Consider the following 72,089-nt stretch of genomic DNA (forward strand, 5'->3'; position numbering starts at 1 on the left):
TTAAATAAGATATTTAAATGCACGATAGTAGATAAAACCGTGACAAAACAATTATTTAAATGCAAATACTAAACAAATTTTAAACTATTTCATTTGGTCACCAAGTTTGTTGAGGAAGTGGCCTATGTTATTATGATAATTTAAAAGCTGGGGTTATATTTTTGTAAAATGGTTTGCTAACTAAAATAAATAAAACAGAGAGAAAATGAACAAAAGACAAAACAAAATAAAAACCCCCCTCTCTTCCCTGGGCCACGGCCCAACCGGCCGCTCACTAGGCCGGCCCATCACCCCGCTCTCCCTGGCCATATGACCTCCCCACGCGGACCGAACCCTAGCGACCCCTCCCCACTTCCCCACGTACCCTACTCCCCCCGTTTCACTCATCTCCCTCGTCACTCCCCCCCCCACGATCCCAATCTGGATCGGGACCCCGCTTCCTCGACGCCGCGCCCGACCCGCCGGCCATGGAGGCCCCGTGCGCCCGCAGCTTCACCTCCAGCAGGCCACTGCCTCGCGCCGTCCCCGTCTTCGCTCATCCTCAAGCGTGGCCACGCCTGAAGACCGCTGTCCCCGCCCCCGCTTCTCCTTCCCGACCGGCTCCTCCACCGGACTCCGTCGAGCCTCGTCGCCCCCGACCCGAGCCGCCACGACATCGCCGGATCGCTTCTCCGGCCTTGCCCTCACCGGACCACCTCGACCCCCACTGCCTAACCCCTACCGCCCCTGTGAGCTTCCCCTCTCCTCTCTCCCCTGCGCGCCCTGCCTCTCCCCCGCACTCGGCTCCGCCGTCGCCCGCGGACAGCCTCACCCGTCCAACCCCGCGGTGCCCCGCCCGCGCGTCTCGCTCCGGCACCCCGCCTCCGGCCTCCTTTCCACGCCCGCAGCCCTCCCCCACTACCGCGTTGCCCCGCCTGGCCTCGCAATTTCGCCGAGCCGCGCCTCGCTGCATGCTCGTCGCCGCCAGCGCCTCTGATCGCGCGTCGCCGAACCCCCTGCTCCTCGCGTCGCCGCCCCCTGCTGCTAGAGCGCGCGCCCGCGCCGTTCCGTTGCCCCCCGCGCCGCCGCTGCCGTCCTGGTTGGCCGCCGACGCCCCCCCTGTGCGTGCACGCATGCCCGACCAAGGCCTCTGCCTTGCCTGGCTGTGCCACTGCCAGCGGGCCCTGCCTAAGTTAATTAGGGCCTATGACAGTTGGGCCCCACGCCCAGAACGTTTAAAAAAACAGAAATTAATAATAATAATAATAATAAAATAAATGAATAATAATTTAATTAGTTAATTAATTAATTAGTTAAAGAATTAATTAACTTAATTAATTTTTATTAATTAAACTAATTAATCATGATTAATTAGTCTAGTCAATGACGAACGGGACCCACACGTCAGTTTGACCAGTCAACACCCCTGTTGACTCCTGACGTCATGCTGACGTCAGCATGCACTGTTATGGATAATGTTGAATTAAATTAATTAAATAAATTCTAATAAATGATTAAATCTTTTTAAATTAATATAAAATAAACCGTAGCTCGGATGGAAAAACTTTGTACATGAAAGTTGCTCAGAACGACGAGGCGAATCGGGATACGCAGCCCGTTCGTCTACCACACATCCCTAACCTATCGAACTCGCAACTCCCCCCCCCCGGTTCATCTGTCCGAAAACGCGAAACACCGGGAATACTTTCCCGGATGTTTCCCCCCTTTGCCGGTATCACCTACTACCGCGTTAGGGCACACCTAGCACCGCGCATTGTCTTGTCATGCACCGTCGTGCTTATGTTTGCATTATATTTATTGTTTCTTCCCCTTCTTCTCTCGTTAGACACCAAGACCGACGCCGCTGCTACCCAGTACGACTACGGTGTTGACGACCCCTCCTTCTCGGCTGAGCTTCCAGGCAAGCCCCCCCCCCCTTGATCACCAGATATTGCCTATTCTTCTCTATACTGCTTGCATTAGAGTAGTGTAGCATGTTACTGCTTTCCGTTAATCATATCCTGATGCATAGCCTGTCCTTGCTACTACTGTTGTTACCTTTACCTGCAATCCTACATGCTTAGTATAGGATGCTAGTATTCCATCTGTGGCCCTACATTCTTGTCCGTCTGATGTGCTATACTATCGGGCTGTGATCACTCGGGAGGTGATCACGGGTATATACTATTACTTTATACATGATACATGTGGTGACTAAACTCGGGTCGGCTCGTGGAGCACCCGCGAGTGATTCACGGATTGGGGGCTGAAAGGACCTTTGTCCCGACGGCCCTCTGGGTGAATCTTTGTGGCGGAGCAATAGGGCAGGTTGAGACCACCTAGGAGAGAGGTGGGCCTGGCCCTGGTCGGTGTCCGCGGTTACCTCAATTAACACGCTTAACGAGATGTTGGTATTTGATCTGAGTCTGGCCATTTGGTCTATACGCACTAACCAACTACGCGGGAACAGTTATGGGCACTCGACGTCGTGGTATCAGCCGAAGCCTTCGTGACGTCAGCGACTGAGCGGCGCGCGCCGGATTGGACTGGAACGCCTGCTAGGCCAGGTCTGCTTCCGGCTGCCCATGCAACGTGCAGGTGTGCAATGGGCGATGGGCCCAGACCCCTGCGCCATAGGATTTAGACCGGCGTGCTGACCTCTCTGTTGTGCCTAGGTGGGGCTGCGATGTGTTGATCTTCCGAGGCCGGGCATGACCCAGGAAAGTGTGTCCGGCCAAATGGGATCAAGCGTGTTGGGTTATGTGGTGCACCCCTGCAGGGAAGTTTATCTATTCGAATAGCCGTGTCCCTCGGTAAAAGGACGACCCGGAGTTGTACCTTGACCTTATGACAACTAGAACCGGATACTTAATAAAACACACCCTTCCAAGTGCTAGATATAACCTGGTGATCGCTCTCTAACAGCGCGACGAGGAGGGGATCGCCGGGTAGGTTTATGCTATGCGATGCTACTTGGTGAACTTACCATTTACTCTCTTCTACATGCTGTAAGATGGAGGTGGCCTGAAGCATAGTCTTCGACAGGATTAGCTATCCCCCTCTTATTCTGGCATTCTGTAGTTCAGTCCACCGATATGGCCCTTTACACATATACCCATGCATATGTAGTGTAGCTCCTTGCTTGCGAGTACTTTGGATGAGTACTCACGGTTGCTTTTCTCCCTCTTTTCCCCCTTTCCCTTCTACCTGGTTGTCGCAACTAGATGCCGGAGCCCAGGAGCCAGACGCCACCGTCGACGACGACTCCTACTACACCGGAGGTGCCTACTACTACGTGCAACCCGCTGACGACGACCAGGAGTAGTTAGGAGGATCCCAGGCAGGAGGCCTCCGCCTCTTTCGATCTGTATCCCAATTTGTGCTAGCCATCTTATGGCAACTTGTTTAACTTATGTCTGTAGTCAGATATTGTTGCTTGCGCTGACTCCTCTATGATCAAGCACTTGTATTCGAGCCCTCGAGGCCCCTGGCTTGTATTATGATGCTTGTATGACTTATTTATGTTTTAGAGTTGTGTTGTGATATCTTCGCGTGAGTCCCTGATCTTGATCGTACACGTTTGCGTGCATGATTAGTGTACAATTGAATCGGGGCGTCACAAGTTGGTATCAGAGCCGACTGCCTGAAGGAATCCCCCTTCCACACTCCTTGGCCGAAGTCGAGTCTAGACATTACAAAACTTTTACTAACATGGTTGTGTGTCTTACGGGCCCACGTCGCCATTGGGTGGTATTAGGATCTTTTACTCCTCGTCTATACTCTGGGACTCTGATCTCTCACCTATTCGGGTTAAATGATCTTGCTAACCCTAACTCTAGGTTCTCGTAAATACTTTCTCCCGGAGAGCCCCTCGGTACGAACGATCGCTTGCTTCACCAGAAGATTCCGAAGACACCCTACGATGTTCTCTCGAGACTATGTGCCATCGCTTTTACAATTCCCTACCACCGATGTATCCTTATGGATAACTACCTACATTTGTCATTCGTACATTCAACCCAGTTGATCTTGTTATTACAAGATACACCGAAATTCTCTCTATTGTTCCGAGAATGCTTTGTGCCTACTGCCTTGCAGTTCTTTGCCACCTGAATACCCCTACGAATAATTTCTCGCACTTATCGAGTATCCACTCATCCTAGATGATTCATGTATTTCACAAAATTCTTCGAAATACCATTCGGTTTTCCAAAAATCCTGAGCAGCCAATTGCTCCTGAAATTCTTGCTTGCTTGCGTTATGGTTAATACCATAAATCTCGTAATCTTATTGGCATCCCTCGTCATTTTCATTTTGAGTCTGTTGAATCAATATGTTGTGAATGCTCGCAATCCTTAATTAGATCCTTCATTTCGTCCTTCCGGCTCAGAGGTAATTTTAAACATGAGCTGGATCTCGACCAATCAAATTGCCATCGATTGTACCCCTAAGGCTCTTCAACTTACCCATCCTTAATCAGAGCGTTTGCTTCTGATCCCTTGATTTGGAAATCATAATTCCTTGGCATTTGAGCATTGAATTAGTCGGTTGCTTCTATAATCCAATGTCTTTGCATTGTTTCTTCGTCTGGTTGTGAGCCGATGCTCACATCAGCTCCGTTATGGACCGTCAGATCCTTTGTAAAATTATCATCCGACAACGTCCTTCGTATATAAAAACCTCGAGAATTTCTTTCCCTGATACATAATGCCTTAGGTAAATTGTATCCTCTGTTTTTGTCAACCATGCTCTACTATCGAGCTTGTGTTATTTACTATTGAAGCTTGTGGTATATGTTTCCACGATACCCTGATGGGTTGAACCTATGCCTTCCTTAATATGTGTGAACTCGAAAGTTTTCACGAGTCATACTCTTCTGGTACTTTGCCAGATAAAATTTCAACACTACAACTTCTTCGAAAATGAGAAGTGAATGAAAGGTTATGCATTGGAGAAGTGGGAGTCGACCTTGAACCTTGTGTTCATGCCCATGGACACGATGTAGATCCTATCATGTAAGCTTCTTGTAATAATAACTATTTCCTTGATATAATATCCTTTGGTATCGGTGAAGTTGATCCTTTGCAATTGTGGTTCCGACCATATGTTCTTCTTCGATCCTATTTCTCGGACAAGTTAAAGCACTTGTCTTTTGCAAGTCATTACACCAATCCAACCTCTACCTTGATCTACCGTCGAGTATTTCCCTCTGGTATCTCGAGAATATCTAAGAACTGTGTTGCATCTTATGAGTCTTCATCAGCTATTATTTCTCACTGATTCCAATTTTTCATGGGCTCTGAGTTATTAAACACTCAAAGACATCGATAACTGAACCAAGTCCGCACTACAACTCTTAGTAATCTTCTTTAAGTACGAGTTTGTACCCCATCGCGCCATTCCTAGCATGTTTGGCTATATCATTGTCGTGATGATTTTAACTGTGCTACCTGGTCCTTATTCCCGGAGCACCACTTTCGACGATGAGCTAAGCTTACGTCGATTTTCCTCGTCATATCATGTCAGCTTGAACAGCAAGCTTGATTTCGAGCTTGTGTCGTACTCGTGGTTCAAATAACCTTTCGCTTCACCATTCCTTTGACTTGATGTCATCGCCGATTGATTACATCTTCATGAAATCTCTCGACAATTGTGTCGTGATCATCATCAACATTTTGAGCTCTTCCAGGATATCAATTGAAGTCATGAAGAGAAATACCATCCTTGCCCACGATGATTTGTGTTATCATCGACCACTTTATTGCCTTCCGTTCAACACAAACTTGTTCGTGTTTCATGTTATACCTTGAGATCCATGTTATCCAACAATTGTTCTTCTTTACCTTGGAGTATTACCATCTTTTATGTCAATAATGTCGTGAGAATTTCACCACCTCTTATGCATTCTCGGTACAAGTGATACTTCCTGCCATCTCCGTTCATTCCTTGGTCCCCGTGATTGTCTCTAACCGAAAAACCAAAAATTGAACTATGATGTGTGAGTTCGAAACTTCTAGCAACCCTATTGCTTTGAAGTTAATGGTCGACATTTCATTCTTAGGCCATTGATTATCGAATCACCATGCTAACATTGACCGTACTACCTAAGCCCATATTCGGGTGCACTTTTCAACCAATGTTAATTGTGTATGTTTTCCTCGAGCATACATCGTTATACCATTTGATCTGACAAATGTTATCTCCTTGTCCACATGATTGTGGAAATCCATCTTTTTGGAAATCTTGATGACTTGTCGCTGAGACCATCAGCCACCCCTCATTCTCTCCTTGGTTTAATGATGAACTCTTGTTTTGGAACTCTCTTCCATAGTTCGTTCCCCGAGAGTCTTACGATGTCACCTCGTTAATTTGTGTCGCACCTTTTCTTCTCAGGCATCCTGAGCCTGAGGTATCCCAACACCAATCAGATCTGAATCTCGGTCAGATATGATGGTTGGAACATATTCCCAAGAGTTATAACACTGGTCTTTTATATGACCTAGTAAGATGATGTCATGCCTAGCTCACCTGGCCGTAGGACCTATTGATATAGTTCCCTTCTTAGCGAGGTTAGCGATTCTTCCATGAGGAAATTGTAAGGCTTATTCTATAAGTTGTTCCTGATGAATCCTTTCTGTATCCAAGTCCGACCTTTGCTTGACGACCTTGTTTATGCTATCTCGAAGCATGTCCATGGTACTCCGATTTTCAACAGGAACATTTGAATCCCAATGTTAAATGTTTCTTGCTCAATTATCCAAACACCGTTGTATGGGTAATGTCATGAAATTTATCCCCCTTTACCTAAAGAGTTTTCTACATTATATCATGTCATGGATATCATGCTCTGCTTGTCCTTGGGAAGGATATACCCTTGAAATATGTGTTTAAACATATTTTCCTTTCCATTGTCCTATTTGATCTGATAATCATATTTTCCTTTCCATTGTTTGGTTTAACCTTTCTGGGGATCTATATGATCTAAGCAGTAATATTCTTTTGCTTATGTAAACACCTAGGTGTACAATCGTGTCGGTAAGACCCTGTTACTATTGATGATGACATTCTGGTAACCACCGATGGACGAGAACTTTGCCTAATGGTCCGCCTCGTTCAACGAGCAGGAAAATGGTTCTCTTCGTCCCTCGCCCTTGTTACCAATGTTGTTGTCGACATAACTGACAGGCTATCCTCTGACTTGTCTTGCGCACATGTTTATGCAAGGTGTCACCGCTCCTCCTACTTTTAACCCACATGGTGGGCCCATAACCCACAGTTCCACAGGATCGAAACCTGACTCTCCTGTACACCCTGCTGCCAAAGTTATTCCTCGAGCCTGGCTACGTATGTAATTGACGGGACACCTTCCTAGTGATCTATTCTGGTATCAGACGCAATACTTATTCTCGTTGCCCTGAAACCCCTTCACCTTCTAATTAGGCATCGAACGATTGCCTATCCGTTTGAAACTTCTCATGCTACCTTCTTACCTTGCTCTCGATACCTTCTTAAGTTTCAATTCGAGAGGTACTTATGCTTCTTCCCCTGAGTTAACCGTCAGATGCTCGATCTTGCCAGAATCCGTCCCTATAGAGTTTTTTTCCTTCTTACCCATTCGTAAGTACGGTGAAGATCCTAAAGGAAGGACGACAACTTCATCATGATGACCTGAAGCAGAGAAATGAAGACATCAATGTAATGGATCGACCTCTTCGAGAAGAGCAACTAAGACCGAGAAGAATCATTAGGATTTAGTAACCAGATCTTTCCCCTTACTCCACCTCTTAAATCTCGGGACAAGATTTCTTGTAGTGGAGGAGAATTGTGATGCCTGGATAATTAAGCTACAGTGAACCTCCGTTAATGATGCCTCGTCACCTCGGTTACTGTTGATAAACTCGTGTTAGATCGAAACCCAGTCCGAATTTCAAATCTTAAAGTAAAACCAAACAACAAAAGTTTTCAAACAATAAAACAAAAATGTTCGGGTTGTGACAATTATTGCATAGGTAGATCTGTTGAAGAACCCATATTTAAATAAGATATTTAAATGCACGATAGTAGATAAAATCGTGACCAAAAAAATTATTTAAATGCAAATACTAAACAAATTTTAAACTATTTCATTTGGTCACCAAGTTTGTTGAGGAAGTGGCCTATGTTATTATGATAATTTAAAAGCTAGGGTTATATTTTTGTAAAATGGTTTGCTCACTAAAATAAATAAAACAGAGAGAAAAATGAACAAAAGACAAAACAAAATAAAAACTCCCCTCTCTTCCCTGGGCCACGGCCCAACCGGCCGCTCACTAGGCCGGCCCATCACCCCGCTCTCCCTGGCCATATGACCTCCCCACGCGGACCGAACCCTAGCGACCCCTCCCCACTTCCCCACGTACCCTACTCCCCCCGTTTCACTCCTCTCCCTCGTCACTCCCCCCCCCCCACGATCCCGATCTGGATCGGGACCCCGCTTCCCCGACGCCGCGCCCGACCCGCCGGCCATGGAGGCCCCGTGCGCCCGCAGCTTCACCTCCAGCAGGCCACTGCCTCGCGCCGTCCCCGTCTTCGCTCATCCTCAAGCATGGCCACGCCTGAAGACCGCTGTCCCCGCCCCCGCTTCTCCTTCCCGACCGGCTCCTCCACCGGACTCCATCGAGCCTCGTCGCCCCCGACCCGAGCCGCCACGACATCGCCGGATCGCTTCTCCGGCCTCGCCCTCACCGGACCACCTCGACCCCCACTGCCTAACCCCTACCGCCCCTGTGAGCTCCCCTTCTCCTCTCTCCCCTGCGCGCCCTGCCTCTCCCCCGCGCTCGGCTCCACCGTCGCCCGCGGACAACCTCACCCGTCCAACCCCGCGGTGCCCAGCCCGCGTGTCTCGCTCCGGCACCCCGCCTCCGGCCTCCTTTCCACGCCCGCAGCCCTCCCCCATTGCCGCGTCGCCCCGCCTGGCCTCGCAATTTCGCCGAGCCGCGCCTAGCTGCATGCTCGTCGCCGCCAGCGCCTCTGACCGCGCGTCGCCGAACCCCCTGCTCCTCGCGTCGCCGCCCCCTGCTGCTAGAGCGTGCGCCCGCGCCGTTCCGTTGCCCCCCGCGCCGCCGCTGCCGTCCTGGTTGGCCGCCGACGCCCCCCCCCCCCTGTGCGTGCACGCATGCCCGACCAAGGCCTCTGCCTTGCCTGGCTGTGCCACTGCCAGCGGGCCCTACCTAAGTTAATTAGGGCGTATGACATTTGGGCCCCACGCCCAGAACGTTTAAAAAACGGAAATTAATAATAATAATAATAAAATAAATGAATAATAATTTAATTAGTTAAAGAATTAATTAACTTAATTAATTTTGATTAATTAAACTAATTAATCATGATTAGTTAGTCTAGTCAATGACGAATGGGACCAACACGTCAGTTTGACCAGTCAACACCCCTGTTGACTGCTGACATCATGCTGGCGTCATGCTAACGTCAGCATGCACTGTTCTGGATAATGTTGAATTAAATTAATTAAATAAATTCTAAAAATGATTAAATCTTTTTAAATTAATATAAAATAAACCGTAGCTCGGATGGAAAAACTTTGTACATGAAAGTTGCTCAGAACGACGAGACGAATCCGGATGCGCAACCCGTTCGTCCGCCACACATCCCTAACCTATCAAACTCGCAACTTTCCCCCTCCGGATCATTTGTCCGAAAACACGAAACACCGGGAATACTTTCCCGGATGTTTCCCCCCTTCGCCGGTATCACCTACTACCGCGTTAGGGCACACCTAGCACCGCGCATTGTCTTGTCATGCACCGTCGTGCTTATGTTTGCATTATATTTATTGTTTCTTCCCCTTCTTCTCTCGTTAGACACCGAGACCGACGCCGCTGCTACCCAGTACGACTACGGTGTTGACGACCCCTCCTTCTTGGCTGAGCTTCCAGGCAAGCCCCCCTGATCACCAGATATCGCCTATTCTTCTCTATACTGCTTGCATTAGAGTAGTGTAGCATGTTACTGCTTTCCGTTAATCCTATCCTGATGCATAGCCTGTCCTTGCTACTACTGTTGTTACCTTTACCTGCAATCCTACATGCTTAGTATAGGATGCTAGTATTCCATCTGTGGCCCTACATTCTTGTCCGTCTGCTGTGCTATACTATCGGGCTGTGATCACTCGGGAGGTGATCACGGGTATATACTATTACTTTATACATGATACATGTGGTGACTAAAGTCGGGCCAGCTCGTGGAGCACCCGCGAGTGATTCACGGATTGGGGGCTGAAAGGACCTTTGTCCCAACGGCCCTCTGGGTGAATCTTTGTGGCGGAGCGACAGGGCAGGTTGAGACCACCTAGGAGAGAGGTGGGCCTGGCCCTGGTCGGTGTCCGCGATTACCTCAATTAACACGCTTAACGAGATCTTGGTATTTGATCTAAGTCTGGCCATTTGGTCTATACGCACTAACCAACTACGCGGGAACAGTTATGGGCACTCGACGTCGTGGAATCAGCCGAAGCCTTCGTGACGTCAGCGACTGAGCGGCGCGCGCCGGATTGGACTGGAACGCCTGCTAGGCTAGGTTTGCTTCCGGCCGCCCACGCAACATGCAAGTGTGCAATGGGCGATGGGCCCAGACCCCTGCGCCATAGGATTTAGACCGGCGTGCTGACCTCTCTGTTGTGCCTAGGTGGGGCTGCGACGTGTTGATCTTCCGAGGCCGGGCATGACCCAGGAAAGTGTGTCCGGCCAAATGGGATCAAGCGTGTTGGGTTATGTGGTGCACCCCTGCAGGGAAGTTTATCTATTCGAATAGCCGTGTCCCTCGGTAAAAGGACGACCCGGAGTTGTACCTTGACCTTATGACAACTAGAACCGGATACTTAATAAAACACACCCTTCCAAGTGTCAGATATAACCCGGTGACCGCTCTCTAACAGGGCGACGAGGAGGGGATCGCCGGGTAGGTTTATGCTATGCGATGCTACTTGGTGAACTTACCATTTACTCTCTTCTACATGCTGCAAGATGGAGGTGGCCTGAAGCGTAGTCTTCGACAGGATTAGCTATCCCCCTCTTATTCTGGCATTCTGTAGTTCAGTCCACTGATATGGCCCTTTACACATATACCCATGCATATGTAGTGTAGCTCCTTGCTTGCGAGTACTTTGGATGAGTACTCACGGTTGCTTTTCTCCCTCTTTTCCCCCTTTCCCTTCCACCTGGTTGTCGCAACTAGATGCCGGAGCCCAGGAGCCAGACGTCACCGTCGACGACGACTCCTACTACACCGGAGGTGCCTACTACTACGTGCAGCCCGCTGACGACGACCAGGAGTAGTTAGGAGGATCCCAGGCAGGAGGCCTGCGCCTCTTTCGATCTGTATCCCAGTTTGTGCTAGCCATCTTATGGCAACTTGTTTAACTTATGTCTGTACTCAGATATTGTTGCTTCCGCTGACTCGTCTATGATCGAGCACTTGTATTCGAGCCCTCGAGGCCCCTGGCTTGTATTATGATGCTTGTATGACTTATTTATGTTTTAGAGTTGTGTTGTGATATCTTCCCATGAGTCCCTGATCTTGATCGTACACGTTTGCGTGCATGATTAGTGTACGATTGAATTGGGGGCGTCACAGCCCGTCCCCGCGGCCTTGTCTCCAGAGGGAAAGCTCAGATCCTCAGGATCGGGCGACAAAGGGGCCTTCACGTCTTCTTCCTTCTTTGGGGCATCGTCTCAGAGTCGGCCACTACCCGGAGACTAGTGGATGGCGGCATGTTCGCTGCATGGGCATCTTCGTCGTGTAGTTTGTTGAGGCAGCCATTTCGGGGGCGATGGTGTCTGTTTGGCAACGATGATGTAGTCGAGAGGAGCTTCGTTCGTGGCTCGGGCTTCGGTAGTCAGATCTTCTCGACATATCCGAGGTGGTCTTTCGCTGGTTGTTTGGTTGCTTTGAAGTCAAAGCTGCAGCGCCGCAAGTCCTGCACATTTCCCTCGTGATGCTCGTCATCAGAGTCGGAGTTGTCGGTTGTTTGCGCGTGTGGCCTTCCGTTGGCATGTGTCGTCATGGTTTCGGTGCAGCTGCTTGCAGGGTTGGCTTCGATGATGAAGTTCTATGGTGAAGACGGAGTTGCTCGTTCGGAGGTAACCGGTGATGACGATGACGCTTGCGACTACTCGCCAGCTGTCTTTTCCTCTTTGTAGCTTTATGTTCTATGTCGATAGCCAGGTTGGCCAGTGTACCCATATTATGTGGGTTGGATATATCTGTTTTAGCCTGGTTTCCCGTCAATTAACAGGCAATTCTCACTCTCTAATCAATGAAAATGGCAAGCCTTTTGCCTCGTTTCAAAAAAAGAGATAAAGGTGAATGGGGAGGAGGGACGACAAGACATAGGCCGCTTTGTTTTTCACTGATGGTTAAGGAGATGCTGCCTCCACAAGAAGAAAGACAAGGATAGAAAGAATTGGGCTGCTTTCGATCTGGAGGTATCCAAAACATAGGATTGGAAGCATGTGTAGGAATAGAAGATGATTGCAGCTATAAAATGGAGGAGCAAGAAACCAGAAAAAAGCTTACAACGAGGCCCGCGACAACATTTAAGATGGAAGATGATTGCAGCTATAAATTGAGCATTGTTTACAATTCATTTTTGGCCCGTGGAAACACACGGGCAGTCTACTAGTTAATATAAAATGGTACCTTTTCATACCTTTAACCAAAAAGAATATTACAGTGTGTATAAATAGGTGTTTGGTCCTTCACGTCTATCTTCAGGTGACAAATAAGCGACGACAAGTCTTAAGGGCAACTCCAACATGGTTCACCAAAACGGACATCACCAAATATGCGCGGACACATTTGAACGTGTCCACGAATAGCCGAGCGGGCGCCAGTGATCAATCATATTCACCAAATGTCCGTGTGTTGTCCAACGGAAAGAGGAGAGAGAAGGGGGGAGGGGGAAAGTGGGTTTGTGGTGGGAAAGATAAGAGAGAAGGAGGGAGGGGGAAAGTGGGTTTGTGGTGGGATTCAAGGCTGAGTTGGCGTGTCCGCGGTATGTCCCAAACCTTCCCTATATTTGGTACTGATTTGTGGGATTTCGGATGTTCAGAGTGTTTGGTCCACTGTCCACAGACATTCGATGACTTCTATTGGATGGCAAAACATATCTAGACCATCCGATTCAAACATTTACGGGTGATTTGGTGATCCATGTTAGAGTTGTTCTAAGCTAGGGCGATAAGGACACCCATCCAAAGATCTTTATCTTAAGAGGCGCAACCCATAAATATGATGGTGGAATGGCCGACCTTCATTTTTATTTGATGACCTTCATTACACGGCTAGGCATGTTGGTACTCCTGCAAAACGTAGCCGCGCATAACATCCAACCAGTCGCTGCCAAGCTTCAAAATATCGGATATCGGGTTCGTATCAGTTTGGCTTCGACATATCGGATGCCATCTATCAGGTGATATATCGGACGATATGTAGATATATCGGAGAAAACATGTCTAGTTTTTTTTCATTATTCTTGTTCAAAACATGTATTTTTAGTAAAACAAAATGTATGATGTCAATGCTTAAACATAACACTTTCAGTTTCCTAGTTCATTAACTTGTTAATTAAGAAACTATTAATTAAAGATTCACAAAATCCTTACTTTATGATTGAAAATAATATGATATATATGCATTTGAACAAACATTGTGCATGACTTTGATAATATATGATGAAGTTGTAAATGCATAATCTTATTACACTACTTTCGAATAAAGAGTTGTTGTCATCTATGTATCGGTCAATATCGGTGGACATATCTGCCCAGATATCGGCCATATCGGTTGATTTTTGGACCATATCGGATGGTATGTTTGAAAATGATATTTACAAAATGATATGTTATGTTTATATCGGTAAAGCCCCAAAAGAGATATATCGACCTATATATCGGTCGTATCGGCCTAGATTTAAAGCCTGGTCGCTGCCACCGCCTCCTACCTCACTATCCTCCCTTACCCTCGTCGCCACTAGAAACCAGCGGTCGGGCTAAGTCCTAGGACGGTTCGATGAAGGCGGAGCAAAGAGGTTTCTCCTCTGGTAGCCTTCAGCAACGAGATGTGATACAAATAATGATTTGAGACACATGATATGGTCGTGCAGCAGTGGCGGTGATGTTTCCAACCCGACCGGTTGTCTCTAGTGGCAAGGCGTTGGTGGTCGCGATCACATCCATAGGTGAGCAGGAAGCGAAGGCACCCCTCTATGTCCCAACGAGCCAGTCTTCCGCTTGAGCGCGTAGACGGTGCCATGGTCCTGCGCTGCTAGGTGGTCTTGCAATGAGCCAAAGGGTCTTCGGCCTTCAGATCTGGTAGCAATGACGAGTATGTTTTGCTGACCAATTCTATAGCATAGGCAAGGATGGAGGAGCATGAGGACGGTGCGGGACTGCCAGATTGTTTTGAATAGGAATTTTGGCAATACTTGGTGACCTTCCTCCTTCACCAATCTTCATCTCATGTGTGACGGCAACCCACGTCGGTCTGAGCCTTTGGGGTTGACTGTCACTTGTTGCGGCTTGACTATTGCTTGTGCAAGCATGGTCTTCATTTGTGAGGCATCTAACCTCAAGGTCGTGCTACACATGTACCTGCTGGGATCTTGGAAAGTGGTGACAACAACACATGATGACTTTGATTTGGTGGTGCTTCTCGAGTATCCAGTCACGAGCTCCTGAATGAAACCCATATATTTTATCCTAGTTGGTTATGCATGGCAATGACAGTGTTTTTGTGATGTTATCTTGTTGAAGGCATTTCTCGGATTTGCTCAAACTTTATCCTCGGAGTGAAAACCCAGATCTACCCATTGGTGATTGGATTCAGCGATGATGGTGCTTGAGCATCGTTCCTTCCTGGAGGCATTGCAATTAGAGAATCATTCTCATTGTCTTGTAATGTTACGAGATGGTTGGTGTGGTATGGTTGTTGTAGTTAGTCGATCGCCATTTTGATCACTTTGGGGTTTTTGTTTCTTTTTTCCCTTCATCTAGGTGTATATCTTCTATAACTTTGCTATTTGCCTGCGTAATTTTGCGTCTGCGCAGGGGAGGGGGGAGTATCCAGTGCACCGGTGCTTGTGCTGCTACCGGTGCACCGGACGCCTTAGCGCGTTCAAAAATGTTCTAAAAAATATGTAACAAATGTAGCACATTGACACAACATCGATCTATGTTGTCGCAAAAAAAATCAAATCAAAATTTGAAACATTGCACGAGATACAAAAATGACAAATTAAGCATCAATGTGGTAATGGGCCAAATCTGAAGCCCAACTTATGTTGTGTACTATTCATTGTCGATTTTGTGATTTTAATACCTTGAGCAATGTTTCAAATTTTGAGTTGAGATTTTGTGATAAATAAGACAGCACTAAAAAAATCAAATTTTTTTGAACATTTTTAAATGCGCTACGGGCTTTCGGTGCACCGGTAGCACAACAAGCACCGGTGCACCAGATACTTTCCCGCACGCGGAGGGGGGGTGGGGGTGGGTTGGGTGTATGCATCCTAGTCATCCAGAGGCCGTATGTCTGCTCATTGTGTTTGCATCCATTGATGCTTCATTTCACGTTAATAAAATCCATTATTTGTCTTCCCGCAAAAAAATCCATTATTTGTCGAAACAAAACAACCCATAAATATCAAAGAGTGCACATGTACTTAAAAAAACAACCCATAAATATTTGGCGAACAATCTAAACTTCTTTTAAACGTGATCAAGAGAAGTCAAGTAGTTGGCATCTAGGAATGGGTACACAATTTATGCATGTTACAATATATTTTTCTGTGATAAATAACGTATAAACAAAGTGAACAACACTGCAAATCCTAGAAGTTCGATTTCCTTATACTGATGTGTATTACATAACATCATGACGTTGATATAAGTGCATACTCCCTCCATCTGGATTTGTTAGGCCCCCTCTTATTTTGGGTAAATGTTTAAGCACGGATTAAAACAATATATCATAAAAACTATACCGTGTAATCTCTTTTGAATGCAAATCTAACAATGTATGTTTTTTGTAGCATATATTTATAATTTGTTTGTTATATAGATGGTCAAACTTTAACTCAAAATACGAGGGGGCAATAAACCCATATAGAGGGAGTAAAAGGCATGTGCCAATGGCCCCACTGAAGCAAGAGGGGAAGACGGGATTTGAGGTCAATTTGCTAGTTGACACTTTGTGCAATCTAGAACTATACTATTTAATTTGACCTAAGCTTGATACTCCTGTACTCTAGAAACACCCCGCCAAGTTACTTACTAGTAATTCGCTACCAAATCTTGTTGATATTTGAAGGATACTATATGAAAAGGATACATCAAGCACATAATTTCATGAACTCCACTAAACAACATAGTTTTTAAATATTCCAAACTAAATAGAAACCAGTTTTGCAACAAGAATATGCGATGTTAGTTTGGCAACAGAAAATGTATTTGATGATCATTATTAGAACGGTGTGAAAACTATGCAACTTAATATAATGAGTGTGTTTATATTGATAGTTCTAGTAGTTATAACTAAAATTATTATTCAATATAGTATAACAAATGATGTATATAAATAAAAATAGCATACATTTAGCGACAAAATAAGTTATGATGAAGTAAAAAAGTTCAATATAAATATTGAGCATGTTTTAACCCATGTTAGACCAACAAAACAATTGGTCCACCACGTAATGTGCTTATCTCTCAATTATATACCATATAAGGGTTTGGCTACCAAAATGAGATTTTGGCAAGGGGTAGCTATATTTATGGTTGCAGTTGTTACAGGAGAATAACTCGATATCATCAGAAATTTTCAAACTAATTTGGAATTCAGAACTTCTTGTTCAACATAATTATGCTTTGAATATTTGTGATACATAAATATTGTTTAGCATGGCATAAGTGTATAATTACATGGTTCGGGATCCTCTGACATTGGGAGGAGGTCACGGGATGCTATAGTACCCTGACATTCCTTTGCCAGATTTACACAAACTGCGATCTAATCCCGCGATTTGTACACAGTAATCGTGAGCAGTGATTTGTGAACAACAATACATCTACAGTGATTTGTAGAACAGTGTAAGATCCCTGACTTCCCTTTGCCATTTTACATATAAAGGCACTGTAGCCTTCTGACTTGCCTTCTACAAGTCAGAGGATCCGGCTCCCATATATAGGTGATACATATGAATGCATATCACCAACATTTCAGGAAAAAAAAGGTTTCGAGTTGCAATTGGTGGCAGTTAGTGGGGCACCTTGGCCCCTCAAATCCTCAACAATTTTGCAACTGCACAAAATTAGGCTCTTTGATTTACTGGATTTTCATATAAGTTTTAGATGATTTGAATCCTCACTTTTACATATGACGATTCTTTGATTTGCAGGAGGAATCCATTAGTAATTTTTTTTGCTAAGGATCCTTTGCACTTCATTTTATAGGAGAATTACAGTTGAATCAAACTTCACAGAACTTTTTCTATGTTCATATGACAACTATATGACACACACCTAATCCTTGAAGAAGTTCCCAGGTTTTTTCTTGATGCAATCAAACAACTTATATTCAAATGATGTTGATTTATGTACACTTTGACTTATATTGTTAAACAGGAGCCCCTAGGGTCTAATCCATTAATTAAGAAGAAGGTGCCTAGTTAATTAATGAAAAACCAAGCGAAAACAGTAACAACTCGCTACTCGGGCCCACACAAGATATATCACACACAACAATGCAAAGAAAACCTCGTCGAGGTTGCACATGGGCGTCATTGTCAACACTTGTCCCCAAGAAAGTGACCCCCGACTTTGCCGCAAAAGGACCGCCGACCAAGCCCACACCTTAGAGCATGTGATAAGCCACACGAAGATCCATGCCAAGCAATCGGTCGCATGTGTCGGTCACAATTCTGATTATGACGATGAGCTACGAAGAAAATTATGCAAGGTTGGCGTCGCAGGATCTGACATAAGAGGCCGGTGTCGACCATCATCTTTACTATGCAAACTCCGTCGCCGCAACTCCGACTTCACAGGAGCAAGGAACCCAAAATGAACCCATGAACACATGAAGTGCCGACTACCATAACCTCTGTCGCGACTCCGACACCTCTCACCCCCGCCCTCGTTGCCTTTCACAGATCCCTCTTGCCGATGACCAGCTCCAAAAATGATGCCCCAGAAGATGAAGGCTACACAGAAGTGTCGCCATCGTCCGATCACACATATCTAGGGGTTCCCTTGGAGCTGCAAAGGTGAAGGGCGGAAAGCATCACCTCTACGTTAAGAAGGGAACAACGCCTTGAGAGCGTCATTATCGCCGGCTCTAGCTACGGTTGGAAACAAGGCTTGCGTTTGGATCTTGGAACCCCACACCCATGTTATGAATGTGAACTAAAACCACGACACTTATTTTGAATCAGAGGAAGTATTTTCTATGTCGTGCGTCTTTGGAGTCCTATGAGTCAAAGAGATCCTAGCAGTGATTGAGTTTTTCAAAAGAATGGATCTAGATCTGTTGGTCCAAGTTGTCCCACTGACCGCGTTATAGAAATAGACCTTGATCGATTAGCCAGGCCATCTGTGACTGTGAGGCAGATCTTAGGCGTCATCCAAGGGCTCGACCGGTACCTCAGCGGATCTCACAAACTACGACCGTGATCGCTACACGTATGTACATTCCACGAGCGTAAGAACGAACGCCCTCGAAGTTAGTCATTAAAAACCAAGCGAAACAAACACCTCTTGCCTCTTGGCCTTTTTAATAAAGAAGAGGCCACATGCATACGAACGATGTCTCAACAATCAATTGATTTGCCCTGTCAACGACTGGCAAGATTTGGTTACAACGCCAAATCAGGCTAGCGCTCGTGCTGCTGACCGAAACCAAGCCTTGATGAAAATTGTGTACGTACCCCAAACGTGCTCATGTAAAAAAAGATCAAGAACTATCCTAGAAAAAGATCAAGAACTGTGCATGTGCATACACATAACCAGGAGACGGTCATTCAGGACAGAGACAACTCTTGGTCTTCGGATGACATGCGATATGATCCTCGAAGATCTTGCAAAGATACGGCAATATCACCTAGACGATCACCTAGGAAGGAGTGTGCCTTGCGGGGCAGAAGCACCGGATTTATTTTTTTGACCATAGTATAGACACATGCGCTCATATATACTCTGTGCATACAATCATCCATATGAACACACACAGGCATACCCTATGCCTATTAGCACATTCGAGAAACTGAACCGACATATCATCTTAGAATTGACGAAGTCATCAAAAACGCCTCGTAGTCGATGGGAATGTCTCCTCCCACTGGTTTCTTTCAAAGCATGTGTAAGCATGGATGGTCGATGGGCTAGCTAGCAGGACACTTCCACCGTACAAGAGAACTTCCCCGCACCAAAAAAAAACCAGGAGAACTGAATGCACACGTGTTTCACAATAGGCGAGGGTAGAAGCCCTGGCAATTATGTTTTTTTCTTCTTCTGAACATGGTACAATAGCAGATGCCCAAATACACGCATTTTATTTCTAGAAATCGAAGAGCTAGCTTTATCGTTTACTTTGTTTGTTATTCAACATGTAATGAGAAATGCCAACACTTTGGCTCACTTGTGTGTGAAACATGCTTGCACACTGGAGGTGACGAGTTGTTGGATGGACTCCCGCCCCCTCCCCATTTCCTCATGACCAGTGTTTTGGCTTATCGTGCTGGAGTTGTTGATGATTGAATAAAGCTCTAAGTTTCCCTCAAAAAAATACACACACATACACTTATCCCTATGAACTCATGCATGCACATCTTATCTCTATGAGCACGTTCGACATATTGAGTTGGCAGGTATGATATATTTGATCGACCAACTATGAGGACATGGACGTTGGATAACACTTTGCTGAACTTGCCAAATTCTAGGGTCATCAAAATCGTCTAGAGTAAAAGAATTTGCAATGCTTTTCCTGATTGGTATTGTATTGATGTTGTGCTACAAACCATGTTAGACTATTGCTAGACTATTGTAGAAATCTAGCACGCATCTTAGGTTGAAGCGGGACAATATGCATCTATAAAACAGCCGAATAGGCTCTAAATATAGGTTAAAGCAGAGTGTAGATTATGAACAGATATGGTTTAGAAATTGAGATGTCTAATTTTAGTTCTTGTAAATAGGACATGTGACGGCATAGATGATATCTTTTCAACAAGGAGGATTCACACAATAACACTCCCTCCGTCCCTAAATACTCTTTTTGGACATTTCAAATAAACTACAACATACGGATGTATCTAGACATATTTTAGAGTGTGTATTCACTCATTTTACTCCGTATGTAGTCATTTGTTGGCATCTTTAAAAAGACTTACATTTAGGAACGGAGGGAGTATATCAGTGCGAGGGACGTGTGACACCAATGTTAAACAATATCAAGCATTGATACTCAACAAATCAGCTTAAACAAGAAAAAGGAAAACCCGAGGCCATTCGTATTTGGACGAACCTCGCGATAGCACCTCCACAATTCTACCACCAATTCTATGACTGTGGACATTAATTCATCACTCAAGCAACGTGTGACAAGACAAAGCCATCAAAAAGAAATCATTGCTCGCATGACGATGTTGGTTGGTCCAACCGAAATCTAAACGTAGGGCTATCAACCCATAAGCAGAACTCCGAGCAAACTCCTTCAACAAGAAAGTCGACACTGGCTGAAATAAGAGAAGGAAATAAAAGTACTATTCCACTCTCATATAATTCTAAGAAAAATGTTACAAGATACAACTATACAAGACGAATAATATCCATTTGTATTCGTGTCTGCTTCGATTTTGCCTCTACACGAAAGGTATCATATATGGTTGTAGAGTGAATTGCAAAAAACCACCGCATTTGGGGCTTCATTTGCGGAAAACCACCAGGTCGCTAATCATTTGTAAAAATCACCGTGCATTCAGTAAACCTTTTTGCAAAAAGCACTGATCAGGTGATTTAGCCCGTTTAACTACTTTCTGACAAGTGGGGCCGGAATGTAAGGAGCTGATTTGGCAACAAATTGACATATACCTCCCTGGATCTTAAAAAAAGCAATCAAGCCCCTCCCCCTCCCCACGAAGGGCATCTCCTTCCTCGCGCGCAGCGACAGGGGGGCACACCGGCCGGCAAGGCGCGTCGCGGTGGCCGACCTGCCCAGCATGGTGCGCCCTGGTGATGTGTCCAGCCGTCCTCACGACAAGGCTTGGATGCTTCTGCCGCCGGGCAGAGGGCAGGCGAACGAGGTCAACGGCGAGCGGGGCCGCTCCAGCTCCACCGAGCACCGGGGTCGCCGGATCCGCCTGAATCCAGGGCGCCCCGCCGACCGCTGCTTCACGAACCGTAGACCACCGCTGGGATCTGACGATGCCAGACCACCTGCCCAGCCGTCGCGCGTCATGGTGATGTGTCGCGGGCGCGCCCAGCAGGAGGACGAGCACGAGGCCGTGTCGTTGTGCCACGAGCGCGCCGACCTGCCCGCGGTCGATGCCCACCACCGTGACGCGCTCGGGGACGCGCACGCCTTGCTCGTCGGCTCACTCCTGTCCATCTCCTCGCTCCACCCTCGTCGGGAATGGTCGTGGCGCTGTGTCATGGGTGCGCCGAGCAGGAGGCCATGGCGCTCTGCCGGGGACGCGCCGGCCTGCTTGTCGTCGCCGTCGGCCACCGCGACGCGCACGCCGCGCTCGCCGGCTCACTCCTATCCATCTCCTCCTCGCTCCACCTTCTCCTCGTCTCCGCGACCGCCCGGTCGGCGGGCGTCTTCCGGCGGCGGCGACGGGAGCCGAGCTCTGCCGGGCATGGTCCGGGGGCTGATTACTTTTTTTAAAATCTATTAGGGGTCTATGTGTGATTATTTTGCCAAGTCAGCTCCTTACAGTCAGGCTCCACATGTCAGAAAGTGATTAAATAGGCTAAATCACCTGTTCAATGCAAACTGCAAAATGTTTACTGAATGTGCGGTGTTTTTTCAAATGATCAAGGACCTGGTGGTTTTCCGCAGATAAATCCCAAACGTGGTGGTTTTTTGCAATTCACTCATGGTTGTAAGTAGCGCTGGCAGATACTCATGGAGCTATAGCTTACGGCTTGGGCGGGCAGGCCAGAAATAGCATTAAGAAGAGCCTGACACGCCACTGCTTGCTTCGGTACGTGTGAGAGGGGCATGCTCCCAAGACCGATCGATCGCTGTAGGCATAGATGCATAGATTGTGTGGTGTGACATGGAAATGGTCAATGATACGTTCGATCCAGCGGACTGCAACGTTATGCGTTACTAATTAATGGCCTCCTCAGATTAGATGTGGTGCGTATACGTGCATGCTATGGATGCCTGAACTTGTTAGAAAGATGCGTTTGTCGCATGCTGAATCCATCGATCGAGACAACACATTTGACAGTGCCTAAAGCTCTGAGAGATTGTGGACACACGTAGTGCACATGTTGTAGTATATAATGTGTGAACATGTCAAAGTTTAATTCAAACAATATGACCATTTGTGGCTGAAAAGGATACATTCATACATGCACTACAGTATGACATGTAAGTTTCTGAAATGATGGCACTTAGTGGTTGATGTGTTGTCGAGGTGTACCTTGCAGCTTTTGGTTTCTATTTATAGAAATAGGGAAGGCCCGTTTATTTATTGAGAAAATATAAGTTTTCACATAATGCTTGCGATTGTCGTACTTTTTATGAAATTTTAGAAGTTTAAATTTTATAACATAGATCGATCACATCAAATATATATTATTCGTTTTAGACCTTGTGGTGCCTGGATATGGCAGTAACTTTTAAGATATTATAGTCATGAGCTAGCAATAAATTTGAAAAAAAAAAACTAGACGAGGCAAAGAAAATCAGTACTCCCTCCGTTTCAAAATACCAGGTGCATTATTTTTTTTAAAGTCAAATCTCTCTATTGTTGACCAAGTTTATAGACATAAATATTAATATCTTCAATACCAAATTAGTACCCATAAATTCACCATAAAATAGCAAAGTGGTCGTAGTTTTTTTTTGAGACAAAAGTGATCGTAGCTCAGATGATTAGGTTCCTTTTGGTGGAACCAGGCCATCAGGGTTCAACTCCTAGATTTGGCACTTGTGCTCACATTTTTCTGAATTTATTTCAGGCTTACCGGCGATATTCGTTTAGTGGGAGGAGACGTTCTCGTTGACTACTAGGCAGCTGTGGTGACTTTGCCAACCTCAAGATGTAATGTTGGCTCTCAAGATGTGATGTCGGCTCAGTATCTCGGAGGTACTCATAAGGATAGGGTGTGCGTGCGTGCGTGCGTTCTAGGAGTGAGTGTATGTGTGTGTATGTCACCATAAAATATAAATATGTTTCATATTTTGTTTATTTGGTATCATACATGTTGTTATTTCTCTCTATAAAATGGGTCAAACCTAGAAAGATTTGACTTTTAGAAGAAAAAATTGATACACCTCATAATGGAGGGAGTGTGTCACAATCAAGTAAAGTCTATTATTGTTATTTTCTCAAGCAATGTTTTTAAATATAAAAAAATGTGATTAAAATGACATGAAATCTGGAAGAAACCTAATGCAGCCCAGTGGCAATACACCTTGCTCTCTGTGGTAGCCAAAAATCCTGTTACTAGTTGTATAATTGCATTACGTGTTGTAGAACTTTATGGTGACTCAGTATGGCAACACGAAAATGGTTTTCACCAGCTGTTGTATTTGGATTAAATTCTCCAGAAAACGGCAAATTGCCAAATTAAATTCCAGGATATTTTAGCCCAAGTGCTAAACAACTTTCAAAGAAACTAGGTGAGGTGATGAAAACTTTTTTTTTTTGCGGGTAAGGTGATGAAAACTTGATCTCTTTTGTCCAATCTGTTGCCATTTCCATCAAACGCTGTTTATAAATATATGTCAAGACGAGAAAGAAGTGACATCAAACCTAAAATATCCAGCTCACCACGTGGCGAGAGCTTTGCTGTCCATGGTGGTCAAATGTTTAGAAAGTCGGCCTGCAGTACCGGTTACACACACACACACACACACACACACACACACACACACACACACACACACACACACACACACACACACACAAAAAGGATCCAATATTATCAGTGCAGTACACACAACTACACGAGCACACAGATTGGCACACGTAGATCACAAACAAGCACGTATTTTCCCCCCTGGTCAATCAATAAACAAGGCGATAAACAATGAGCCCTTCCTTTGATATAGAGAAATCTTATAGGAATACAAAAATTTCCTTTGAAGACTTTGAAGAATTGGATTCCTATTTTTGTGTAGGATTTGTTTCTATCCTTCACATTTCGAAGGAATAAAAATAGCTCAGAGCTAACAGAAAAATTCCTACTTTATGAAACAATTGACATAATTTTTTCTATAGGAATTAATATACATACCATTTCATTTATCATGACTTCCCTAACTATGATATTACTATCCTGTGAAAAAAGGAGGCCTCAACTTTCACCGCCGTAGCAGCATCTTGGAGAATTAACGCATACGTTTATGTTGCACCGGCCGATCCATCTTCCCCCCGTAGGCCGGCTATATATACGGGGTGCAACTCCGAGGAGCAAAACACCACAGGATAATTACCCAGCAGATCATCATCATCACATTAACGCGCCTAGCTAGCTAAACGCGAAGCGCTAATGGCGATCGTTTACGTGCTTCTGGTGGCGCTGATCACCGCGGCGTCTCATGCGCCGGACGGCGCGCACGGCCAGACGTGGCACGGCGACCTCGCCGCGCTCGCCGCGGCCGGCAGGCTCCGCAGCGACCCAAACGCCACCCTGGCGGCCTCCACGGACTTCGGCAACATCACGGCGGCGCTCCCGGCGGCCGTGCTGTTCCCGTCGTCCCCGGCGGACGTGGCCGCGCTCCTCCGCGCCGCGCACACCACCGCGGCATGGCCCTACACCATCTCGTTCCGCGGCCGCGGCCACTCCGTGATGGGGCAGGCCTTGGCCCCGGGCGGCGTGGTCGTCGACATGCCCTCCCTGGGCGGCCCGTCCTCCGCGGCGCGCATCAACGTGTCGGCGGACGGCCAGTACGTGGACGCCGGCGGCGAGCAGATGTGGATCGACGTGCTGCGGGCGACGCTGGAGCGCGGCGTCGCGCCGCGGTCGTGGACGGACTACCTCCACCTCACCGTCGGCGGCACGCTCTCGAACGCCGGCATCAGCGGCCAGACCTACCGGCACGGCCCCCAGATTTCCAACGTCCTGGAGCTGGACGTCATCACCGGTACGTACGCGCGCACGATATGGGCAAGCACGCACCAGCATGCACCACGCTCACAAGCAACTCCCTCTCGCAAGTAGTTACGTACCCCACACTGCAATGCTGCAAAAATAGCTATAACTTGTTTCGGTGCAACTCGCAACTCGTTCATCTTCTACGCACACGGCAGTCTCAAAAGGTGCCGGTAAAAAAATGTCATTGAGTACTAATTAATGGATGGTTTAATAGTAATTAATGGAGTACAGTGTAAATTGATAGTGGTAGTTACTACAGCTGACCAGCTGGCGGCTGCTGGGCCGGCCGGGCAGCCGGCGTCGACGTCTTTCAAATTTCAATAGATTTGCCGGCGGCCAACAACACGTTGACTTTGACATTTCCCCTCTGCGTTAAATTACTCCATTACTCTACCCGGCCCGGCCGCATGCACCTTTGCGTTGACACGGTGCAATTAACGCGCGTGCAGGCTACGGCGAGATGGTGACGTGCTCCAAGTCGCTCAACGCGGACCTGTTCGATGCGGCGCTGGGCGGGCTGGGCCAGTTCGGCGTGATCGTGCGCGCCCGGATCGCGCTCGAGCCGGCGCCGACGCGGGCGCGGTGGGCGCGGCTCGTCTACACCGACTTCGCCGCCTTCTCCGCCGACCAGGAGCGGCTCGCCGCGCCCGGGCCCGACGGCGCGTTCGGGCCGATGAGCTACCTCGAGGGCGCGGTCTACGTGAACCACAGCCTGGCCGCCGGGCTGAAGAACTCGGGCGGGTTCTTCACCGACGCCGACGTCGCCAGGATCGTGGCCGTCGCCGCGGCGAGGAACGCCACCACCGTGTACGTCATCGAGGCGACGCTCAACTACGACAGCGCCACGGCCGCGTCCGTGGACCAGGAGCTCAGCTCGGTGCTGGCGACGCTGAGGCACGAGGAGGGGCTCGCGTTCGTGCGGGACGCGTCGTACCTGGAGTTCCTGGACCGGGTGCACGGCGAGGAGGTGGCGCTGGACAAGATCGGGCTGTGGCGTGTCCCGCACCCTTGGCTCATCGTGCTCGTGCCCCGCTCCCGCATCGCCGACTTCGACCGCGGCGTCTTCAAGGGCATCCTCCAGGGCACCGACATCGCCGGGCCTCTCGTCGTCTACCCGCTCAACAAATCCAAGTACGTACGCGTCCATCGTACATGCATGCATGCGATCCTGCATGGTATATATCACGCACTTAACTGACACTGGCTCGGTCGTCGTTTCAGGTGGGACGACGGCATGTCGGCGGTGACGCCGGCGGAGGAGGTGTTCTACGCGGTGTCGCTGCTCTTCTCGTCGGTGGCCAACGACCTGAAGCGGCTGGAGGCGCAGAACCAGAAGATACTGCGGTTCTGCGACCTCGCCGGGATAGGGTACAAGGAGTACCTGGGACACTACACGGCCCACGGTGACTGGGTCCGCCACTTCGGCAGCAAGTGGCAGCGCTTCGTGGAGATGAAGGACAAGTACGACCCCAAGAGGCTGCTCTCCCCTGGCCAAGACATCTTCAACCTACTCCTTTGAGTAGATGCAATTTAGTTGTTACTACTTGTGGATTAACGTGTGGACAGTAACACAGCAGTTTAACTTTAATTTCCCGTTTTTACTCATGCAATAGCAAATTTGATAGTAGGTTGTACGCTAATAATATGCTCTGTCGAGCTTTAATCTCCACATGTACCCGTTATTAATAGTACTACTGTAAGCAAAAGTGTGAACAAAGCTCCAACAATGTACACTTTGCCAGATAAATGTTTCATTTGAGCTCAGAAGAGGACTTTGGCATGTCTTGTTCCTTTATTTGTTTGAGCTCTTTTATATGATTGCTCCAACTGACCTCCTAGGGGGTAAGGGGAGTGTTTAGTCTGAGCTATCCATGACTGATCAAGGGTTTTGGCTAAATGAGCATCCACTTTCACTGGAAAAAAAAGAGCGTCCACTTAAGGCAAGTTATTTCAATGTGTTAAAAACGGAAGGATTTTAGTTGACTTAATTGTCATTTTCTACTACAGTTTTGCTAAAGCACATCTAAATGTGCCATAAGTATTGCACATCTAAGTCTTATATCATTGATCTTACACGAAGATTCATGTGAATATTTTTCTTTTCTTTTCCTTTTTCTTTCTATGCTTGCTTGTGTCACTTGGATGTGCAATAGCTGAGGCACATCTAGATGTACCCTAGACAAACCCTTTCTATACTCCCTCCGTTCCATAATGTAGTGCATATAGTTTTTTTTCTAAAAGTCGAACATTATAAATTTTGACCGTTTATAGAGAAAAATAGGTACATCTAGAATACCTAATGCACATCATTGGATACATCATGAGTTATGTTTTCATAATGTACGTGTCTGGTAGTGTAGACATTTTTCTCTATAAACTTGATCAAAGTTGGCACATTTTGACTTAAAAAAAAATCTATATGCACTATATTGTGGAATGGAAGGAGTAATATATTAGAGACCTTCCATATATGATGGTATAACACCATCGCACTTTATTTCATACCATGAACGGATCGTAGCAGCTAGAAGTATCTTTGTGTTTTTTGTTGTGCAGCCTCCAAAGCTAAAGAGAGAAGCTAAGATATCGTGTTTGATAATGTTTGTAGTCTCATATGACATCCATCCAGACCAGGAATTCATACTCAAAGCATCTCATGTTCGAACACATCATATTTGTGATGAATTGTGTACATGACTTCTAGCACGTCCATGTGACATGTCTACCCCGTCAAGCTCACTACTCAAAGTCAAACACGAAAAGTAGATACATGAAAAGAAATTCTACATATTCTGATGTGTCCTATCCATAGCAAACTAGTATTTTTGAAAATTCACAAATTTTATGAATGTTTTACTAATGACATGTGAACTACTTTGAACTACCAATATAAAAAGACCCAAAGGGGCAGATCCAATTAATCTCGGCCATCAAATCATGTCAATCCAACGACCTAGACTGCTTCAATGTCGAGCGCTCATCACATTTAGCGTGCAGTTAATTTCATGCCAAATATACTGCTAATCACATAATAACACGTGAATAATACCCTACTTAATATCCGCATGCACTTAATATATACTTCCAAATTAATGTGCATTGCACGTACACATTGACTAGTATAGTCTAGGAGCACATATTCATGCATGGGGTTGGTAGCAACGAATAAAAGATCATAACAGAATTGGTTTCCCTTAATTACCCTCTTATTTTCTCACTCGTCGCCATCATCCTTAATGACGTAATGTATTGTTCCACAATGGGGAGTCGATATTAACCTTAACGGTCGTTGACACATTCTTACCGAACATGATGTAAGGGTGTGTGTTAAAATATCTCTGTTTGTGGTTAAAAAAAAGACACCGCAGACATTTAAGAATAATTGATTTCAAGGCGACTATTACACGTGGAAATATGTAACACATCTCCAAATCTAAAATATCATCCTCGATATACTGCTAACCACATAATAACATGTGAATAATATCCTACTTAATATCCGCATGCACTTAATATACTTCCAAATTAATGTGCATTGCACGTACACATTGACTAGTATAGTCTAGGAGCACATATTCATGCATGGGGTTGGTAGCAACGAATAAAAGATCATAACAGAATTGGTTTCCCTTAATTACCCTCTCTTATTTTCTCACTCGTCGCCATCATCCTTAATGACGTAATGTATTGTTCCACAATGGGGAGTCGATATTAACCTTAACGGTCGTTGACACATTCTTACCGAACATGATGTAAGGGTGTGTGTTAAAATATCTCTGTTTGTGGTTAAAAAAAAAGACATCGCAGACATTTAAGAATAATTGATTTCAAGGTGACTATTACACGTGGAAATATGTAACACATCTCTAAATCTAAAATATCATCCTCGATATCTAAAATTGCATATCAATTTGAAATGTGTGTTAGAAATAAGAATTAACTTAGAATTAGGAACTAAGATTGGATATAAGAATTAATTTCATCGGGAGAACCTTATTTCATTTTCAGAGGGTGTGTGGAGGTGTGTCTCCGACGAATCTCACGAGATTCGGTCGGTGCTGGTTTTCGGTGGATCTGCTTGGATCCAGTATTTTTTGTCGTCTACAGGTTGATTTCTTTCGACCTACATTTATTTTCATCGGCGACGGTTGTTGTTCTCGTGCGCTGGTTATGTGGGGTCTTAGCACGATAACTTTCCGACTGTCTAGTGCAACAAGTTTTGCCCGGCTCCGATGAGGGAAGGCGATGACGGCGATGCGCCTTCAACTCGCTCCAGTGATTGTGGACGTCGCTAGGTGGTCTATGAACATAAATGTAATTTCTTTTGTTATTTTTGTGTTCTTCATACCGCCATGGCATGACGAACGGATCGAAAGTTTCATGAAAAAAAAAAGTGGGCGTGTGATGGAAAGGACATGCAAGGCGACAACTCACGCCACGTTCGTTTGCTTGAAAAGGCCGGGCACCGTCATTTGCAATGGACGTTTCGTTTGTACTGAAAAAGAAAAGCTCCAACTGTCTTTTGCTTCGAGATTTAGCACAGATTGAGACGTGTTTCCTAAAACTGCACTGGCATCTCCTTAAAATACAAGGCCAAATGGCCAATACACGATTAACTATCATTTGACGCCGATAACAAGAAAGGCTCCTCCAACTCAAACAAGAAATAGAGAAGAAGAAAAAAAAAGGATAGGTTGCTGCTAAAATCGCACACAACTTGAGACTGCAGCTTCAGCTTGACGCCGCGCTAAGTTGAGTCGACAGAGATGTAACCCTGTCGGCCGGGAATTAGCCACACGTTACCATCGGTGCGAATGAGTTTACTACCACCACTACGCGCGGACAGCCACGCCAATTTGTCAACAGTGGAGCACCGCGGCATCGGCAAGGTGCGTGCATGCTCAGGTTCTCTGGAACTCCAGCTACTGGCCGGCCGCTATAAGTAGAGAGCGGTTCGGCCAGAACTTTTGCTTGTTTTCGCAAGCACTTGCCAGATGCATGCACCGGGCCGCTGACTAAACCACGTTGTGTGCGTAGATTCAGGAGGCCAACTAGCAAAGGTAAAACAGCACTGCTGACCTGAGCGTACGAAAGGCGGTTGGCCATAAGAGACTGGATTAGCATCGGTGACCATCGCACATACGCAAGCCCGTGCCAGAGCCTATCATTGGATCGCACGAACTAGAATTGTTAGGCAGCGATGCTTCAGGCCTCTTTGTAAAGCTAGTGTAGATGCTTGCCATACCGTTGTGTTCGGGCACGTAAATGGAGCAATCGCTTGTTTGGACGCCACACCATTGCCATATATAGGTTGACGTCATGGATGGCACGCAACTCAAGCGGGGGGGCGGGAGTAGTTTATGGCGCTGCGTTGGGAAATGGATCGATGGATTACTGCTCGTCAGGCTTTCCAGACCGTGCATGGGAAATGACGAGCTGTTATTTTACTTGAATGGCATAATAATTTACATTTCTACATAGCACAGCGGTGGAGCTCAGCGCATGCATGAGCATGATCGACTATGCCTATGCATGTCTAGCTGACGTTTATGGCAGCGCTGGTGTCGGGGACTCCTCGCCCTGGGGCGCCCACATCCACACCTTGAGCTCGCCCGCGCCATCTCCAGTGAAGAGAAGCCTCGATGGCCCTCCTTGGGCGAGTTCGATGGTCTTCACTTCTGTTTTGGAGGAGAGCGTGCCCATCTCCTCGAACCTGAAAGACGGGAACAAGTAATTGCAGGTTACTGGTGAGGAGGAAGCAGAGACAACTGACAGCGTGTTCTGAATGGCACTCACGATGGCAGGTCCAACAGGCGGACGCGGCTGCTCTTGTGGAGGGAGCAGAGCAGAACCGGCGTCTTTCCCGGACGATGCATGCCAAAGAGGGTGCGTAGCCCCTGCAAAGGAGGGTGGATGCAGGTTTAGCAACACTAGAAAGCAACTGATTAACTGTTGGAAAGGAAGTTCAGGAACAAACCATTGCCCCCAAGGACCATAACAAAGCAGAAAGTTTATCAAGGACACTAGCATCATGCACTACATCATAACAGAGCTTACAAACGTACACGGACAAACATGCTTCCAGGAAGAGAAATACTTGAGAAAGCCAATAACCGGACATCGGGACATTCAGACTTTCGTAGAACAAATTGCTCTGGTATTGCATCTAGTTCCTGCTGTATGAAGGTTCCTAACAATTCTGACGTTGCCGGTACACTTTTATTTGATCCTCCCATACTAACTCTTCAGTCAGGGAAACAGATGAGCTCAGCAGACTGATGACGTTGCTGATACTTACATATCTATTTCATACTCCCATACTAACTCTTCAGTCAGGGAAACAGATGAGCTCAGCAGACTGATGGGCTGATGGCAGCCATTCCCAAGAAAGAGAACTTCTATTAGGCTCAAACCCTTTATCTGCTGCTCGATAGCACAAGATAAATTCCCAGCATACTAGGAAGAACACCTACTACGTGCCAGACATGTAACAAAGGCATACTGTGCAAACTATAATGCTTGACCGAATGCAGATGGAGTCACAACTTCCAGAAATGGAGACCTTCATGCACCGACAGCAATAACATCAGAAGATTGATCCAGCAATAATAACTATGAGAAAAATCTAACATTTGATTTGAGACAAGTTACTGCGACTACTGGAATTGTGGGATCACTTGAGAACAGATAGAAGCTGCTTAATCCAGTAACACATATCAAGTAGCTGCAAAGATCCTCCACTTGATTTTAGACAAGTAATTGTGACTAGGTTGAATTGTGGGATCAGTGAGAACAGATAGAAGCTGCTCAATCTACTAGCACATATCAAGCAAAAAAATTATAAATGAAATAAAGAAAAACAAAAGTACGACAACATAGTTATATGTAGCAAGTGCAATTCAGTAAATTATTTTACACATAATCGTGCATATTCTCTGGCTAAAGATTAGCCTACTCATTCACCACGAAATATTTACCTAACCTACCACTAAAATTAACCTTAATATCATTTCTGTTACTGCACCTGAAGAAATACATAAGCCATAAATATTCAACACATACAGTTTACACTGTTCAATCAGACTAGTTAAGGACAATATCATACTACCACTGATAAAAACACAAAGTTGCAGCTAATATAAGCTTTCATGTTGGAATTTTCAATGAAGTTTTCAGAAAATAACGCTGATGGAAATATCCATGTAAATTAAGTCTGCAGAACTTACATGCTCCTCGGAATGGGTATGCATGAGTTGAAGGCTTCCAGATTCTGAAGCAGCCCAGACCTTTACGGTCTTGTCCAGAGAGCAAGATAGTAACTTCTGATCCCAACAAAGCACAGAAGTAACAGCAGCTTTATGCTCAGAGAGTGTTTGGACACACTGAAGATTTTTAAGGTCCCATACCTGATAAATACCAAGAATATATCAGACACAAACATAATGTTCAGTAGCCAACAGAAATCAGCAGGTCTGCAGCATTTTCGTACTCTGATTGTCTTGTCAAGTGAGCCAGAGTAAAGCCTTGTTGCTGAGACAGCAAGTGAAATCACATGACGGTCATGGCCAGCAAGGATTGCCACCAGTTCCGAGTTGATCTCCTTAGCAGGAAATTTCCAAGCCATGATGCGCCCGTCCGCCATGCCAGCAAACAGCATCTCATCCTTGATAGTCATGGAACAAACAAGCCCAGAAGGTCCCTGAAGACTTAGCTTCATCCCTGTCTGTATGTTCCATGCCTAGAAACCATCGGAACAACGAAGAACAATAGTTCAACACCCAATAGCGCTTCAATATATAGCATAAGATTGACTTGCACTCCCAGTAAAATTGAGAATACCTCCACGGATTTTGAGATTCCAACAAATACCCACTTGTCATGAGTGATCATACAGCCAATCTTCCCTCCCATCTTGATGACATCAACACACTATTGCAGAAACATTAAGAATAGAAAGGGCAACATAGTAGATTAGAAACTCTCTTTTTTTTTCTCTACTACACAGCAATCTTTTCTTAAAGTTTCTCCTTTGTTCTTGAAGAACCTTCTCTTCTTAAAGCTCATCTCTCTTTTTCATTTCTTTTTTTTTTTACTCTTTTTCTTTCTTGCTATTAAACACATGGCCGTCTGGCAATGAGAGTACAACTTTAACCCCAGAGAGCTTTGCCTGTCAGTCAACCAGCCTGATCACCTCCTGAGACTGATCCGGTGCACACTGATTATCACAAACAGGCGAAAGGCCTCCAAGGCAAATCAATCTGACATGTTGTCGACCCCAGGCGTGCCAAATGACAACCTGATCTGAATCAACGGGTACATCAGACGCGCTGAGGAATGAGAGGAGCTCCCCAGTTGATCAAGCAGTCAGCACACATCAACCATCATAAGCGATGCACTATCTGAGCCCATCGGCACATCGACCACCTCAAGCAACCAGAGTTACTCCCCAATTGATCAGGCAGCAGAAATCAACCAGCAGAGGCAATGCAGGAATCAACGCAGACACGACCCCAAAAGTGAACCGAGCATAAAGAGTCTGAGAGGAATCCCGAGAGCGGATAGCCCAGCTACCTTGCCAGAGTTGCCGTCCCATACGCGAACAGAGCCATCGGCACTGCCAGAGTAGAGCTTGTCGGACCCCATCGGCATAGAGATTCCAGTAATAGCCTGCAGCATCCGATAAAAACCGTAAGAGCCCGTAGCATTGCACAATTACTTGCAGCAAAGTAGATTCTTAACAGTTATAAAAAGTAACAACGGGCTTGCTAATTATCCAAGTAATTACAAATTATTTGCAACTACAAAGTAACAACGGGGGTTGCTAATTATCCAAGCAATTACAAATTATTTGCAATTACAAAGTAAATACGGGCTTGCTAATTTGACGCACAAGGATCTGAGTATCCAATCAGAACAGCGCCGCGTTACGATAATCGATTTCGAAGAGGGACAGGGTCGCAGGGAAATAGTCACGCACCTCCTTGTGTCCAGCGAGGGCGCAGAGGAAAGCGAAACCGCCGCAGCCACGGCTCTCCTCGACGCGCGGCTCCTGGATCGGCTCTGGATTCGTACCCGCCGGCTTGGGATCCGTCTTCCGGTCCGACTTCTTCAGGTCTCCAAGCCGCCGTCGTGCAGGTGTAGGGGCTGCGGTGCCGAACGCGGCGCCGCGGCTCGATCCGCGGGATTCGGCCCTCCGCGCGGGGCCGAGGAGTCTCGCCGTCGCGGGTTCGAGGCGGAGGGGCGGGCGGGAGGCCTTGGCGCAGCCGCTTCCAGCGCCGCTCCTGCGGGGTTCGGAGGGGCGGGCGTAAGGACTCCATCGTGCGCGCGCGGGCGCGGGGCCAGGGCCGAGGCGCGCGGAGAGGGAGGATGAGATCGGCATGGCGGGGTCCCGTCTCGCGGAGGCGCGGCGACGGCGGGGGGCGAGGCGGCGCTAGGTATCGCGGTGGTGCGGGGAGGCTGTGACCGCGTCTGCGCGGCGTATTGTTGGCCGGAAAGGAGCGAGATGTTCTCCGAGGCGGTTGTGAACTTTTTATTTTTCGATGAGGCGGCGGTTGCGAGCAGACAGGGCACAACACGGCCCACGACAGCACGCTTAGTATATGGATCGTATAACTCTCTGCAAGGCCCAGGCAAGGCACTGTAAGCGTGCCGGCCCACCGGCACATTTGGCCCGCGTGGCAGGGTGCTTTTTAGGCCTTATAGACTATTTTGGGCCATTTTTAATTAAAAATAAAATAAACGGGTCGTGCCTTGTCGGCACAGGTGCCCAGCCTCGCGGCCCAGGTACAGTCCTAGGCGGGCGGCACGAACCGGGCGGCCGGCCCGCGACCGCACGATCGCTTGCGATCGGCCTCGCGCGAGCGCCAGGTGTCGCCTGGTCGGTTTCGTCCAACCGCGCGATTGTGGGCGGTTTTGTCTGCATCCGGACGAGCTTGGACCCACATGTAAGCGGGCGTGGCGTAGATCGTGGGCGGCCGTTTCCGAAACGCGAGCCATTCTCGCCCTTTCTCCCCCTTTCTCTCCTGTTCCTCCCCCATTCTCCACTCCTCTCCTCCGCCCTCGCTCTCGCTCCACGGCGAAATCGCGCCACGGCTCTCCAAATCTCTGGTGGACCGCGGGGGGATTCGCTGCTGGCCCTCGTCGGCGTTGCAGGTACCCAGTGCATCTCTCGTTTCTCTGTCTCATCGCCGGGGGTCTAGGTCGTCTCGAGGTCGTCGGCGGCGGAAATGGCGGGCTGGGATTCCTAGGGTTTCTGCAGTTTCTGTGGCATCAACTTCCTCAGCACGGTCGTTTTGGTGTAGACGCTTTTCGGGTGGGATGGGTGTGCTTCCGTTCGACTCTTATGTCATTGGATCTGTGCGGCAGCAAGGGACAGTAAATGGTGGGGATTCGTGGGGGGATGCGTTTGTTGTTGGTGCAGGTGGTTGTTGTTGGGGAACGTAGTAATTTTAAAAAAATTCCTACGCACACACAGGATCATGGTGATGCATAGCAACGCGAGGGGAGAGTGTGTCCACGTACCCTCGTAGACCGAAAGCGGAAGCGTTATGACAACGCGGTTGATGTAGTCGTATGTCTTCACGATCCGACCGATCCAAGTACCGAACACACGGCACCTCCGAGTTCAGCACACGTTCAGCTCGGCGACGTCCCACGAACTCACGATCCAGCAGAGCTTCACGGGAGAGTTTCGTCAGCACGACGACGTGATGATGGTGATGATGATGCTACCGACGCAGGGCTTCGCCTAAGCACCGCTACACTATGACCGAGGTGGAATATGGTGGAGGGGGGCACCGCACACGGCTGGGAGAGATCAATAGATCAACTTGTGTGTCTATGCGGTGCCCCCTAGCCACGTATATAAAGGATGGAGAGAGGAGGAGGCCGGCCCTCATAGGGCGCGCCCAAGTGTGGAGTCCTACTAGGACTCCCTAGTCCTAGTAGGATTCCACCTCCCACATGGAATAGGAAAAAGGGAAGGGAAAAGGAGAAGGAAGGAAGGCCCCCCCTCCCTAGTCCAATTCGGACCAGTCCATGGGGAGGGGTGCGCCCACCCTTTGAGGCCTTTCTCTCCTTTCCCGTATGGCCCATTAAGGCCCAATACGAATTCCCGTAACTCTTCGGTACTCCGAAAAATACCCGAATCACTCGGAACCTTTCCGATGTCCGAATATAGTCGTCCAATATATCGATCTTTACGTCTCGACCGTTTCGAGACTCCTCGTCATGTCCCCGATCTCATCCGGGACTCCGAACTACCTTCGGTACATCAAATCACATAACTCATAATACAAATCGTCACAGAACGTTAAGCGTGCGGACCCTACGGGTTCGAGAACTATGTAGACATGACCGAGACACGTCTCCGGTCAATAACCAATAGCGGAACCTGGATGCTCATATTGGCTCCCACATATTCTACGAAGATCTTTATCGGTCAAACCGCATAACAACATACGTTGTTCCCTTTGTCATCGGTATGTTACTTGCCCGAGATTCGATCGTCGGTATCTCAATACCTAGCTTAATCTCGTTACCGGCAAGTCTCTTTACTCGTTCCGTCATACATCATCCCGCAACTAACTCATTAGTTGCATTGCTTGCTAGGCTTATAGTGATGTGCATTACCGAGAGGGCCCGGAGATACCTCTCCAATAATCGGAGTGACAAATCCTAATCTTGATCTATGCCAACTCAACAAGTACCATTGGAGACACCTATAGAGCACCTTTATAATCACCCAGTTACGTTGTGACGTTTGGTAGCACACAAAGTGTTCCTCCGGTATTCGGGAGTTGCATAATCTCATAGTCATAGGAACATGTATAAGTCATGAAGAAAGCAATAGCAATATACTAAACGATCGAATGCTAAGCTAACGGAATGGGTCAAGTCAATCACATCATTCTCTAATGATGTGATCCCGTTAATCAAATGACAACTCATGTATATGGCCAGGAAGCTTAACCATCTTTGATTCAACGAGCTAGTCATGTAGAGGCATACTAGTGACATTCTGTTTGTCTATGTATTCACACATGTACTAAGTTTCTGGCTAATACAATTCTAGCATGAATAATAAACATTTATCATGATATAAGGAAATATAAATAACAACTTTATTATTGCCTCTAGGGCATATTTCCTTCAGTTGTTGGATTTGCGCTCGAGGCAGACGTCCGCGACTGCCCTCTGCTATCCTCCCTCTCTTTGTCTCATCGCCGGTGGCGAGGTGGTGTCTAGGTCGATGGGTGGCGGATGTAGCGGGCTGCATAGAGGGGGGGGCCTTGCTGTGTTTTGCTTCGTTTTTGTGCGGTAGTGGTGGTGGTGGTTTTTGTCCCGCGATTTGTCCTTGATTCGTTGTTCATGGCCGCTGCGGGAAGTTTATGAACTGGTTGGCTATGCATTTGCGGTTCTGTGAACTTGCTGTCTCTTAGTTGTGTTCGAGTTTGCAGAAGTTGATGTGTAGTTGGTAAACACTTGTGTTCCAGTTGCACAAGTTGTTCGTTCTTAGTTGGATATATGTTTGAACTAGTTGGTATTCATTTTTAGTCCGGTTGCACAAGTTGATGAACCCAGTTGGCTGCTTTTGAAGTTGTTGTACATATATTGTTAGATGTGCGTAATGCTTCGCGCAATGTATTGGCTGATTTGAAGTTGTTGTACAAAGATTTAGGTAGAGAGGATTTTCTATTAGTTGCACAAAATTCTATCCAGTTGGCTTCATTCATATAGTAGTTGGCTGTCCCTATGTTCTGCAGTTGCACCAGTTTGTGCTAGTTCATGTGTGTTTCCCCTGCTGTGTGCAACTAGGGTCCATTATTTGTGCAAATTAGTTACAATGCCTGCCAATTTTCCAATATTGTTTATTGTTGTTGCACAAGCTCTGTTTTGTCCCAGTTGCACAAGTTATCATAATGAGCTTGTTGCCTTTAGTTCACTATTTTCTGCCTAGTTATTACTTTGCCACAGTTAAACTTTAGTTGATTTATATGATTTCTCCTAGTCCTCCTTCAAGTTTTATGTTGAGTTCATGTTGCTGTTTTTTAGATGTGCGCATGCTGTGTGCAATGCAATGGCTGATTGAACTTGTTGTATATGTTTGTAGTTGCACAAAGTTCTCCCCAGTTGGCTGCATCCATATATTAGTTGGTTGTCCATATGCTCTGCAGTTGCACTAGTTGTCTTGGTTAGTTGGTTTACTGTTCCTAACTGCTTGTACTAGTTGGTTGTCTACACGCTGTTCAGTTGCACAAGTTGCCTACTGATTTGGCTGCATCACTATACTAGTTGGCTGTCCATGTGTTTTACAATGGACACTAGTTGCCCTGCTTAGTTTGCCTGCTGTTTTGTGCTAGGTTGTCTGTCTACGCGTTGTTCAGTTGCACAAGTTGCCTGATTAGTTGGCTGCATCCATGTACTAGTTGGTTCTGTACTTCATTTTGCGCATCTTCTAACTATGTTTCTTTTCTTGTATTTTCCCCACAGGCTAAAAATGGTTATAATAGGAGGAGAAGCTGATGGCAATCAAGGAGATGTATTTTTCTCATTTTTTCCTGCATATTTGAGTTGTTTTCAACTTATCCATGTATGCTTATGTCCTTTTTTCATGTTTTTTGGTTGCTTAATTAGGGTTCTGGAAGTCAGTCCCTTCGACGGAGGACAAAGCGTGCTGCTAATCGCCAGCCACGCCCAAAACGTAGTGTTGAGCAGGGAGAGGAAGTTGAGGTAAGGGCATGCTGATTAGACGTTCACCTTATTTTGGGTCATATAATAATTTTTTCCCACATCCATGTTTTTTCTATTTTCTTAGGATGTTGATCGGTTTCGGGTTGTAAAGCGGACTAAACGTGCAGCAGCAGCAGGGCGAGCTGAATCATCTACTAGGGTAAGTAAATCCTTGAATATCAATGTTTCTCGGGTTTTTAGGGGCTGATGAATTTATGATGCTGTTGGCACAACTATTTTTGTTCTAGTTGCTCAATTACCATCTTGTAGTTGACATCACTGGTCATCTTGATGTACATATAGTTTTCACAGAAGTTGACATCTTTGTAGTTGACATCATTTGTCACCATTTTTGTGTAGGCAGCAGTTGGTGGAGGAGCTGCCTCATCTTCCGCAGCAGATGCTGAGGTATGTGGTTTTTTTGCGTATGTTTATGAGCTATTGAACTGTTTCTTGCAAACCTTTTTTTAGTTGCTCTTATCTTCTTTCCAACATCATGCTTTATCGTTGCACATCCCCTAGAACTTTCTGTAGTTGTCAGGTCTAGTACGTTTTCCTAGTTTTCTTGCTGTTTGCAAACTGGTAGTCTTCAGTTGCCATGACGAGCTTTCTTAGTTGCACAAAAACACCATATCAGTTGGCATGATCCATTTTATGTTTATATAGTTTTTGCAATAATGATCCACATGAACATTGCTAGTTTTTTCACAGTTCAGTTTTCTGTCCTGTGTTTAATTTTTTAATTTTTTTCATCATCAGGCCAGCGTTGAAGGAGTTGAGGTGGCCGCCCGGGAAGATGTGGAGCGACCATCACAAGCTGGCAGGTTAAGGGAATCACCAGGGCGGTTTGCGAAGTTCAACAACTCGTTATCCCCGCTACAGAAGTCAGAGCTAGTTTCAAGGTTGTTTGGGGGCCTCTTGAACTTATCAGATACACTTCCAGGGGACTTCAGTAAATTCCTGGTGCAGTCCTACCAGCCAGAGACATCTGAAATGGTGTTCCCAGGCAGGGGAAGTATCCGTGTCAATGCTGACAGTGTTCAAGGGGTATTTGATCTTCCTAACAGGGGTGTAAAAGTCAGCCATAAAGTTGACAAGGATACAACTAGGAGATTCAGAGAGACTTTCAACATAACTGGAAGTTCTCATCCCCAGATCAGTACATGGACCAAGATGATTAAGGATATGGGGGGAAGAACGGATGACACATTCTTTATGGCTTGGCTTGCGGTTGCATTCAGCATTTTCCTAGCACCAACCACGGCCCTGAGGCTGAGCCCAAAGTGCTACGGACTCGTGCTAGATCATGGAAACCTCAAGAACATGAACATCTACCTTTTTGTAGCAGAACACATCAATGAAGCTTTCCGGAACATGGACCAGGCAAAGCAAACTGTTTGCTGCTGCTTGTATCACTTGATGGTGAGTGGACACTTCAATGTGTTTTTCTTCTTTTTGTGCAGTCATAGTTTCTGAAAAATACCCCTCATAATAACTGAAATTTGGTTTTTCTTTTTTGGTTATGCGGCAGATATTGTACCTTGACGCGCTCGTTCATGACATCCCAGTAAGCAACTGTGCTATACGATCGAATGCATGGGACAGTAACCTAATTGCCAAGGTGATCAGGAAGGACACGATCTCTCCTGGTGTGTTCGGTAAATTACAAGTGAGTTCCCTTTTGTTTTTTTTCAACAGTGGCTATTTTTATGTTCTATTCATTTCTGCCCAGTTTTAATTCCTTGGTAGGTGCATATACGATTTGGAGACCAGCTTTTCGACACTTCTTGGTAGTTGCACAAAAACTGTAATCAGTTGGCACAATAATGCCTGTAGTTGCACAACTTGTAGCTCTAGTTTGGCATGTGGTCACATGTTTCAAGTTGCACAGTTTTACTTATCCTGTTTCACAGATGTGTGACAACAATTGGCAGAAAATTCAATTGCTGATTGAACTAGTTTTTGGTTTAGTTGCACAAAATTCTACCCAGTTGGTTGCATCCCTTTTTTTAGTTGGTTGTTCACATGTTCTGCACTTTGCATTAGTTTTCTTCCCGTTTGTACTAGGTTGGTTGTCTATTAGTCCGCTTAGTTGGGGGTTGGCTGTCCTTATGCTCTGCAGTTGTTTGCATATGTTGTTCAGTTGCACAAGTTGGTAGAAATTTAGGTAGACACTTTTTGGTAGTTGCGCAAAAACTGTAATTAAATTGCACAATAATGCCTGTAGTTGCACATCTTGTAGCTCTAGTTTTTGGCATGTGGTCACATGTTCATCTTTGTATGAGACATCATATGTTTCAAGTTGCACAGTTTTACTTATCTTGTTGCACAGATGTGTGACAACAGTTGGCAGAAACATTTTTTTCAGGTGACCTCTTGGGGTGCACTTTTTTTTGGTTTTGTGCAGTTGCATTCATGTAGAATCCTGTCTGCCCAGCATTTTGTTGTAGTTGCACAAGTTATAACATTCTGTTTTTCCTTCAACACAATATCTGCTTTGATAACCTTGTCCTTTTCTTTTTCTCCTTTTCACATCAGCATAAAGATGAGTATAGGGGCACAGAGCATACACCACTGTTTGGTGGTCTTTTGCAAGCTCAAGCATTCGTTGCATCCAAATTACCACTAATGTACAATCCCCAGGTAAGTCTTTTGCATAAATCAGTTTCGATCATTTACCAACATTTCTTTTTTTAACTGTTTATAATTGAATGAGTACTCAATTTTTTGATGCAGAAAAAGGCAAAGATTGCCAAAGTGGTCAATGACTTGTGCAAGGCAGTAACTGAACAGGTTGGCACCTTCATTGAAGCAGTTGCCAAGATCGATGATGAGGAACCGGATGTTGATCCATATGTACAGCAGACATCAACGGGAACCGCTCCGTCACGCCGTGCTCCAAAAAGGAAGAGACGGGTTTCACCTATACCAGAAGAAGAAGAGTTCGCTGAGGAGGAGTCAGACGAAGATGATGAAATGGAAGTACCACAAGATGTTGAAGATGACGGGGAGTCAGATGAGGATGAATCAGAGGAGGAGGACAAAGAGGAGGAGGACAAAGAAGAAGAGGATGATGATGATGATGAGGAGGAGGATGATGATGATGAGGAGGAGGAGGAGGAAGAGGAGAAGGAGGAGGACAAAGGAAATGAGGACAAAGGAGAGGAGGAGGGCAAGGAAGAAGATAGTGAGGCAGAGGAGGAGGAACAAGAAAATGAAGCCAAAGAAGGAGATGGAGACAAAGCTGCAGCAATCGATGGTAGTAAGGGGGAAGGAGAGGACGGGGAAGAAGACGAGGATGCCGATCCTGATGATCAAGAGGGATCCAATGGAGGCAGTGACAGTTCAGATGATGATGATGACAATGCCCCTGGTTCCGATGGTACAGGCGGCAACACAACTGATACGTCCATTTTGCATCATGCTTTTATATCGATATTTATTGCAATATGGGCTGTTATTACCGTTATGTCACAATACTTATGCCTATTCTCTCTTATTTTACAAGGTTTACATAAGGAGGGAGAATGTCGGCAGCTGGAATTCTGGGCTAGAAAAGGAGCAAATATTAGAGACCTATTCTGCACAACTCCAAAAGTCCTAAAACTCCATGAAAGTCATTTTTGGAAATAATAAAAAATACTGAACGAAAGAAATACGTCAGGGGGGCCACCACCTGCCCACGAGGGTGGGGGCGCGCCCCCCTGCCTCGTGGGCCCCCTGTTGGCTCTCTGGTGGCCATCTTCTACTATATGAAGTCTTTCGTCGAGGAAAAAATCATAAGCAACCTTTCGGGACGAGACTCCGCCGCCACGAGGCGGAACCTTGGCGGAAGCAATCTAGGGCTCCAGCAGAGCTGTTCTGCCGGGGACACTTCCCTCCGGGAGGGGGAAATCATCGCCATCGTCATCACCAATGCTCCTCTCATCGGGAGAGGGCAATCTCCATCAACATCTTCACCAGCACCATCTCCTCTCAAAACCCTAGTTCATCTCTTGTATCCAATTCTTGTCTCCAAGTCCGGGATTGGTACTAGTAGGTTGCTAGTAGTGTTGATTACTCCTTGTAGTTGATGCTAGTTGGTTTATTTGGTGGAAGATCATATGTTCAGATCCTTTATGCATATTAATACCCCTCTGATTATGAACATGAATATGCTTTGTGAGTAGTTACGTTTGTTCCTGAGGACATGAGAGAAGTCTTGCTATTAGTAGTCATGTGAATTTGGTATTCGTTCGATATTTTGATGAGATGTATGTTGTCTATCCTCTAGTGGTGTTATGTGAACGTCGACTACATAACACTTCACCATTATTTGGGCCTAGAGGAACGCATTGGGAAGTAATAAGTAGATGATGGGTTGCTAGAGTGACAGAAGCTTAAACCCTAGTTTATGCGTTGCTTCGTAAGGGGCTGATTTGGATCCATATGTTTCATGCTATGGTTAGGTTTACCTTAATACTTTTGTTGTAGTTGCGGATGCTTGCAATAGAGGTTAATCATAAGTGGGATGCTTGTTCAAGTAAGAACAGCACCCAGGCACCGGTCCACCCACATATCAAATTATCAAAGTACTGAACGTGAATCATATGAACGTGATGAAAACTAGCTTGACGATAATTCCCATGTGTCCTCGGGAGCGCTTTTCTCTATATAAGAGTTTGTCCGGGCTTGTCCTTTGCTACAAAAAGGATTGGGCCACCTTGCAACACTTTATTTACTTTTGTTACTTGTCGCTCGTTACAAATTATCCTATCACAAAACTATCTGTTACCACTTATTTCAGTACTTGCAGAGAATACCTTGCTGAAAACCGCTTATCATTTCCTTCTGCTCCTCGTTGGGTTTGACACTCTTACTTATCGAAAGGACTACAATAGATCCCCTACACTTGTGGGTCATCAAGATTCTTTTCTGGCGCCTTTGCCGGGAAGTGAAGCGCCTTTGGTAGGTGGAATTTGGTAAGGAAAAATTTATATAGTGTGCTGAAATTTACTATCACTTGTTACTATGGAAAGTAATCCTCCGAGGGGCTTGTTCGGGGTATATTCACCCCGACCAGTAGAGCAAAGAGTTGCTCCTCAACCTACTGAACCTACTGAAAATGAAAATGAAAATGAAAGTGTCCACTTTGAGATTCCTTCGGGTATGTTAGAAAAACTGCTAGCTAATCCTTTTGTAGGAGATGGAACAAAGCATCCTGATGAGCACCTAATATATGTGGATGAAGTTTGTGGATTATTTAAGCTTGCAGGTATACCCGGTGATGTTTTTAAGAGGAAGGTCTTCCCTTTATCTTTGAAGGGAGATGCATCGACATGGTATAGGCTATGTGATGATACGGGGTCATGGAACTATAAACGATTGAAATTGGAATTTCATCAGAAATTTTATCCTATGCATCTTGTTCATCGTGATCGCAATTATATATATAATTTTTGGCCTCGCGAAGGAGAAAGCATCGCTCAAGCTTGGGGGAGGCTTAAATCAATGTTATATGCATGCCCCAATCATGAGCTCTCAAGAGAAATAATTATTCAAAGTTTTTATGCTCGGCTTTCTGATAACAATCGCACCATGCTCGATACTTCTTGTGCTAGCTCTTTTATGATGAAGACTATTGAATTCAAATGGAATTTATTGGATAGAAATAAACGCAACTCTGAAGATTGGGATCTCGACGAAGGTAAGGAGTCAGGTATGACACCTAAGTTTGATTGTGTTAAATCTTTTATGGATACCGATGTTTTCCGTAAATTTAGCACTAAATATGGACTTGACTCTGAGATAGTAGCTTCATTCTGTTAATCTTTTGCTACTTATGTTGATCTCCCCAAGGAGAAGTGGTTTAAATATCATCCTCCCATAGAAGTAAAAGTAGCTGCACCTATTAAAGTTGAAGAAAAGACTATCACTTATAATGATCCTATTGTTCCTACTTCTTATGTTGAGAAACCACCTTTCCCTGTTAGGATAAAGGATCGTGCTAAAGCTTCAATTGTGGTTCGTAAAAGCAATATTAGAACTTATACACCTCCTGAGCAAATTAAAGTTGAACCTAATATTGCTATTGTTAAAGATCTCTTGTCTGATAATATTGATGGGCATGTTATTCATTTCCGTGATGAAACTGCTAGAATTGCCAAACCTTGTGCTAAAGATAAACATAGACCTGTGGTAGGCATGCCTGTTATTTCTGTTAAAATAGGAGATCATTGTTATCATGGCTTATGTGATATGGGTGCTAGTGCTAGTGCCATACCTATTGACTTATACAAAGAAATTAAGCATGATATTGCACCTGCTGAGATAGAAGATATTGATGTTACAATTAAACTTGCCAATAGAGATACTATTTCACCAATGGGAATTGTTAGAGATGTTGAAGTCTTGTGCGGGAACACTAAATATCCTGCTGATTTTCTTGTTCTTGGTTCCCCACAAGATAGCTTTTGTCCCATTATATTTGGTAGACCCTTCTTGAACACTGTTAATGCTAAGATAGACTACGAAAAGGATGTTGTTACTATTGGTTTGGGTGATATGTCTCATGAGTTTAATTTCTCTAAATTTCGTAGACAACACCGTGAAGAGGAATTACCTAGTAAGGATGAAATTATTGGTCTTGCTTCTATTGTCGTACCTCCTAGTGATCCTTTAGAACAATATTTGCTAGACCATGAAAATGATATGTTTATGAATGAAAGAAGGGAAATAGATGAAGTGTTCTTTAAATAGGAACCTATCCTGAAACACAATTTGCATGTTGAAATCCTAGGGGATCCTCCTCCACCCAAGGGTGATCCCGTGTTTGAGCTCAAACCTTTACCTGATACTCTTAAATATGCTTATCTCGATGAGAAAAAGATATATCCTGTTATTATTAGTGCTTACCTTTCAGAGCACGAAGAAGAGAGACTATTGAAAACTCTGAAGAAGCACCGTGCTGCTATTGGATATACTCTTGATGATCTTAAGGGCATTAGTCCCACTCTATGTCAACATAAAATATATTTGGAAGAAGATGCCAAACCAGTTCGTGATCATCAACGAAGGCTGAATCCTAAGATGAAAGAAGTGGTAAGAAAAGAAATACTAAAGCTCCTTGAGGCAGGTATAATTTATCCCGTTGCTGATAGTCAGTGGGTAAGTCCTGTCCATTGTGTCCCTAAGAAGGGAGGTATTACCGTCGTTCCTAATGATAAAGATGAATTGATTCCGCAAAGAATTACTACAGGTTATAGGATGGTAATTGATTTCCGCAAATTAAATAAAGCTACTAAGAAAGATCATTACCCCTTACCTTTTATCGATCAAATGCTAGAAAGATTATCCAAACATACACATTTTTGCTTTCTAGATGGTTATTCTGGTTTCTCTCAAATACCTGTGTCAGCCAATGATCAATCAAAGACCACTTTACTTGCCCTTTTGGTACTTTTGCTTATAGACGTATGCCTTTTGGTTTATGTAATGCACCTGCTACCTTTCAAAGATGCATGATGGCTATATTCTCTGACTTTTGTGAAAAGATTTGTGAGGTTTTCATGGACGATTTCTCCGTCTATGGATCCTCTTTTGATGATTGCTTGAGCAACCTTGATCGAGTTTTGCAGAGATGTGAAGAAACTAATCTTGTCTTGAATTGGGAAAAGTGCCACTTTATGGTTAATGAAGGTATTGTCTTGGGGCATAAAGTTTCTGAAAGAGGCATTGAGGTTGATAAAGCCAAGGTAGATGCTATTGAAAAGATGCCATGCCCCAAGGAGATCAAAGGTATAAGAAGTTTCCTTGGTCACGCCGGATTTTATAGGAGGTTCATTAAGGACTTCTCAAAAATTTCTCGGCCTCTGACTAATTTATTACAAAAAGATATACCATTTGTCTTTGATGATGATTGTGTAGAAGCATTTGAAATACTTAAGAAAGCATTGATCTCTGCACCTATTGTTCAGCCACCTGATTGGAATTTACCCTTTGAAATTATGTGTGACGCTAGTGATTATGCTGTAGGTGCTGTTCTAGGGCAAAGAGTTGGCAAGAAATTAAATGTTACTCAATATGCTAGTAAGACTCTAGACAATGCTCAAAGAAATTATGCTACTACTGAAAAAGAATTCTTAGCAGTTGTATTTGCTTGTGATAAGTTCAGACCTTATACTGTTGATTCTAAAGTAACTATTCACACTGATCATGCTGCTATTAAATACCTTATGGAAAAGAAAGATGCTAAACCTAGACTTATTAGATGGGTTCTCCTGCTACAAGAATTTGATTTGCATATTGTTGATAGAAAGGGAGCTGAGAACCCCGTTGCAGACAACTTGTCTAGGTTAGAAAATGTTCTTGATGACCCACTACCTATTGATGATAGCTTTCCTGATGAACACCTAAATGTCATAAATGCCTCTCGTAGTACTCCGTGGTATGCTGATTATGCTAATTATATCGTGGCTAAATTTATACCACCTAGTTTCACATACCAGCAAAAGAAAAAGTTTTTCTATGATTTGAGACATTACTTTTGGGATGACCCACATCTTTATAAAGGAGTAGATGGTGTTATTAGACGTTGTGTACCTGAGCATGAACAGGAACAGATCCTACGCAAGTGTCACTCCGAGGCTTATGGAGGACACCACGCTGGAGATAGAACTGCACATAAGGTATTGCAATTTGGTTTTTATTGGCCTACTCTCTTCAAGGATGCCCGTAAGTTTGTCTTATCTTGTGATGAATGCCAAAGAGTTGGTAACATTAGTAGACGTCAAGAAATGCCTATGAATTATTCACTTGTTATTGAACCATTTGATGTTTGGGGCTTTGATTATATGGGACCTTTTCCTGCCTCTAATGGTTATACACATATTTTAGTTGCTGTTGATTACGTTACTAAGTGGGTAGAAGCTATTCCAACTAGTAGTGCTGATCATAGCACTTCTATTAAAATGCTTAAAGAAGTTATTTTTCCGAGGTTTGGAGTCCCTAGATATTTAATGACTGATGGTGGTTCACACTTTATTCATGGTGCTTTTAGTAAAATGCTTGCTAAGTATGACGTTAATCATAGAATTGCATCTCCTTATCACCCACAGTCTAGTGGTCAAGTAGAATTGAGTAACAGAGAGCTCAAATTAATTTTGCAAAAGACTGTCAATAGATCTAGAAAGAATTGGTCCAAGAAACTTGATGATGCATTATGGGCCTATAGAACTGCATATAAAAATCCTATGGGTATGTCTCCGTATAAAATGGTTTATGGAAAAGCATGTCACTTACCTCTCGAACTAGAACATAAGGCATATTGGGCTATTAAAGAGCTCAATTATGATTTCAAACTTGCTCGGTGAGAAGAGGTTATTTGATATTAGCTCACTTGATGAATGGAGAACCCAAGCTTATGAAAATGCCAAGTTGTTTAAAGAAAAAGTTAAAAGATGGCATGACCAAAGGATACAAAAGTGTGAGTTTAATGTAGGTGACTATGTATTGCTATACAACTCTCGTTTAAGATTTTTTGCAGGAAAACTTCTCTCTAAATGAGAAGGCCCTTACGTTATCGAGGAGGTCTATCGTTCCGGTGCCATAAAAATCAACAACTTCGAAGGCACAAATCCGAAGGTGGTGAACATTCAAAGAATTAAACATTATATCTCAGGTAATCCTATAAATGTTGAAACAAATGTTATTGAAACCGTAACCCCGGAGGAATACATATGGGACACTTTCCGGAACGTTTCAGACTCCGAAAAGGAATAGGTATGTGGTACGGTGAGTAAACCGACTCCAAAACAGTTTTTATGGCAATATTTCTCCGTTTTGGAATATTTAGAAAAATAGAAAATAAGAAGCAGTCCGGGAAGGACACGAGGGTGGAGGGCGCGCCCTACCCTACTGGGCGCGCCCCCTACCTCGTGGGCACCTTGTGTGCTCTCCGGACTCTGTTTTCTTGCACGATACGTATTTTGGTCGGTAAAAATTCATTATATAATCTCCCGAAGGTTTTGGCTCCTGTATCACGCAAATATTCTCTATTCTTGTTTCGAGTTGTTGCTGCCGCAGATTAGAGCAAGATGTCTTCTCAAGAGTCAGTTGGAGAGAGCCGGATGTCTCATCCGGCATCGGAACCAAGGACAAACAGCGATGCTGACCACTTTGGGCCAGCAACGGAGGAAGAGATGGAGGCTGATTTGATGAGGATAGATGCCATGGAGGATCAAGAAGTCACTTCTCGCTTCCGAGCTGGGTTCACGATGGGAGAACTACAGAGCTCAGCTATTCCAAACTCGGTTATCCCTTCCAATGTTAGATTTCTTTCTTATGAAAATATGAAGAAGAGTGTCAGTTGTTCTACCGCAGCTATGCAACACCCTTGGGTGCAAGGGGCTTTAGCCATTATAGGAAAGCTTCGTAAGGAAATAATGGACCTCAAGCAGCAAGTCAATAAGCTCGAGGAGGAGAATCGTATCCTGAGGGGCATCATCGCCAAGAATATTACACTATCACCGAAAAAGGAGACATAATCACATGGGTATGGGCACTCCCCTTGGCAACTGCCAAGCTTGGGGGAGATGCCCCGGTATCGTATCACCATCACACTCCTATCTTTACCGTTTTTCTTAGTTCGATCCTTTTAGTAGTATCTTGATCTAGTAGAACAAAGTTTTGGTATGATCTAGTTTTGAGTTTTGCTTTATGATCCCATCTTTGTAATTGAGTCCGTGAGCTATATAATAAAGATTAGTGTTGAGTCAAGGGCTTGATTATTTTGCCATGATCTTGAGTGAACAAAAGAAAAGAGAAAAGAATAAAAAGAAACAAAGATATCATATTGATCTTATTGAGAGTAATGACTTCACATAGAAAGAGTATGATGATTAAAAATTGTTGGGAGTTGGCAAACATAGCTTTGGTCATCGTTGCAATTAATAAGGAAAGAGAGGTTCCACATATAAATATACTATCTTGGACATCTTTTATGATTGGGAGCACTCATTAAAATATGACATGCTAAAGAGTTGATGTTGGACAAGGAAGACAACGTAATGAGTTATGTTTTCTTATATCTGAGATAAAGTATATTGTCATGGATCATCCAACATGTTGAGCTTGCCTTTCCCCCTCATGCTAGCCAAATTCTTTGCACCAAGTAGAGATACTACTTGTGCTTCCAAAACCCTTAAACCAGTTTTGCCATGAGAGTCCACCATACCTACCTATGGATTGAGTAAGATCCTTCAAGTAAGTTGTCATCGGTGCAAGCAATAAAAATTGCTCTCTAAATATGTATGATTGATTGGTGTGGAGGAAATAAGCTTTATACGATCTTGTGATGTGGAAGAAATAAAAGCGACGGACTGCATAATAAAGGTTCATATCACAAGTGGCAATATAAAGTGGTGTTATTTCGCATTAAGATTTTGTGCATCCAACCCTGAAAGCGCATGGCAACCTCTGCTTCCCTCTGTGAAGGGCCTATCTTTTATTATTATCTTCTTCCTTATGCAAGAGTCATGGTGATCTTCACCTTTCCTTTTTACATTTTATCCTTTGGCAAGCACAGGGTGTTGGAAAGATCCTGATAGATATATCTAATTGGATGTAAGTCAGCATGAGTTATTATTGTTGACAATACCCTTGAGGTAAAAGGTTGGGAGGCGAAACTATAAGCCCCTATCTTTCTCTGTGTCCGATTAAAACTCCGTAACCACAAGTATTGCGTGAGTGTTAGCAATTATGAAAGACTAAATGATAGTTGAGTATGTGGACTTGCTAGAAAGCTCTGACATAGACTCTTTCTGATGTTATGATAAATTGCAATTGCTTCAATGACTGAGATTATAGTTTGTTAGTTCTCAATAAAGTTTCTGATTCATACTTGGCATTGTGAATAGATTATTACTTGAGCATAAGAAATCATATGACAATATCCATTTATGTTGTTGTTATGAGAATAATCATGATGCCCTCATGTCCGTATTTTATTTTATCGACACCTCTACCTCTAAACATGTGGACATATTTATCGTTATCGGCTTCCGCTTGAGGACAAGCGAGGTCTAAGCTTGGGGGAGTTGATACGTCCATTTTGCATCATGCTTTTATATCGATATTTATTGCAATATGGGTTGTTATTACACGTTATGTCACAATACGTATGCCTATTCTCTCTTATTTTACAAGGTTTACATAAGGAGGGAGAATGCCGGTAGCTGGAATTCTGGGCTGGAAAAGGAGCAAATATTAGAGACCTATTCTGCACAACTCCAAAAGTCCTGAAACTCCACGAAAGTCATTTTTGGAAATAATAAAAAATACTGAACGAAAGAAATACGTCAGGGGGGCCACCACTTGCCCACGAGGGTGGGGGCGCGCCCTACCCCCCAGGGCGCGCTCCCCTGCCTCGTGAGCCCCCTGTTGGCTCTCCGGTGGCCATCTTCTACTATATGAAGTCTTTCGTCGAGGAAAAAATCATAAGCAACCTTTCGGGACGAGACTCCGCCGCCACGAGGCGGAACCTTGGAGGAAGCAATCTAGGGCTCCGGCAAAGCTGTTCTGCCGGGGACACTTCCCTCCGGGAGGGGGAAATCATCGCCATCGTCATCACCAACGCTCCTCTCATCGGGAGAGGGCAATCTCCATCAACATCTTCACCAGCACCATCTCCTCTCAAAACCCTAGTTCATCTCTTGTATCCAATTCTTGTGTCCAAGTCCGGGATTGGTACTAGTAGGTTGCTAGTAGTGTTGATTACTCCTTGTAGTTGATGCTAGTTGGTTTATTTGGTGGAATATCATTTGTTCAGATCCTTTATGCATATTAATACCCCTCTGATTATGAACATGAATATGATTTGTGAGTAGTTACGTTTGTTCCTAAGGACATGGGAGAAGTCTTGCTATTAGTAGTCATGTGAATTTGGTATTCGTTTGATATTTTGATGAGATGTATGTTGTCTATCCTCTAGTGGTGTTATGTGAACGTCGACTACATAACACTTCACCATTATTTGGGCCTAGAGGAAGGCATTGGGAAGTAATAAGTAGATGATGGGTTGCTAGAGTGACAGAAGCTTAAACCATAGTTTATGCGTTGCTTCGTAAGGGGCTGATTTGGATCCATATGTTTCATGCTATGGTTAGGTTTACCTTAATACTTTTGTTGTAGTTGCGGATGCTTGCAATAGAGGTTAATCATAAGTGGGATGCTTGTTCAAGTAAGAACAGCACCCAAGCACCGGTCCACCCACATATCAAATTATCAAAGTACCGAACGCGAATCATATGAACGTGATGAAAACTAGCTTGACGATAATTCCCATGTGTCCTCGGGAGCGCTTTTCTCTATATAAGAGTTTGTCCAGGCTTGTCCTTTGCTACAAAAAGGATTGGGCCACCTTGCTGCACTTTATTTACTTTTGTTACTTGTTGCTCGTTACAAATTATCCTATCACAAAACTATCTGTTACCACTTATTTCAGTACTTGCAGAGAATACCTTGCTAAAAACCGCTTATCATTTCCTTCTGCTCCTCGTTGGGTTCGACACTCTTACTTATCGAAAGGACTACGATAGATCCCCTACACTCTTGGGTCATCAACAACCAGATCTGCCAACCCTGCCAGCAGCAGCAACTCAATGAGCAGCAGGAGCACACTACAGATGTTGATTGACAAAACTTGCTGGAAAGACAAGAATCTGCCAAAGTCAAAGGAAAATGATGAAGCGGAGTCTCAGGGCAGCATTGACATGTTCAAGTTGTGCAACATGAAGCCAGCTTTGCCAACCACCTTCCCTGTGCCAGATTTCCACGAGCGAGAGTCGTGTGACAAGATTGTTTTTGCTGTTGACCACAACCTGTTCTTCTTTAGTGAGGCTGAAAAGAATCCAGTTGACATGGAGGAAGCAGGGAAGGGTCTTGATTGGGTTCATTCGAAGGAGAAATACAAGGAATATTTGAAGCAGCTTCCAGATATCAGCTCCAGCAAGAGCAAGGCAGCATCTGTGGCAAACCCTCATGTGGTCCAGAAGAGCAAAGGAGTTACAATGAAGAAGAATCTAAAGTTGCCTCAAACCAAGCAACAGATGCCGAGGGCAGATGCAGAAATAAATGTGGACAAGGAAGCTGTGGCGCAAACTGTTGTGCCAACTGTAGTGATCAGAGAGCCAGCCACCACTAAAGATGTGTCAGCAATACCTGTTGAGCCTACAACCATCACAGGAGTTCAACAGATCAAGGGGAAGATTCCTCTGTCAACAGCCCCACCTAAACCAGCTAAGCAGCAAAAGATTGTCAAGTTTGCCAAGTGCACAAAGGAGGAACATGGAAGGTGTGGGGTCCAGACACGAGACAGAACAACGTGCCACAGCCAACTCTGCAGGACTGCCAAGTTCTGCTAGTTTGGTGCCAACTCAGACTTCAAAGGTGCCAACTGCAGATACCAGTGTGCCAACTGAAGTGGTCACAGTCAAAACTAGCAGAGTTGTTCAGGAAGACTCAACTGCAACCGCAAGCCCCAAGGTGACAATTCATACAGATTCTTCAATGCCAAACACGGAAGGAGGTTGTCAATCTGTCAAACTGCCGTCTCCAAGAGCTACCACAGAGCATCCAAGCAAGTCTGCATCACCAAGAGCTGATTTTCAGAACAGATTAACACAAGAGGAGGTGTTCAACATTGTAAGTAGGTGCAAGCCTCCCAGTCCGCCAACTACAACATTACTGCGAACCAGGTCAGCGAATGATGCACCTGTGAATGTGTCGCAAGAAGATGCCCCTGGCCTTCAACCCATACGCAGATCAAATTCTTGCAGCTATCATGGTGACGGGTACTGCGATGCACCAACTTTCGACCTGGGCATAGATGATGATGCTGGGCATGCTGCAGCACTTGCTCCAGCAGCAAAAACAGGGGAAGCAAATGTGGTTGTCATAGACGAGGATGAGTTGGACCCAGCAACAGCGAATGAAGGATGTGTTGCTGCTGATGCTGGCAAGGGATTAGCTCACCAGCCAGATGTTGGATCACCAGACAGTTGCCACACCCCGATATGCGGAGAACCAGCAGTTGGCACGAGTAGTTCTTCAGGACCACCTGTTGCATGAAGACAGAGGAGGGCAATAAGGCCCGAAGCATCTCAAAGGTCTCCATTCATTGATTATGACAAAAAGAAGACCTTCAACTCAAACGAGGCAGTCAACAAGCTTTACGTTGCCATTGTGTATTGGGCCAGGCATATCCCAGGAGCAGATGATGAGAATACCAGGCAAGCCAACTCCCCACAACCTATGTACATATCTTTTTTCAGTTGCACAGTACAACCCACTTAGTTGCACAGCAAGCAGAGCATGTTGCACAGAATAGTGCTTTAAATTGCACACTTTTTGTTTTTTTAATTGCAAAGCAGAGTGGTGTAGTTGGGTAGGGCACGGGCACTTGTATTTCTACGGTGTTCGAAAGCTAGCAGGGGATGCACGTCCAGGGCGCCCGTTGTGCCATTTTAGGGCGATGGAGAGCGGTTGTTCGTTGTCCAGGGCTGTTGCTGTCAAGGGCAGTGGGTTTGAGATCTGTTCATGATTTCTCCTACTTCTTCTTCAAGTTCTATGTCGAGTTCAAGTTCATGTTGTTCTTCCCAGTTGGCTGCAACCATATATTAGTTGGTTGTCCATATGCTCTGCTGTTGCACTAGTTGTCCTACTGTTTGTACTAGTCGGTTGTCTACACGCTGTTCAGGCGCACAAGTTTGCATACTGAGTTGGCTGCATCACTATACTAGTTGGCTGTCCATGTGTTCTACACTGGACACTAGTTGCCCTGCTTAGTTTGCTTGCTGTTTTGTGCTAGGTTGGTTGTCTACGTGTCGTTCAGTTTGCACAAGTTGCCTGATTAGTTGGCTGCATCCATGTACTAGTTGGTTGTCCACATGTTTTGCTTTTTTGCACTAGTTGGTTTGTCTATTAGTACTAGGTTGGTTTCATGTTTGTCTAGTTGGCTTCCTGTTTGTACTAGGTTGGTTTGTCTATTATTCTGCTTAGTTGGGGGTTGGCTATCTATTTAGTCTACTAGATGATGAGAACACCAGGCAAGCCAACTCCCCACAACCTATATACATATCTTTTTTCAGTTGCACAGTACCACCCACTTAGTTGCACAGCAAGCAGAGCATGTTGCGCAGAACAGTGCTTTAAATTGCAGACTATTTTTTTTAATTGCACATTTTTTTCTTTCTTTATGTGACCCTTCAAGCTAACTTTGTCTTTCTTTATGCAGCCCTGAGATAATCAGGTATGGTAATTTCTTCATTTCTTTGAAGGAGTTAGTTGATTCAATGAAGCCAAAGTAGTGGCTTTCAAAAATTGTTATTGAGACTGGAATCATACACATCATGGATAACTTACCAGAAGGGTCAAAGAAAGTTGTCATGCCACTCAGGTTTTCTGTAAGTTTTTCAAAAAAATTATACCCTCTTCCTTTTTTTGTACCACTTTTGTTGACCAACCAGGGAGTCTTTTCATACCCTAGTGCTTGAGCCATGTTTATAATTTTTCTGCAGATCAATTTACAGCAGGGTATCTACAATACGAATGAGATAAACAAGAAGTTTGATCACAAGAACCGTCTCGACAAGAAAGATTTGGTGAGTGCTGTGCCCACATGATCCATCTCATATTTGGCACTCACAGCATGTTCATTTGCACATGACACATCTATTAGTTGGCAAATACCTTCTGCCAACCTGTTTCAACTTTCACATCTCATTTTTGTAGTGTTTTTTCTTACCTATAGTGTGTATCTGTATCTGAATCGTTCACGCGTGCAGGTCATGCTGCCAGTGCTTGAGTGCGATAATGTAAACGACCGTGAAGGAGGCAAGCATTATTGGGTCTTCAACATCAACCTGAGGGACGGACGTTTCGAAGTCCTTGATTCAAACAGAAAGCTAGAAGACATTGAGTTGATGGACACCGCCTCTACGATTGTGGGGGCAGTACGCTAGCTATGGAGGAAGCATTACCCAAAGCAGAGCATCGAGCACTTCCAGCTTATTGACATCGACGTACCGAAGCAGATTAGCAAGTAAGACAAGAAGCATTACATTGTTTTTTATTTTTTTTCAATCAATCTGTAGTCTTTTCAATTTCCTACTTGTACAATATTTAGTTTTTTAAGACACAAAACTAGTTTGCAATCTGTTTTTCATTTTTATGACTTTCTTAGTTGAACATCGGTAGTTGCACAGTGCCACATAATTAGTTGCACAGTGCCACATAAGTAGTTGCACAGGAACACATAATTAGTTGCACAGTGCCACAGAGTATATTGTCTTATTGGTTTTAAAAGCCTCCAACAATTTTTTCTTTTTCCCCACTGCAGCAATGAGTGTGGTCTGTTCGCACTGTTTAACGCCACTGAGTGGAATGGGAGCCTACTGCCCAACTATGATCCCAAGGAAGATCTCAACCTCAGGAAGAAGCTGGCATATGATTGGGTCACCAGCCCGCACAACTCTGCCCCATGGAGGAAGGTGCTGAGATTCGAAAAGGACTAGGTCAGTACACTTTTTTATTCTTTTTGCCATTTTTTCGATGCCTTGCAGGTTTGCACAATTTTTATAAACATTTTGTAGTTGCATACTAGTAGTATTTCTTTTGCAACTAAATGTCATCACTTTTGTTCACACATTACGAGAGCTGGGCATACAATTGTTCGACAAGTAAATATTAAATGATTTGCCAACAAAGGCACAAATAGCAACCATTTTTACACAGTGCATTAACTAATTCAAGGAAAACAACTTAGAGAGGAGAAATCATAGTTGTTGTATGTGTCCACTTTTTGCCCCCTAAAATGCTCAAAAACCATCATTCTTTTCCTTTTTCCCTTTTTTGATACAAACGATACAAGAGAATCACAGCAGCCTGAGTGGACACACACCAGCAGTGTGCTTTGTAGATTGGCAGTGGCTGCATTTGTTTTTCTTCTTTGGGTGTAGCTCCAGCACCGATTTGTACCGTCGACTCTTCGCCCTACCCTTTGTAGTAGACCTTGGAGGATCCCTAGGCACAAAATCATCATAGGCTTGTGCTGGGATGGAACCTCCAACTGGGCAGGACCATCACGAGCTTGTGTTTGATCACCTGTGGAATAATCATACAAAAAGTTTAGTTTTTTTTCGTGCAACCATGACTGATGTTCTCTGCAACCACACAGCTATGCTATGCAACTAATTGGTTGCTGTGTGCAAATTAAGTTAAAAAGAAAACCTGTAGTAGCATGGCCCATCATGCCACTTGGATGGTAATCACCTGTAGCCAGAACAGGAAAAAGCAAGTTAGTTTGTTTGTCTTGATGCTTGAACTAACAGAGCACGCGCAACTGGGTAGCCTGTTCTGAGCAACTGGGCACCATGATGTGCGCAACTAAAATCACACACCTAGTTAGATGGGGTGTTGGGTGCTACCTCTTGAGCACTGCGTTGGTTTTCCCTTGAAGAGGAAAGGGTGATGCAGTAAAGTAGCGTAAGTATTTCCCTCAGTTTCTGAGAACCAAGGTATCAATCCAGTAGGAGATCACGCATGAGTCCCTCACACCTACACAAACAAATAAGAACCTCGCAACCAACGCGATAAAGGGGTTGTCAATCCCTCAACGGTCACTTACGAGAGTGAGATCTGATAGATATGATAAGATAATATTTTTGATATTTTTATGATAAAGAAAAATAAAGATGCAAAGTAAAATAAAAGGCAATAAAAATAACTAAGTGTTGGAAGATTAATATGATGGAAAATAGACCCGGGGGCCATAGGTTTCACTAGTGGCTTCTCTCAAGATAGCATAAGTATTACGGTGGGTAAATGAATTACTATCGAGCAATTGATAGAATTGAGCATAGTTATGAGAATATCTAGGTATTATCATGTATATGGCATCACGTTCGCGACAAGTAGACCGAAACGATTCTGCATGTACTACTATTACTCCACACATCGACCGCTATCCAGCATGCATCTAGAGTATTAAGTTCATAAGAACAGAGTAATGCTTTAAGTAAGATGACATGATGTAGGGGGATAAACTCATGCAATGTGATATAAACCCCATATTTTTATCCTCGATGGCAACAATATAATATGTGTCATTTCCCTTACTGTCACTGGGATCGAGCACCGCAAGATTGAACCCAAAGCTAAGCACTTCTCCCATTGCAAGAAAGATCAATCTAGTAGGCCAAACCAAACTGATAATTCGAAGAGACTTGCAAAGATAACCAATCACACATAAAAGAATTCAGAGGAGATTCAAATATTGTTCATAGATAATCTTGATCATAAACCACAATTCATCGGATCTCGACAAACACACCGCAAAAGAAGATTACATCGAATAGATCTCCAAGAAGATCGAGGAGAACTTTGTATTGAGATCCAAAGAGAGAGAAGAAGCCATCTAGCTAATAACTATGGACCCGAAGGTCTGAGGTAAACTACTCACACATCATCGGAGAGGCTATGGTGTTGATGTAGAAGCCCTTCGTGATCAATGCCCCCTCCGGCGGAGCGCCGGATAAGGCCCCAAGATAGGATCTCACGGGTAGAGAAGGTTGCGGCGGTGGAAATAGGTTTTTGGCTCCGTATCTGATAGTTTGGGGGTACATAGGTATATATAGGAGGAAGAAGTACGTCGGTGGAGCAACATGAGCCCCACGAGGGTGGAGGGCGCGCCTGGGTGGGTAGGCGCGCCCCCTACCTCGTGCTCTCCACGTTGATTACTTTGCGTAGACTCCAAGTCCTCTGGATCACGTTTGTTCCGAAAATCACGTTCCCGAAGGTTTCATTCCGTTTGGACTCTGTTTGATATTCTTTTTCTGCGAAACACTGAAATAGGGAAAAAAAACAGCAATTCAGGCTGGGCCTCCGGTTAATAGGTTATTCCCAAAAATAATATAAAAGTGTATAATAAAGCCCGTTAAACATCCAAAACAAAATATCATATAGCATGGAACAATCAAAAATTATAGATACGTTGGAGACGTATCAAGCTTCCCCAACCTAATTTCTGCTCGTCCTCGAGTAGGTACATGATAAAAACAGAATTTTTGATGTGGAATGCTACTTAGCATAATTTTCAATGTAATTCTCTTATTTGTGGTATGAATATTAAGATCCGAAAGATTCAAGATAAAAGTTTAATATTGACATAAAAAAATAATACTTCAAGCATACTAACTAAGCAATTATGTCTTCTCAAAATAACATGGCCAAAGCAACTTATCCCTACCAAATCATATAGTCTGGCTATGCTCTATCTTCACCACACAAAGTATTTAAATCATGCACAACCCCGATGACAAGCCAAGCAATTGTTTCATACTTTTGGTGTTCTCAAACTTTTTCAATCTTCACGCAATACATGAGCGTGAGCCATGGATATAGCACTATATGTGGAATAGAATGGTCGTTGTGGAGAAGACAAGAAGGGAGAAGATAGTCTCACATCAACTAGGCGTATCAACGGGTTATGGAGATGCCCATCAATAGATATCAATGTGAGTGAGTAGGGATTGCCATGCAATGGATGCACTAGAGCTATAAGTATATGAAAGCTCAACAAAAGAAACTAAGTGGGTGTTCATCCAACTCGCTTGCTCACGAAGACCTAGGGCATTTTGAGGAAGCCCATCATTGGAATATACAAGCCAAGTTCTATAATGAAAAATTCCCACTAGTATATGGAAGTGATATCATAGGAGACTCTCTATCATGAAGATCATGGTGCTACTTTGAAGCACAAGTGTGGTAAAAGGATAGTAACATTGTCCCTTCTCTCTTTTTCTCTCAGTTTTTATTTGGGCCTTTTCTCTTTTTTATGGCCTCTTTTTTTTATTTTTCGTCTGGAGTCTCATCCCGACTTGTGGGGAAATCATAGTCTCCATCATCATTTCCTCACTTGGGACAATGCTCTAATAATGATGATCATCACACTTTTGTTTACTTACAACTTAAGAATTACAACTCAATACTTAGAACAAAATATGACTCTATGTGAATGCCTCCGGCGGTGTACCGGGATATGCAATGAATCAAGAGTGACATGTATGAAAGAATTATGAACGGTGGCTTTGCCACAAATACGATGTCAACTACATGATCATGCGAAGCAATATGACAATGATGGAGCGTGTCATAGTAAACGGAACGGTGGTAAGTTGCATGGCAATATATCTTGGAATGGCTATGGAAATGCCATGATAGGTAGGTATGGTGGCTGTTTTGAGTAAGGTATATGGTGGGTGTATGATACCGGCGAAAGGTGCGCGGTATTAGAGAGGCTAGCAATGGTGGAAAGATGAAAAGTGCGTATAATCCATGGACTCAACATTAGTCATAAAGAACTCATATACTTATTACAAAAATTTACAAGTTATCAAAGCAAAGTATTACGCGCATGCTCCTAGGGGGATATATTGGTAGGAAAAGACCATCGCTCGTCCCCGACCGCCACTCATAAGGAAGACAATCAATAAATAAATCATGCTCCGACTTCATCACATAACGGTTCACCATACGTGCATGCTACGGGAATCACAAACTTTAACACAAGTATTCCTCAAATCCACAACTACTCAACTAGCATGACTCTAATATCACCATCTTCATATCTCAAAACAATTATCAAGCATCAAACTTCTCATAGTATTCAACACACTCGTAAGATTATTTTTTTTACTAATCTTGGATGCCTATCACTTTAGGACTAATTTCTCAATTTAAGCAAATTACCATGCTGTTTTGTAGGACTCTCAAAATAATATAAGTGAAGCATGCAAGAACAATGGTTTCTATAAAACAAATCCACCACCATGCTCTAAAAGATATAAGTGAAGCACTAAAGCAAAAACTATATGGCTCAAAAGATATAAGTGAAGCACATAGAGTATTCTAATAAATTCCGAATCATGTGTGTCTCTCTCAAAAGGTGTGTACAGCAAGGATGATTGTGGTAAACTAAAAAGCAAAGACTCAAATCATACAAGACGCTCCAAGCAAAACACATATTATGTGGTGAATAAAAATATAGCTCCAAGTAAAGTTACCGATGGACGAAGACGAAAGAGGGGATGCCTTCCGGGGCATCCCCAAGCTTTGGCTTTTTGGTGTCCTTAGATTATCTTGGGGTGCCATGGGCATCCCCAAGCTTAGGCTCTTTCCACTCCTTGTTCCATAATCCATCAAATCTTTTACCCAAAACTTGAAAACTTCACAACACAAAACTTAGCAGAAAATCTCGTGAGCTCCGTTAGCGAAAGAAAACAAAACACCACTTCAAGGTACTGTAATGAACTCATTCTTTATTTATATTGGTGTTAAACCTACTGTATTCCAACTTCTCTATGATTTATAAACTATTTTACTAGCCATAGATTCATCAAAATAAGCAAACAGCACACGAAAAACAGAATCTGTCAAAAACAGAACAGTCTGTAGTAATCTGTAACTAACGCAAACTTCTGGAACTCAAAAATATCTACAAAAATAGGAAGGACTAGAAAATTTGTTTATTGATCTTCTGCAATTGGAATCAATATTTTATCACGTTCTGGTGATTTTTAACAATTGTTTTCGTGAACAGAAAGTTTCTGGAATTTTCAGCAAGATCAAATAACTATCATCCAAGAAGATCCTATAGGTTTAACTTGGCACAAACACTAATTAAAACATAAAAAAAATCTAACCAGAGGCTAGATCAAACATTTATTCCTAAACAGAAGCAAAAAGCAAAAAACTAAAATAAAATTGGGTTGCCTCCCAACAAGCGCTATCGTTTAACGCCCCTAGCTAGGCATAAAAGCGAGGATAGGTCTAGGTATTCCCATCTTTGGTTTTAGGGAAGAAAAGAGCAAACTTGTTATCTATGGAATTAATCTTTCTATTTTGATAAAGCACGTGGATATTAATGGTAGAAGAAAGATTAAGCACGTTACGGAAATTTGTATCTAAGCTAGCCTTTATCTCTTTGATAGATTCGTTTTGGTAGGAGAGGAAAAGAGATGTAGATTCAACTTTCTCATTCGTGGGGTGCCCAAATATGGTTTTCATCTTTTCATAGGTATCTACGGCATACCCTTCAAGAAAACCTTCTTCAAATATAGAATCTAAGACATGCTTAACCGAAGACGGTAGGGCAACATAAAAGCTCTTTAAGTAAATTTCAATTTGGTATTGGGGCACATAGTTAGCCCGGATCCTTAACAGTCTATCCCAAGCATCTTTCAAAGATTCATCGAGTAGATAACGAAAAATTCCGGAATCATCTTCATCAAAATTATTAAGATTCTCATTGATAACTCCGGCAGGTTTTTCCATAACATCATTATTTATGAGTTTAGATAGGATAGAAGGATCGTCCAAAGTACTAAAACTCGGGAGAGAAACCCCAACCCTTTTTTATTCTGACATGGCGAAAGGAAGGCAAGCGGAAAAGAGAGGGCGAATAAAATGGCAAGGGTGAAGTGGGGGAGAGGAAAACAAGAGGCAAATGGCAAATAATGTAATGCGAGGGATAAGAGTTTGTGATGGGTACTTGGTATGTCTTGTCTTGACTTGACTTGGCGCAAATCTCCCCGGCAACGGCGCCAGAAATCCTTCTTGCTACCTCTTGAGCACTGCATTGGTTTTCCCTTGAAGAGGAAAGGGTGATGCAGTAAAGTAGCGTAAGTATTTCCCTCAGTTTCTGAGAACCAAGGTATCAATCCAGTAGGAGATCACGCACGAGTCCCTCACACCTACACAAACAAATAAGAACCTCGCAACCAACGCGATAAAGGGGTTGTCAATCCCTCAACGGTCACTTACGAGAGTGAGATCTAATAGATATGATAAGATAATATTTTTGGTATTTTTATGATAAAGAGAAATAAAGATGCAAATTAAAATAAAAGGCAATAAAAATAACTAAGTGTTGGAAGATTAATATGATGGAAAATAGACCCGGGGGCCATAGGTTTCACTAGTGGCTTCTCTCAAGATAGCATAAGTATTACGGTGGGTAAATGAATTACTGTCGAGCAATTGATAGAATTGAGCATAGTTATGAGAATATCTAGGTATGATCATGTATATAGGCATCACGTCCGCGACAAGTAGACCGAAACGATTCTTCTTCTACTACTATTACTCCACACATCGACCGCTATCCAGCATGCATCTAGAGTATTAAGTTCATAAGAACAGAGTAATGCTTTAAGTAAGATGACATGATGTAGAGGGATAAACTCATGCAATATGGTATAAACCCCATCTTTTTATCCTCGATGGCAACAATACAATACGTGTCATTTCCCTTACTGTCACTGGGATCGAGCACCGCAAGATTGAACCCAAAGCTAAGCACTTCTCCCATTGCAAGAAAGATCAATCTAGTAGGCCAAACCAAACTGATAATTCGAAGAGACTTGCAAAGATAACCAATCATACATAAAAGAATTCAGAGGAGATTCAAATATTGTTCATAGATAATCTTGATCATAAACCCACAATTCATCGGATCTCGACAAACACACCGCAAAAGAAGATTACATCGAATAGATCTCCAAGAAGATCGAGGAGAACTTTGTATTGAGATCCAAAGAGAGAGAAGAAGCCATCTAGCTAATAACTATGGACCCGAAGGTCTGAGGTAAACTACTCACACATCATCGGAGAGGTTATGGTGTTGATGTAGAAGACCTACGTGATCAATGCCCCTCTGGCGGAGCGCCGGAAAAGGCCCCAAGATGGGATCTCACGGGTATAGAAGGTTGCCGCGGTGGAAATAGGTTTTTGGCTCCGTATCTGATAGTTTGGGGGTACGTAGGTGTTGGAAATATGCCCTAGAGGCAATAATAAAATGGTTATTATAATATTTCCTTGTTCATGATAATTGTCTATTGTTCATGCTATAATTGTGTTATCCGGAAACCGTAATACATGTGTGAATACATAGACCACAACATGTCCCTAGTGAGCCTCTAGTTGACTAGCTCGTTGATCAATAGATGGTTACGGTTTCCTGACCATGGACATTGGATGTCGTTGATAACGGGATCACATCATTAGGAGACTGATGTGATGGACAAGACCCAATCCTAAGCATAGCACAAGATTGTGTAGTTCGTTTGCTAGAGCTTTTCTAATGTCAAGTATCATTTCCTTAGACCATGAGATTGTGCAACTCCCGGATACCGTAGGAATGCTTTGGGTGTACCAAACGTCACAACATAACTGGGTGGCTATAAAGGTGCACTACAGGTATCTCCGAAAGTGTCTGTTGGGTTGGCACGAATCGAGACTGGGATTTGTCACTCCGTATGACGGAGAGGTATCTCTGGGCCCACTCGGTAATGCATCATCATAATGAGCTCAATGTGACTAAGGAGTTAGTCACGGGATCATGCATTACGGTACGAGTAAAGTGACTTGTCGGTAACGAGATTGAACGAGGTATTGGGATACCGACGATCGAATCTCGGGCAAGTAACATACCGATAGACAAAGGGAATTGTATACGGGATTGATTGAATCCTCGACATCGTGGTTCATCCGATGAGATCATCGAGGAGCATGTGGGAGCCAACATGGGTATCCAGATCCCGCTGTTGGTTATTGACCGGGGAGTCGTCTCGGTCATGTCTGCGTGTCTCCCGAACCCGTAGGGTCTACACACTTAAGGTTCGGTGACGCTAGGGTTGTAGAGATATTAGTATGCGGTAACCCGAAAGTTGTTTGGAGTCCCGGATGAGATCCCGGACGTCATGAGGAGTTCCGGAATGGTCCGGAGGTAAAGATTTATATATGGGAAGTCTTATTTTGGTCAGCAGAAAAGTTTCGCGCATTATCGGTATTGTACCGGGAGTGCCGAAAGGGGTCCGGGGGTCCACCAAAGGGGTCCACCTGCCCCGGGGGGCCACATGGGCTGTAGGGGTGTGCGCCTTGGCCTATATGGGCCAAGGGCACCAGCCCCAAGAGGCCCATGCGCCAAGAGATAAGGGAAAGGGAGAGTCCTAAAAGGGGAAGGCACCTCCTAGGTGCCTTGGAGAGGATGGACTCCTCCCTGGCCGCACCCTTCCTTGGAGGAAGGGCCAAGGCTGCGCCCCCCTCTCCCTTGCCCCTATATATATGTGGGGGGGGAGGGCAGCCATACACTAAGCCCTGGCGCCTCCCTCCCTCCCATGACACCTCTTCCTCCCCGCTTGCGCTTGGCGAAGCCCTGCCGGGATCCCGCTACTTCCACCACCACGCCGTCGTGCTGCTGGATCTCCATCAACTTCTCCTCCCCCCTTGCTGGATCAAGAAGGAGGAGACATCCCCGCTTCATACGTGTGTTGAACGCGGAGGTGCCGTCCGTTCGGCGCTAGGATCATCGGTGATTTGGATCACGACGAGTACGACTCCATCAACCCCGTTCTCTTGAACGCTTCCGCTCGCGATCTACAAGGGTATGTAGATGCACTCCTTCCCTCTCGTTGCTAGTAAACTCCATAGATTGATCTTGGTGATGCGTAGAAAATTTTGATTTTCTGCTACATTCCCCAACAGTGGCATCATGAGCCAGGTCTATCCGTAGATTCTATGCACGAGTAGAACACAAAGTAGTTGTGGGCGATGATTTGTTCAATTTGCTTGCCGTTACTAGTCTTATCTTGATTCGGCGGCATTGTGGGATGAAGCGGCCCGGACCGACCTTACACGTACTCTTACGTGAGACAGGTTCCACCGACTGACATGCACTTGATGCATAAGGTGGCTAGCGGGTGTATGTCTCTCCCACTTTAGTCGGATCGGATTCGATGAAAAGGGTTCTTATGAAGGGTAAATAGCAATTGGCATATCACCGTTGTGGCTTTTGCGTAGGTAAGAAACGTTCTTGCTAGAAACCCATAGCAGCCACGTAAAACATGCAACAACAATTAGAGGACGTCTAACTTGTTTTTGCAGGGTATGCTATGTGATGTGATATGGCCAAAAGGATGTGATGAATGATATATGTGATGTATGAGATTGATCATGTTCTTGTAATAGGAATCACAACTTGCATGTCGATGAGTATGACAACCGGCAGGAGCCATAGGAGTTGTCTTAATTTATTGTATGACCTGCGTGTCAATGAAAAATGCCATGTAATTACTTTACTTTATTGCTAACCGTTAGCCATAGTAGTAGAAGTAATAGTTGGCGAGACAACTTCATGAAGACACGATGATGGAGATCATGGTGTCATGCCGGTGACGAAGGTGATCATGCCGCGCCTCGAAGATGGAGATCAAAAGGCGCAAGATGATATTGGCCATATCATGTCACTTTATGATTTGCATGTGATGTTTGTCATGTTTACATCTTATTTGCTTAGAACGACGGTAGCATAAATAAGATGATCCCTCACTAAAATTTCAAGAGATGTGTTCCCCCTAACTGTGCACCGTTGCGAAGGTTCGTTGTTTCGAAGCACCACGTGATGATCGGGTGTGATAGATTCTAACGTTCGCATACAACGGGTGTTGACGAGCCTAGCATGTACAGACATGGCCTCGGAACACAAGCAAAACACTTAGGTTGACTTGACGACCCTAGCATGTACAGACATGGCCTCGGAACACAAGAGACCAAAAGGTCGAACATGAGTCGTATAGTAGATACGATCAACATGGAGATGTTCACCGATGATGACTAGTCCGTCTCACGTGATGATCGGACACGGCCTAGTCGATTCGGATCATGTATCACTTAGATGACTAGAGGGATGTCTATCTAAGTGGGAGTTCATTAAATAATCATATGAACTTAATTATCATGAACATAGTCAAAAGGTCTTTGCAAATAATGTCGTAGCTTACACTTTAGTTCTACTAAGATATGTTCCTAGAGAAAATTTAGTTGAAAGTTGATAGTAGCAATTATGCGGACTGGGTCCGTAAACTGAGGATTGTCCTCACTGCTGCACAGAAGGCTTATGTCCTTAATGCACCGCTCAGTGTGCTGAACCTCGAGCGTCGTTTGTGGATGTTGCGAACATCTGACATACACGTTTTGATGACTACGTGATAGTTCAGTGCGTAATGTTGAACGGTTTAAAATTGTGGCACCAAAGACGGTTTTGAAACGTCGCAGAACATATGAGATGTTCCAAAGACTGAAATTGGGATTTCAGACTAGTGCCCACGTCAAGAGGTATGAGACCTCTGACAAGTTTCTTAAGCCTGCAAACTAAGGGATTAAAGCTCAATCGTTGAGCATGTGCTCAGATTGTCTGAGTACTACAATCACTTGAATCAAGTGGGAGTTAATCTTCCAGATGAGATAGTGATGGTTCTCCATAGTCACTGCCACCAAGCTATTAGAGCTTCGTGATGAACTATAACATATCAGGGATAGACATGATGATCCTTGAGCAACTCGCGAAGTTTGACACCGCGAAAGTAGAAATCAAGTAGGAGCATCAATTGTTGATGGTTAGTAAAACCACTAGCTTCTAGAAGGGCAAGGGAAAGAAGGGATACTTCATGAAACGGCAAATCAGTTGTTGCTCTAGTGAAGAAACCCAAGGTTGAACCCAAACCCGAGACTAAGTGCTTCTGAAATTAGGGGAACGGTCACTGAAGCAGAACTACCCTAGATACTTCGTAGATGAGAAGGCTGGCAAGGTCGACAGAAGTATATTGGATATACATTATATTAATGTGTACTTTACTAGTACTCCTAGTAGCACCAGGGTATTAGATACCGGTTCGGTTGCTAAGTGTTAGTAACTCGAAATAAAAGCTGCGGAATAAACGGAGACTAGCTAAAGGTGAGATGACGATATGTGTTTCCAAGGTTGATGTGATCAAGCATCGCATGCTCCCTCTCCCATCGAGATTGGGGTTAAACCTGAATAATTTTTATTTGGTGTTTGCGTTAAGCATAGACATGATTGGATTATGTTTATCGCAATATGGTTATTCATTAAAGGAGAATAATGGTTACTCTGTCTATTTGAATAATACCTTCAATGGTCTTGCACCTAAAATGAATGGTTTATTGAATCTCGATCATAGTGATACAAATGTTCATGCCAAAAGATATAAGATAGTAATGATAGTACCACATACTTGTGGCACTACCACTTGAGTCATATTGGTATAAAACGCATGAAGAAGCTCCATGTTGATGGATCTTTGGACTCACTCGTTTTTGAAAAGATTGAGACATGCGAACCATGTCTATTAGTATATATGCATGAAGAAAGTGCATACAGATGGATCATTTGGACTCACTTGATTTTGAATCACTTGAGACATGCAAATCATACCACATGGGCAAGATGACTGAAAGGCCTCGTTTTCAGTAAGATGGAACAAGAGAGCAACTTGTTGGAAGTAATACATTTGATGTGTGCAGTCCAATGAGTGCTGAGGCACGCAGTGGATATCGTTATGTTCTTACTTCACAGATGATTTGAGTAGATGCTGAGAATATTTACTTGATGAAACACAAGTCTGAATTATTGAAAGGTTCAAGTAATTTCATAGTGAAGTTGAAGATCGTCGTGACAAGAGGATAAAATGTCTGTGATATGATCATAGAGATGAATATCTGAGTTACGAGTTTGGCACACAATTAAGAAATTGTGGAAATTGTTTCACGACTAATACCGCCTGGAACACCATATTGTGATGGTGTGTCCGAACATCATAACTGCACCCTATTGGATATGGTGCATACCATGATGTCTCTTATCGAATTACAACTATCATTTATGGGTTAGGCATTAGAGACAACCGCATTCACTTTAAATAGGGCACCACGCAATTCCGTTGAGACGACACCGTAAGAACTATGGTTTAGAGAAACCTAAGCTGTTGTTTCTTAAAAGTTTGGGGCTGCGGCGCTTATGTGAAAAACTTTCAGGCTGATAAGCTCGAACCCAAAGTGGATAAATGCATCTTCATAGAATACCCAAAACAGTTGGGTATACCTCCTATTTCAGATCTGGAAGCAAAAGTGATTGTTTCTAGAAACGGGTCCTTTCTCGAGGAAAAGTTTCTCTCGAAAGAATTGAGTGGGAGGATGGTGGAGACTTGATGAGGTCATTGAACCGTCACTTCAACTAATGTGTAGCAGGGCACAGGAAGTTGTTCCTGTGGCACCTACACCAATTGAAGTGGAAGCTTATGATAGTGATCATGAAACTTCAGATCAAGTCACTACCAAACCTCATAGGACGACAAGGATGCGTACTACTTCAGAGTGGTACATAATCCTGTCTTGGAAGTCATGTTGCTAGACAACAATGAACCTACGAGCTATGGAGAAGCGATGGTGGGCCCGGATTCCGACGAATGGCTCGAGGCCATAAAATCAGAGAGGATCCATGTATGAAAACAAAGTATAGACTTTGAAAGAACTACTTGATGGTCGTAAGGCTGTTGGGTACAGATGGATTTTAAAGGGAAGACAGACAATGATGGTAAGTGTCACCATTAAGAAAGCTCGACTTGTCGTTAAGATGTTTTCCGGCAAGTTCAAGGAGTTGACTGCGATGAGACTTTCTCACTCGTAGCGATGCTAAGAGTCTGTTAGAATTATATTAGCAGTTACTGCATTATTTATAAAATCTTGCAGATAGGATGTCAAAACATTGTTTCCTCGACGATTTTCTTGAGGAAAGGTTGTATGTGATACAACCAGAAGGTTTTGTCAATCCTGAAAGATGCTAACAAGTATGCAAAGCTCCAGCAATCCTTCTAAGGATTGGAGTAAGCATCTCGGAGTTGGAATGTACGCTTTGATGAGATGATCAAATATTTTGGGTTGATACAAAGTTTATGAGAAACTTGTATTTCCAAAGAAGTGAGTGGGAGCACTATAGAATTTCTGATGAGTATATGTTGTTGACATATTGTTGATCAGAAATGATGTAGAATTTCTGGAAAGCATACAGGGTTATTTGAAAAGTGTTTTTCAATGGAAAACCTGGATTAAGCTACTTGAACATTGAGCATCAAGATCTATAAGGATAGATCAAAAAACGCTTAATAGTACTTTCAAATGAATACATACCGTGACAAGATTTTGAAGGAGTTCAAAATAGATCAGCAAAGAAGGAGTTCTTGGCTGTGCTACAAGGTGTAAGTATTGAGTAAGACTCAAGACCTGACCACGGCAGAAGAGAGAGAAAGGACGAAGGTTGTCCCCTATGCTTTAGACGTAGGCTCTACAGTATGCTATGCTGTGTACCGCACCTGAAGTGTGCCTTGCCATGAGTTAGTCAAGGGGTACAATAGTGATCCGGGAATGGATCACATGACAATGGTCGAACTTGTCCTTAGTAACTAGTGGACTAAGGAATTTTCTCGATTATGGAGGTGGTAAAAGAGTTCGTCGTAAAGGGTTACGTCGATGCAAACTTTCACACTAATCCGGATGACTCTGAGTAGAAAACCGGATTCGTATAGTAGACAAATTATTTGAAATAGCTCCAAGTAGCGCGTGGTAGCTGCATCTACAAGATGAATAGAGATTTGCAAAGTACACACGGATCTGAATGTTGCAGACCCGTTGACTAAAACCTCTCTCACAAGCAGAACATGATCATGTTGGGGAACGTAGCAGAAATTCAAAATTTTCCTACGTGTCACCAAGATCAATCTAGGAGATGCTAGCAACGAGAGGGGAGGAGTGCATCTACATACCCTTGTAGATCGCGAGCGGAAGCGTTCAAGAGAACGGGGTTGATGGAGTCGTACTCGTCGTGATCCAAATCACCGATGATCCTAGCGCCGAACGGACGGCACCTCCGCGTTCAACACACGTACGGAGCGGGGACGTCTCCTCCTTCTTGATCCAGCAAGGGGGGAGGAGAAGTTGATGGAGATCCAGCAGCACGACGGCGTGGTGGTGGAAGTAGCGGGATCCCGGCAGGGCTTCGCCAAGCGCAAGCGGGGAGGAAGAGGTGTCACGGGAGGGAGGGAGGCGCCAGGGCTTGGGGTGCTGCTCCCATGCGCCTCCCCACTATATATAGGGGTGGAGGGGGATGGTTTCTTGCCCTCCAAGTCCATTGGGGCGTTGGCAAAGGTGGGGGAAAGAAATCCCATCATTTCCCTTCCCCACCGATTGTTATCCCCCTTTTTTAGGGATCTTGATCTTATCCCTTTGGGATATGATCTTATTCCTTCTAAGGTGGGATCTTGGTGCGCCTTGACCAGGGGTGTGGGGCCTTGCCCCCACTACCCACGTTCAGGTGGGTCCCCCCATGCAGGTGGGCCCCACTTCGGAACCTTCTAGAACCTTCCCGGTACAATACCGAAAAATCCCGAACATTTTCCGGTGGCCAAAATAGGACTTCCCATTTATAAATCTTTACCTCCGGACCATTCCGGAACTCCTCGTGACGTCCGGGATCTCATCCGGGACTCCGAACGACTTTCGGATTTCCGCATACTAATATCTCTACAACCCTAGCGTCACCGAACCTTAAGTGTGTAGACCCTACGGGTTCGGGAGACATGCAGACATGACCGAGACGACTCTCCGGTCAATAACCAACAGCGGGATCTGGATACCCATGTTGGCTCCCACATGTTCGACGATGATCTCATCGGATGAACCACGATGTCGAGGATTCAATCAATCCCGTATACAATTCCCTTTGTCAATCGGTACGTTACTTGCCCGAGATTCGATCGTCGGTATCCCAATACCTTGTTCAATCTTGTTACCGGCAAGTCACTTTACTCGTACCGTAATGCATGATCCCGTGACCAAACACTTGGTCACATTGAGCTCATTATGATGATGTAATTACCGAGTGGGCCCAGAGATACCTCTCCGTCATACGGAGTGACAAATCCCAGTCTCGAATCGTGCCAACCCAACAGACACTTTCGGAGATACCTGTAGTGCACCTTTATAGCCACCCAGTTACGTTGTGACGTTTGGTACACCCAAAGCATTCCTACGGTATCCGGGAGTTGCACA

General features: G+C 44.4%; 2 protein-coding genes across 4 annotated transcripts; one reads left to right on the top strand and one right to left on the bottom strand.

Moving 5' to 3' along the window:
• The first annotated feature begins 24,441 nt into the window (after window positions 1–24,441).
• LOC109740122 (cytokinin dehydrogenase 1) lies at window positions 24,442–27,131 on the top strand. Its single transcript, XM_020299154.4, has 3 exons — window positions 24,442–25,353; window positions 25,814–26,495; window positions 26,586–27,131. The coding sequence occupies exons 1-3, from the start codon at window positions 24,759–24,761 to the stop codon at window positions 26,881–26,883; spliced, it is 1,575 nt and encodes a 524-aa protein (XP_020154743.1). The 5' UTR covers window positions 24,442–24,758; the 3' UTR covers window positions 26,884–27,131.
• Window positions 27,132–30,786: 3,655 nt separating this feature from the next.
• Window positions 30,787–34,874, bottom strand: LOC109740121 (zinc finger CCCH domain-containing protein 17). 3 transcript variants are annotated; one of them, XR_012204305.1, is made up of 8 exons: window positions 34,342–34,874; window positions 33,936–34,031; window positions 33,204–33,293; window positions 32,854–33,102; window positions 32,591–32,770; window positions 31,342–31,926; window positions 31,161–31,261; window positions 30,787–31,077 (listed from the first exon to the last, which is right to left on the bottom strand). XR_012204305.1 is itself a non-coding variant. In XM_020299153.4 (7 exons), exons 1-7 carry the CDS (start codon window positions 34,741–34,743, stop codon window positions 30,912–30,914), a joined length of 1,284 nt encoding a protein of 427 aa, XP_020154742.1. In that variant the 5' UTR covers window positions 34,744–34,873; the 3' UTR covers window positions 30,787–30,911. The 3 variants fall into 3 exon arrangements, 1 of the variants encoding a protein (XP_020154742.1); XR_006671763.2 differs by having other exon boundaries at window positions 31,161–31,926; XM_020299153.4 differs by lacking the exon at window positions 31,342–31,926 and having other exon boundaries at window positions 34,342–34,873.
• Window positions 34,875–72,089: the final 37,215 nt, after the last annotated feature.

This window comes from Aegilops tauschii, chromosome 3, assembly GCF_002575655.3.
Source record: "Aegilops tauschii subsp. strangulata cultivar AL8/78 chromosome 3, Aet v6.0, whole genome shotgun sequence".
NCBI lineage: Eukaryota > Viridiplantae > Streptophyta > Magnoliopsida > Poales > Poaceae > Aegilops > Aegilops tauschii.

Excerpts from the sequence above, each read along its gene's own strand:
- LOC109740122 (XM_020299154.4), top strand. The coding sequence starts at position 24,759 with ATGGCGATCGTTTACGTGCTTCTGGTGGCGCTGATCACCGCGGCGTCT. Across the intron at positions 25,354-25,813 it reads GGAGCTGGACGTCATCACCG|GCTACGGCGAGATGGTGACG; the intron begins GTACGTACGCGC and ends ACGCGCGTGCAG. Across the intron at positions 26,496-26,585 it reads TACCCGCTCAACAAATCCAA|GTGGGACGACGGCATGTCGG; the intron begins GTACGTACGCGT and ends TCGTCGTTTCAG.
- LOC109740121 (XM_020299153.4), bottom strand. The coding sequence starts at position 34,743 with ATGCCGATCTCATCCTCCCTCTCCGCGCGCCTCGGCCCTGGCCCCGCG. Across the intron at positions 33,103-33,203 it reads GAATCTCAAAATCCGTGGAG|GCATGGAACATACAGACAGG; the intron begins GTATTCTCAATT and ends GATGGTTTCTAG. Across the intron at positions 31,078-31,160 it reads CGCCTGTTGGACCTGCCATC|GTTCGAGGAGATGGGCACGC; the intron begins GTGAGTGCCATT and ends CCCGTCTTTCAG.